Source organism: Nyctibius grandis, chromosome 2 (assembly GCF_013368605.1).
Source record: "Nyctibius grandis isolate bNycGra1 chromosome 2, bNycGra1.pri, whole genome shotgun sequence".
Lineage (NCBI taxonomy): Eukaryota > Metazoa > Chordata > Aves > Nyctibiiformes > Nyctibiidae > Nyctibius > Nyctibius grandis.
In genome coordinates this window covers 40,632,858-40,704,946 of record NC_090659.1, presented here as the reverse complement: position 1 = coordinate 40,704,946, position 72,089 = coordinate 40,632,858, and the positions used below count along the sequence as shown (strand labels likewise).

The 72,089-nt window shown below is 40.4% G+C and overlaps 1 protein-coding gene across 2 annotated transcripts; it reads left to right on the top strand.

Annotated features, from left to right (window-relative positions):
- Nucleotides 1-29,642: 29,642 nt before the first annotated feature.
- Nucleotides 29,643-55,575, top strand: PRPS2 (phosphoribosyl pyrophosphate synthetase 2). 2 transcript variants are annotated; one of them, XM_068424404.1, is made up of 8 exons: nt 29,643-29,786; nt 39,845-40,028; nt 42,661-42,681; nt 46,259-46,357; nt 47,475-47,599; nt 50,058-50,231; nt 54,158-54,317; nt 55,293-55,575. In XM_068424404.1, the coding sequence occupies exons 1-8, from the start codon at nt 29,665-29,667 to the stop codon at nt 55,383-55,385; spliced, it is 978 nt and encodes a 325-aa protein (XP_068280505.1). In that variant the 5' UTR covers nt 29,643-29,664; the 3' UTR covers nt 55,386-55,575. The 2 variants fall into 2 exon arrangements, with proteins under 2 accessions (XP_068280505.1, XP_068280516.1); XM_068424415.1 differs by lacking the exon at nt 42,661-42,681.
- Nucleotides 55,576-72,089: the final 16,514 nt, after the last annotated feature.

Genomic DNA, 72,089 nt, shown 5'->3' with positions numbered 1-72,089 from the left:
TCAGTTCTTTCTCCTCAGTCAATTAAAACTGATGAACTGCTAAGTTACAGTGGACCTTTTTTCTGTCCCCAGGGTAGAATTCATCTTGCTTGACTTTAGTTGTCTAAATGCTGGGTATTAGGTATAATCACCTAAACACCCTCTACAGTCAATGCAGGAAGAGAAAGAGGCATCTCCAGAGGCGCATTCAAAGATGACTGGGATAAATCATCTCCTCAATGTGCTTTTTTCTCTCTTTCTGTTGACAATATAGAAAGCCTAGACAACCAGCTCAATCTCAGTGATGAATATAGGGAGATGAAGATCCCCCCCATTTGTCTTCACGCTGTGCTGTTTTGAATTTTATTTCACATCAATTAGTATTTGTCAAAGTCATCTACTCTTCACTTTTGCTAGTGACATCTGATCATCACTGAATTGATGATGCCTCCCATCTTTGAGTCAACAAAGTACCTTGAAAGGCATGAAGCACATTGTTTGTCCAGAAGAAACACATTCAAATCAAGTGATGCATCACTCTTTCCAGTATCTGTTTGAGGTTGTTATTTAGCCAGTTAGACTATATATCCCAGCTTTTCTGACCTTTTCCTTTTCTGATTGTTTGCTTTATTCATACTCACATTTCTTAATGTTTGACTTACAAAGTTTTAATACACTGTGAGAATTTATAGGGAAGTTTTGTCAAAGTTATTGTGACTAGAGAAATTTGTGTGGTCACTTTTCCTATGTTTCATGCCAAGTAATTCCAAACTTGGTTTCTTTTGTTTGATCTTTCTGCTGATTTAAGACTGAACAGAATATGTACTCCGTCAAAGGTGCTTAAGAACAAAGCTACAGCTCAGTTTAGCAGCAAACAGTAAGGAACAGTTCCCGAACTAGTAATATTAAAGTTTTTCTTTGAGTTGCTAGGGCTGAATATCACTTAGTCAAATGCATTTGAGGATAACCAGCTCAAATGTTCATGCTTGCCTTGTAGATGTTTAAAGTTGTATGTTCTTAATGCCAGCAAATGAAAGAACTCAGCTGGGAAATTATAAGGTTATTGAAATTTATTGATTCAGAAGGTCTATGAAGCTTTCTACATTTTTCTTTTTTTAACTTCTATCATTATTTTCATGGTGTTTTCTCTTCCTGCTTTTATGTCATGGTATACCATTAGCCCTTCTGAAAAGCATAATCAAGCCAGTAGAGGAGAGCACGGATGAATAACTTTGATAATACTCCATAACTTGTTGATTTTATTTTGTCACCATCATACCTATACTCATTTGAGTTGGAATACATCAGCTGTCTCAGCCTCTGAGTGAGCCCCAGCACTGTCTGCCAGAGCTCCGGGTACACATACAACATACTGGCTCCCTAAGCACTGCGTACCATCAGCGCTGGAGATAAAGCAATGAGCTTTGGTAGCCTGAAAGGGACTGTTTAGGTTCTGTATAAATCTCAATATTTTATTTAGCACCAAACTTAAATAAGAATTATTAACAGCACTTCATAATTGTTCACAGTTTAACAATAGATACTTCTGAATCCCCATTAGTATTTGCATAGAAATTACAGAAATTGTATTTTGCAAAATTTAGAGTGGGCAGGACTCCTAACTACATCTTTTCTTGTATTTCTAAATCCCGGATCAAGTAAATTGCAGATCAGTATTAGTAAATAATACCAGTAATAAATAGTAGAAAAAAGGCAGATGGAGAATGTGAAATATTATTTCAGGAATAATGTCATAGTTTTCAATGCAAGGTCAAAAGACTATTTGCCTTTTCTCAGGCAAATGCTATGTTTTTTCTCAGAACATATGTTGATAATTTGGCAGAGGTTCACAAAACCTTTGCATAGTTCTTACATTCTAATTCAAAGGCTGAGGTTTTGTACAAATGAATATCACAGTCTCAGATGGGCCATTTTATGGGATTGTAACAGCTGTTTGTTTACATTTATTGTTCAGGATGCACATCAATTTCCATGAAACTACTCATGTTGCATATTCACAGCTTTCGTTAAATCTCTTTCATTTCGTTAGATTTTCGTTAAATCTCTCATCTCAGTTCAAAATGGCCAAGTATGGTATCTACCTGAAGGTTAAACTTTTTTAAAAGCTGTGAGTTTGTTGACAAAGAGCAAAGTACATTTCGATGGTTTTAAAATATTCAGCCAGCACTTCAGAAAAGAACTACATCAAAAGCAATCCAGACACGTTCACTCTTTACTTTTCATGTGCATCATCAGTGATGTCAGTGGGACTCTAGTAAAAAGTTGTTAATTAACTTATGTCCCTTCTTTTGGCACTGCAGAATAAAAGCACAAAATGTAGGAGCAACCTGAAGAGCAAACATTAGTTTGTTTTTTTCTTTATTAATAATTTATCTAGAAATGCTAAAGATATTTTAAAGTTATCAAATTCTCCCAACCTGTGACAGCATTTCTGGGACCAGACCCCATCAATCTTGCTCCATCCAGATCATTATGATAGAAGAGTTACTGTAAGGCTTGCTCCTGCAAACACTTCTTGACCTAGCATGAGTTCAGTTTTGGCTGGCAGCTGAGAGTGATGGTGTCCTTTTGAATTATACCTTTGCAAACAGAAAAGAGAGAGGCTGCAAACCTAAAATGACATTGATTTTAATTCTTTAAAGGTTTCACATGCTCTCCTGCAAATTGACAATCAGAACATAATGGTGGGTCTTATATGAAGATCAGAAAATAAAACATACCATAAAAAAAACCAACCCTAAACCCCCTTATTATTCTTTTCAAGTTTAGAAGAAACCTGTACGGAATAAACATTGAAAAATACATATTATTTCAACATCCTTAATTTATTAAGACCGGTTCTTTTGTGTGTGGATAATTGTTCCTTTAATTTAAAACAATGGCCACCACTTACCTGTTTAGATTTCCCTGTTTGTTCATGTCACTTAAGTGAAAACTGTTGAAGAATCGGAACTGAGATTTGTTTTACACCAGGAAAAAACAGAGGCTTTTTGAACTTCTTGTGTTCTCCAAGGGGAAAACTATAGAGAATGCTGTGAGCCATCCTAGAAACAGCAAAGTGTTGAACTTCTTTGACAGAGAAAAGAGTAGAATCCCATTCTGTACAGCCATACCTGGTTACTACCTTCTTCATGTATCTTTTCTTTCTACATGTCCTGCTTCATACACCATCCCAGTGCCTGTGCGTTGAACAGGAGTTCTGCAGAAATCATGCATATGGGAAAGGGCAATATCCATTTTGAAGAGGCAGGCAGGTTTAATTTTGAAATGTCCTAACTTTTGAGTGCTTGACTTAGGACCTTCCCTGATTTTTTTAATTAATTTTTAAGCGATTTTCTAGAGTTAAAAAATCCTTTATATGCTGTATTCATTTTCACACAGTTTTTGTACCTGCTCCTCCTGGATAGCTGTTTTGCAGCCTCACTTCTTCCATAGCTAGAAACTTTATTTTTATTTCCAGATTAAAATAATATTCATCTTTGTTGCAACTGGGGCCTTTTAAACAGTTCTCTTCCAACCTCTGATAGCATCTTTCCACTTCACATAGAGTCAGGTTCCCTCTGTTTTTCTTTATCTAAATTCAACAAACTCTTACCATTTTGATATAGGAGATTCTTCAGAATCTACTTAATCAGACCATTGATAGTCATCTATCTCTACTGACAGTACCTCATACGTGCATAATATGATCTCATTTACATTTTTCAGTATCACCGTATCAGTAGCTCCTAATCATTCTGGCATTGATTAGTGCTAGCAGTTAAGGTTGTTACCATCATCTGGTGACACTGCACATTTATCCCACTTCTATTACTTCTAGTCCTTAAGGACATCTGATTTTTCCTAAATTTTATTCTAATCTTCCTCTCCAAAAAAAAAAAAAAACCGAACCAAGCAAAACAGGAAAAAAAAAAAACCAGCAAAGTAACACTGCTATAAAAAAGTTGAGGAATCCATATTAAGTACCTCAGAAGTGGGTTCACTTAGTGTAAACAATTGAACAGTGAAAATTTGACTTAATGAATAGTTTTGAAGAGTTACAACTGAGATCCATGTTCCTCAGCAAGGCTATATCACTGAACGGACACTATAGTTTAACACAGAGCAGACCAAAATATTTTTACACTTTTCTAAACTTATTTTGGAAACACTGGAGATTTGCAGTAGAATACAAGACAGAAAAGACAGGGAAGAGTAACAATCAATATAATTTTCAACCATGAAAATGAGGCACAGAATTCCTCTGTTGAAAGCAGTGCTTATAAAAACCAATGGATGTCACAGGAGGTTCTTTCCCAGTCACATGAGGTCATCACTCAAAATATGTATGCTACAGACTAACAGGTATTATGCCTTCTGAACCCCATGAAGGAGAGCAATATGGGGAGCTCAGCTGCAGGGCCTTACTCCTGCAATATCTGAGATGCAGAGTCACAGCATCATTCAAGTTGGAAAGGCACATAACCGTAGATGAAAGTTGTCATGAGAGAGTAATTGATAGTATTTTTAAGATGGGGACATTTCTGTTTCACAAATGGCAAAGAAACAGAACAATGAAATTCGTAAACCAAAAACCCATCAGACATACATGAGTAGCTTTCAAGCTATTTCAATGTCTCAAAGGAAAACAAAGGTGTGGAGTTTAGGCAGTTCTCAAAGAACTGGACTTTGCCTGAAATGTGTGAAAGCCCAGTTGAGCAAGCAGAGATGGGAGAGGAATGGTGACATAGATTAGAAGATATCTGAAATCCCAAGGAGAGAGTTCCCATAGGAAAAAGAAGACTAGCATCGTACTAGCAAGGAAAGCTGCTGTCGCCTTTCATTCTTAAAAATAGCAGAGACTAGGAGCCTCAGTGAGTGTGCCAGTCCTGGCAAAGCAAAAGTATTGAATACAAAGATGACTTTTTCAAGCAGATGAAACATTGGCAAAGCTCGGAAGTGGGAAAAAGCAGACAAAACTAAAAAGTAGGATGAGAGGTTCAGACTTGAAGATGAGGACTCAGTGCCATTGCAATCTCTTTGCAGTATTGAATTGTGTGGCCCATCCAAGTAGAATAGCCCATTTTCCAAGCAGGATGGGAAAGAAAGCGACTAGAAATGATTCCAGTATAATATAAGAACTCTTGCCCTTTTTTCATGAAAAGGTCTGAACTAAGACTAGGGGATGGTTAGAGGCAAGGACAGTCAACATGTTCAGATTGAAGGGTCTAGGGAGCTTCCAGATCTCTGCTGTCTTACAGAAGTGTCACCAGCAAGCATGGGCTGCTGAATGGTGATTCTCAGAAAAAAGTATCTTTGAAGAGAGGCAATACTTTTTTTTTTCTTTTTTCTCACTGAAAGGTTTCTGATTTCACCAGGAAAAAATCAAGTTATTTTACAGTAATATTGAATCTTTTATTTGATTTTCATAGCCAAACTCTTAGTTTTAGTTCCCTTCTACGTTAAATATCTGATCAAGTGGAATTGGGAAAAGACTGTGTGTGACAATTCTACACAAGAAAAATAAAACTCTTTTACAGTCATGCATTTGAGCAAGGCATGTGTCAAAGCATTAAATGAAAAATTTTTCTTTTTCTCTGCTAGATCAGGTAATATGAAAGCTAGATAGCTTCTTATTACAGTCAGTCTACTACCTTTAGATTTCAAGTGGGGGAAAAAAGAAACAGTGCAGTTGTTTAGAAATATTTTTAATATGACCTCAAGTCTTCCAGAAAGGAAAGCAGCAATCAAAGTGAAATCGAATGTTTGAGTACAGAAATTTTTCTCTCTTCTGCATTTTTATTTAGAGCAAGAGAAGAAATGAAATGGAAATGGGAACAAAGAATGAAAGATAATACAAAGTATAAAATGATCAACAGAAAAAACAGCAAGAAATAAATTGTCTTGTACCCAACTTGAAATACTCTATACTCTTTTACTCTGTAAAACTTCACAGATACTTGCGTGGATTTCCAAAGTACATGTGTGTGCATATAGTTGCAAACAAGTTTTTCCAAGACTCTGATTTCAAAGGTCTATTCTCCAGTCTTAGTAATTGTGTAGCTCCATTAGGTCCATTAGACTAAAGAAGGGAAGGAGAAAGAGAAGGAAAAAACACTTCAATGGGAAGTAAAAAGAAAAGTTGATTCTCTGCTTAAATATTTGTTTCACTGCTGCCATGCTAGATTAGACCTACCTGGTTCACAGCAAGTGAAAACATTTAAGCTCTATTGTTATTATTTTCTCTGTGTGCAGCTCACCCTAATGGATTGCTGCAATATCACTCTCTGACCTCAAAAGATAGACCTCAAAACATAAAACCCCATCAGGTCAGTAGAAGAATTTTTTAAGTCACAGTACATGGCAAAGAAATAGTTAGAGATGAAAAATTTTTATTTTTTTATTATAGAAGGAAAATGCACTCAAACTGGCAAATACATCTCTCTGATCTTCTCAGGTTTGATACTTAAATCATGACATGACTTTTAACAAAAAGCACACAGAAACTAAGAAAAGTAATGTTTTGAAATTATTTTGGTTTCAGTTATGTAAAAAAAAAATCTCTGGTGATAGAAGATTAGAAGATAGAGATTATGTTCTTAAAAGGCTCAAAAATCTAAAGTTAAATTGTGATGCCACTTTCAACTGTCTTTTCTCATTCCACATTGTCTAAAGCTACCCAGGAAAAGTAGATGCTGCCCCAGTTTGAAAAGGCTATCATGTAAGCAGCAGCATCTGCACTTGTTAGATGCATTTTGTGGCTTTATTGAGATGTCTTGAGTATGTACACAGTGTGAGAGAGAACAACGGATCATTCTGGAATACATCCTAATTAATTTTGAAACAAATATTCACTTCTGTTTCTTCTGCACAAACACTCAATCAATATTTGATAGCTGTATTGACAGCCTGGTATTTTTAGTGGCTTGGTTACATTAAAGTGGTCTTGTTTCAGTCTGTCACCTCAAGCTTTTCAATTATTTTCAGAGTCTTAGATAAGCTTGACTAAAAGACTTAATATTTTGTTCATGTAGTCATTAAAAATAGCATCAAAATCAATCCATCATTAAGATCTGTTGAACAAGGCCAATGCTTCTAGAGAAATGTAACGCTACATCTCTATCCTGTGTGAATTAAATGCTTAATGGGACTATCTTCTGATTGCTAATGTCTCCTTATTAGCAAATGTATGAAAGGAAAATAAATCTTAGTAGACCCTTATCAGGTTAAACAAGCAAATCAGAAGACCACTATGGGGCATATTTATCTTTCTTCCAAGAGCTAGAACAATCAAGAGAAAAAGCACAGAAATCATTTAAGGAAAATCCTAGAAGTAATACTGTGCATGCAAATTATGAGACCGACAGGCAGATCTGAACTTTCTTAAACCTCATAGCTGTTCAGGAACAGATTTTAGCATGTTAGGAAAAAATTCTTTACTGTGAGGGTGGTGAGGCACTGGAACAGGTTGCCCAGAGAAGCTGTGGATGTCCCCTCCCTGGCAGTATTCAAGGCCAGACTGGACGAGGCTTTGAGCAACCTGGTCTAGTGGAAAGGTGTCCCTGCCTGTGGCAGGGAGCTTGGAACTAGATGATCTTTATGGTCCCTTCCAACCCAAACCATTCTATGATTCTATGTTTTGTATCAGCCTAAATGGAGATGAAGTGGAAAGCAAATATTTAATATAAGCCTCTCAATCTACCAATAAAATACAAAAGTCTGGTACAGATTATTTTAACTGACTTTACCTTTGAAAATGTGGGATGAACTCAACCCTGCTTATTCATTTTGCTACTTATTCTACTGCTGCTTCTGGACCAAAAAAGCCTCATTGTAAATTAATGGATGCATCTCTTGGCACAGTGAAAGGCAAGGAGAGTTGGTTGTTGCATCTGTTTATTTTCAGACAGAACTCCAACTAAGATGTTTTTGCATTAATGGCATTTATCAGACAAATACTAATCATTACACCTTCACTTTATAGGCAACAAAAAAACAAGGGGCAATTCTTCAACAGATTCCTCTCATCCTAATGAAGATATCTAAAAGAAGCCAGATTATTTATGCCCAATAAATGCTTTTTTTTTTCCTCCACTGACTCTAAATGGGAGCTATGTAGCGGGTCAGGGAGGCTAGTGCAGTTATAGAAGTCTAGTTTGTAAATGTGTAAATGTTGATGAGATGAATCCTACCACTAATCGCAGTTCGCTTCTCGTTTGTGGGAATTTCTTTGCTTTATAGACCAGGATTATTTGAATGGGCACATCTTGAAATCTTCAGCTGCAGCCCAGGTTTTGGAGAATTTTCAGATCTAGGAAGACAGGGAAAAATTATATATTACATTTAACAGCAGAAATTTTACTGGATGTCTTTAAAAGGAGAGAAAGCATCAAAATCAAACAAAAGAAAACAAGAAAGCAGGGTTCATGTGTAAAGTTTTCTGTGTTACAGGCCATTATCATAGAATCATAGAATCATAGAATGGTTATACAAGTGTTACTTCCTGTGTTCAGCTTATATTACATATTTGAGGTTAAATCCTGAAGTTATGCAGACTTAAACATAGCTAGACGCAACCACTGAATACTACTGACTTCAAGAACTCAGTGTAATCTCCTGATTTCAGTGCCTCACCTCTTTCAGTTCTCATTTTTCTAGTAGCATTTCAGCTCCTATTTTTAAGTGCCCTGGCGTAAATTCATAAGGCCCACTTCAGCAGAAAATCTTGAGTACTCTCCAGCCCATTCTTTCATAGTGAGTCAGAAGTGGACACCATCATTAGTCATTAGCTGTACTAAACACCTCATCACAGGTCCTTAGTAGTGAAAGTTGTGACCAAAAAAAGCACTGAACTCTTTGGCTTTCCAGCCATTGCCTACCAATAGCTTTCCCTTTCTGTGAGGTGCAGTCCAGCATTGTCCTGTTCCACTCACTGCCAACATGCTCATGGAAACATTTCTTGTCACCCTTGGTAATATCTTGCTCACTGAACCTCATTTAGTGTGAACATCAGCAGCTTTGTAACACAACTGTTTGTTTCCACCAAGCCCAGCTCTACCACACTTTCTTTCCCTGAATGTTCCTCTTCAGCTGTATTGTCTCAATTAGGTGGAGGGCATTTGTGTAAGCCCAGATTTTGCAGGTGGAGGAGCCTTGCTGCTCTGGTTAGTTCAGTTCTTTAGAAGTATATAATGCTGGAAAAATATTTCCACCCACTCTATCATGGGGGCTGCTATTCAGAGCTCTGTTCTTTGGGTGGCCTGCCTCTGTGCTCTCTGAAACGTGTGAAAATCAGGAACCCAACTAAAAATTAAAGTGATAGTATATTCTCATCCCCAAGGAAAGAAAAAACCCAAACAACCAAAGAATTTAATTAACTCCCACTTAAATGAAAACACAGAGAAACATCATCTTTAGGGTATACCCTAAAAGTTCAAAATAATAGGAGTAACCATTTTTAAAATGGCATTTGAGAGTGAATTCCAGAGAGAGAAAAACATCTCTCTTCTTAACATGTAGAAGGTGAACACCTTTCCTAATATTGACTGGTATTGCAAAAAGAGAGACATGGATGGTCAAAAAAACTGGGCCTAAATGCGTTTCTAGGTCAAGAGCAACATCCTAAATTCTATCTGCAAAGTCCCAGGTAGCCAAGAAAAACTGTGGAGTCCCGATGTCACCAGGACTGTCACCTAATGCCCCCTAATTAGGAGGATACCACAGTTTGCATCAGCTCCCTTGACACATGAGTTTGAGGGACACCCTGAATAAGAATCGTCTACAGACTGTGTGCAGACGTGTTGAAACCGCCTGGCTAGCAAAGGCAATTGTCCTGGTTACTATTGCTACCATCTGTATTTCATAACCACTGAAGGTCACCAACTGGGAACTGAATTAACCAGAAAAAAAAAAAAATCCTCAAACAAATAACGCTGCAAAAAGGAAGATCTTACTCTTGTCATATCCTCTGGTGTTAACCTGATTAGGCAGGACAGGCCTATCTTAGCAAATTTTTCATATTCTTGTATAAGAGAACACGTACAGAAAGTCATTGTAAGAAGCAAGAGATTTAGGACAGACATCATTAGCATCAGGCCCCAAGTTTCTTGTTACTCTCATGAGGTCTTTCTGGTAGTTGATCTGGGAGTAAGAAACAACTGTCCTTTGGAAACACTCAACAAGAAAAATTTTAACGCTCTGCTGCAGCTGCAGGCAAGTTACTGCCATCTCACCAATGTTCTTGAAAGTACGGAGGTTATTTTACAGTACCAACAGAAGCAGAAAGCACAGAGCCCAGGCCCTTGGAAAACTTTGGAAAACTCTGCTATCGGTTACAGAAGTGCAGGACTTCACCTTTAATCTCTATCTGCTTTTAAGCATGTCTGCAGCAATGAATGTACTGTGTCATATCTGAAGTTTGAAAAGTTTCTGAGAATCCTGGTATGTGGTTTTCATAAACACATTCAAAATTCAAATTTCAATTTAATAACTGCTTTAGAAAAAATGTATTATTCTGCAGTGCATTGTGTGGCAATAATAATTATGTGACAAATTTCAGGTTACAAAGTATAAACATTTTTGCTTGAGAACTCAGAGGAAGTGCTCATATTTTGTAACAGTGAAAGTGCTTCTTTTACCACCATCTGACTTGGAAGCAGTTAATGGAATTTGTTCAAAATATTGTGGGTAAAAATTGGATCTGAGCAGATACCAAACGCTAAAAGTACATCTCACAGAACCTAGTGGTAGTCCTGAAACAGGTTCTTTCACAACCTGCCGTCCAGCTTTCTCCAACCAGGTCAAATGTTAATTATTTTAAAGCTGTGCAGCAGCATAGAAGGGAAGAGAGCGAGTGTGTGCACATGGCAGGAGCTTGTTATCTGAGACACTAGGATGGGAAGCCAAACCCTTCAATACTGTTGGTGTCCATTTCTGATTTTGCCACTCACTGATTGTATGATCTTGAATTCATTTAAACATAACAAATTAGAAAGCTTTTAAGGATTTTAAGGATTGATAGGTAAAGGCTTTTAATAATCCTTTGAAGGAAATTTTCAGTCGGTACATACACATCCAAACTGAAGTCTCATCAGGGATTTGACAATGCCGCATGAGATGCATGTGAAGGAAGGCAATGCTAAATAAATAGTTCTGCAACCAATCCACATTCAGTTATGCTGGATTATTTCCTCATTCTAGAAAGCCAACCTTTTATTACAAAAGTACAACATATAAGTTGACATAATTATATTTCCTGAAAATTCCCTTCAAATTCCAAGGAAGAAAAACTATTTGTGTTGTGAAAATGGATGTGGGAAAAATACTTTATTCTGGAGAGACATTTTAAGCAATGGGAAAGAAAAAAGGAAGAATTATTTTCTTCTAGTTGCATTTAATTTCCCACAGAATACTTTGTAGACAAATGACTGGGGCCATAACCTTAATTGTTCAAAACTATTAAGCAAATTAATCTGTGAATTTATTTAGAAGTACATCAAGTTCTCTCTTACAGTACTGGGCTTTGAAGGTTCACAATAGGTTTCACATGAGAAGCATGAGACTGATGCTGGCAGTCAGTTTATTTGCTTAGGTCTGGACAGGAGCAAGAAGAGAAACACTGCAAATGTTTACTCTGCATAAAATAATTTAATCACATCCATTAAGTCTGTGAGACTGGATCAAATCACAGAAGCCTGTAGCGTTGGTGAATTGCTCGTTATTCTCTGCAAAATTATGGGGAAACATTAATGACTAACATTTTTTTAGTGCTGTTAATTTAATAATTTTAAAAAATGTAAATTGAATATAGATTGAAATTGTTTTGTGTGATTCATGGTTTTTTCATTAAAGCTCTCAATCTACTGTAAGATCTGTACAGGTATAAAAGCTGTGGGTGATCATTTAATACATCAGCAGAGCATCTCAGATAGGAATTTATACAGTAAAACCATCTTAACATGAGTTCCCTGAGAGACTGCACTGTGCTCTGATCCTGGGAAGTGCAGACAGTTCAGTAGGTGGCCCCACACCTGGCCAAGAGAGGAGCTTTAGGGTCAAATCCATGTCCATCACTGTTTCATCTTCTTGAACGGTCAGTTCCATTGTGCTCAATTTTTCTGCTGTTAAAATGTCATTCTTGAAAATACTATTTTGTGAAAATTCTTTAATTCTGACCTTTGAAAGCACACATCCTCTCCCTCCTGTTTTTTCTTTTGGTGTAATTATGACCAGAATTACCTTTAAAAAAAAAAAAAGCACAACACAGAAAGAACCAGACAGACATCTTTCCCTCCCACTCCCTCATATGTTTTTCCTTGGAGGAATACAACGAATCAGAAGAGACACATTTCTCTATGGAGATGGGAAGGTGTGAAGGTTTCTTTTCTGATTTTGAAACTCAAATAAGTGTACATGCTTTCTTTGCTCTAACAGTAAAAACAAGCAGAGGCATGCATCAGTATGTATAAGACTCCGTTAGTATTTGCAAAAAGTAGTAAATTCCTTGTCTGCACCATCTTAGAACAATTTGTGAATAGGGTCAAATTCTCTAAATAATTCTGCTAAGAAAAGCGTTCAAGTTTAGAAACACCAAGCACCACTGACTGGAAAGAAAGCAGACTTACCTTTATATTTTGTAGTCCGGTGGTCAGAGCCAGCATGAGCTGAAATTCAGATTCATTGTTTCTTGTGTTTTTGATGATTTTGAACCTACTTGGGTATAACCATAATATGTGTCCCACCATTGGTCCTGTGACAGCAGTTTTATTTTACAATGCATGCTTCAATAGGAATCCTAGCATAGTGGATGGGACATTGCATCAGCTCCATCCATATGTAATAACTTCCTTTACAAAATGAATTTGTTCTGTTTGCATGTAATTTTCTCCCCTTCTGTCCCATGGAATATGCCCCTTGGACAAAATACCCTGGATGAATAGCACTCTGAAATACTTGTGTTCTTCTCTCATTTTATCAGCATTCATAATGCTGGTTGGGTCACCTGAAAACATTTTGGGTGTAGGTAAGGGCACATATGAGGACTTCAGAAGTAGTATCACACAGTTTGTAAGTACCTAACTTAGTTTTCAGAGCTCAGTTGCAATTTGTTTGATCTGAAATTAATAAACATGTGGAAATTTGTGAGAGAATCAAGCTAGACTTTTATCAGCATGTTGTTACCTCCAAGGAGAGATCTGGGTTCCACAGAGTAGCACTGGGCATTCTGCGTTTGTGTTTCACTGAGTCCATTAAAAAAATCATGGGTTATAGGTAAAATTTGCCTCTTTTTTCTGCTTATCCTGCAATTTGAGCTACAAAGGAGCTAATTTTTAACTTGCTACAGTAAATGAGCTTGCTCACTAATTTTACTTCTAGCGGTCCCTTTAGGCTCTCGGAAACAGGCATTTGACCTGCTGAATCTCTGTGACTGGAGAAGATAAATAATACAGACAAGTTTAAAGGGCTAAGTTGTGTAGGGCTTTCTGCTATATTGTGATCCGAGCAAGTGGTCTGCAAGTCATTGTTGAGAATTAGAGATAATCGTTTTTTCTTGAAACCTAGGAATGGAGGTTTCAGCAGTGTTTTTCTTTCCATTTTTGGTTCCCTTTTTCTCTTCATGTATTTTAAGTCTCTTTTCCTTTCTTTTTTTTTTTTTCCATTCCTTCCTCAGTCTCTGCACTGTATTTCATGGGTAACAGAATGACTTTAATATTGCTTTTCTTTTGTTAGACATGATGTGAGCTGAGTACTACTTGAATCTGAAATGACCTTTGAAGAATAACAAGCCAGTAGGTTTGAAATGGGCCTAAAAGGATCTTCTTGGAGATGATCCAGAGTTTTGTCATCTGAATCCTAATACTGCTTCTTTTACAGTATCACAAACTACAATGCCAGAACATCGTAGAATGACAATGAGATAAAAAGTAATTGGGCCATTCTAATCTGACTATGGTATGATTATATACATAAAAATCCAATGTGAATATTTGCATAAAATAAAAAATAGGTAAGACAATACAGTTACTGAAACTGCCTTTGGAAATCCACTGAAGAACTTCTCTGTATTCCCAACAAACTAAATTAAGCTACTGCCAGCAATAAAATTGGATTGACATTTTTATATCTTAATCTGAGGCTACTTTCAGGTATGGGCCTTAGGCCTGCCTGCAAAATAACAAAAGGCAATAATATTTTGTTCCTGTGTATTCCAGAGGCTTTTGAAGGCTTTACGAATGTTCATTTTAATAATACTAGAATGTTTTTGCAAAGGGTAAAAAAAAAAGTTGCATTCCCTTCTCAGTAGGTCCTGTGCCACATCTCACAGTGCCTGGCTAGCCTCTATATACTTCACCTCTGTAGAGGTGGGGCAAGTGGCAACATAGAATCATAGAATCATAGAATCATAGAATCATAGAATGGTTTGGGTTGGAAGGGGTCTTAAAGATCATCTAGTTCCAACTCCCCTGCCATGGGCAGGGACACCTTCCACTAGACCAGGTTGCTCAAAGCCCCATCCAAACTGGCCTTGAACACTTCCAGGGAGGGGGCACCCACAACTTCTCTGAGCAACTTGTTCCAGTGTCTCACCACCCTCACAGTAAAGAATTGCTTCCTAATATGTAATCTAAATCTTCCCTCTTTCAGTTTAAAACTGTTACCCCTTGTCCTATCACTACATGCCTTTGTGAAAAGTCCCTCTCCAGCTTTCCTGTAGGCCTCTTCCCTATACACTTTTGTCCAGTGCCCTTTTGCTGAGTGGTCTGGTCACTGGAGGCAGAGCAAACAGGTTGTGCAGGAGAAAGGATACATCACCTTCCCCTACTTTTAAGGACATAGGGGAAAAGAAAGCAATATTGTTTGGAGCTACAACTCTTCTTCAGTGCCCTAAGGATTCTTCTGCTTTGCAAGGAAAAAACCTTGAAGAAAAGCAAGCAAATGTATAAAGCTGTGTGGTGGTAGTGATCTTTCACTCCTCCTTCAGGATCTACAAAAAGCTGGGACCAATTCATCCTATAGAAAGGCAAGGCACATGCCAGCCTCAGCTGAAACACTCAAAGAAAACAGTCATGTTTCCTTCATGAGAACACCGTGCACTCTCCCTAATGAGATCATTGTTCTGTCCGTGTCCATTTGTGGAACTGTTGCATTTGATTTTCTTTTTAGGGGGAGGGGTGATTTAAAGAGCTAAGCTAGACCACATAACCTTTTGCATGAAATTCCATAGTTACTCTGGAAGAAAATAACTAAATTCAGGTCATGATAGCTGTGTCTTATATAATGTCCATAATGTACAACTTTTGTACTATAAATAAGGGGAAGACAGTAGCCTTGTCCCATAGACCTTGCAGTCAAGAATTTATCTCTGAAGCTGTGAAAAATTTAGATATTATCAAAGCATTACATCAGCTTGCAATTTATTTATTTAATGAAAAAAGTTTGCATATTGCCTTGCTTCTCTGTCTCTCGGATGGAGTGCTACTGAAATACAATATGCATGCAGCTGTGAGCATTACTTCTCATAAAGGGTCATTAGACATTGGAACGGGCTGCCCAGGAAGGTGGTGGAGTCACCATCTCTGGATATGTTTAAGAAAAGACTGGACATGGCACTTAGTACCATGGTCTAGTTGACATGGTGGTGTCAGGTCAACAGTTGGACTCGATGATCCCTGAGGTCTCTTCCAACCTGATTGATTCTGTGATTCTGTGATCAGACCCAGATCAGAGTAGAAAGCACCAGGCTGCTATGTGAAGGGAAAATGATAAAAATGGAGGAAAAGACACACATACTCTGAAAGTGAAGAATAGTTGGGAATATGGAGACATATAAAATCTTTAGAGCGGCTGTTAGAATGCCCCCATCTTCCCAAGGCAACTAAAGCCTGACTCTGCTGTTACTTAGTTGTACTTGTGACCATTCCCAACCTAGTACTTTCAGCAGGGATCTTCACGGAATAACATACAATGTGTTTTCTCTTAAATTACAAGTAGAGGTTAGGTTCTCCCTTTCACAAGAATGTTTAAGCCAAACAGTAAGAATACTAGGGCTGAAAATTATAAAGTCATCTTACACTGAAGAAAACCATGTATAGTTTATTTTTGTTCTGATCATTAAAAACAGGAAAAAGAATGATAAATTAAAGCTAGTTTTTGGAACTGTGTAAGACCTGGTGGCAGGAAGTGAAATCTTGTTGTACCCACGCAATTATACTCAGATCTAGAGAAATAAAATCAGTCCTTTTACCTGTAGTCATACTGTAGCTTGTCAGCACTGGGTAAAATTCAGAATTTTTATACCTACAGAAAACAGACTAGCCTTAGCAGCAGGTTTGTTTTGCCCTTACTAATGGCCTTTGGGTGGCTGGACAGAAGTGTTTGATTTTTTTTTTTAAACAGAGCAAGCCTGTGGGGAACAAATAAATATTAAGGAGTTCTCCCCCATTCCCCAGTACAGCCTTGGGAGTACTGTAGTTTAGTGTTAAGAGGTGCTCATTATTTCAGTAATTCTGAAGCACCTGTCACTGGCAAAGTGCTTATGTGCAGAACATTAATTCTATAACTAGAAAATCTAAATTAATGGACCAATTCTAAGTCCTCAGCACAGAGACCCTTCCATGCTGTATAGGTGATTGGAACTGTTGGAAATGGGTAAAAGATTCCTAATGAAGTGTAAAATAGTGGCAAAAAGGTTTCTCTCTTAAGCAGAGAAACTCTTCCGGATGCTTTTAGACGAAGAATCATTTCAAGTGGTGACAATGAAGACCTCTAATTTTCAGGCTGCTGGAAAAGGTGATTTTGCCTGTTGTACATGTTAGGCTTGTCATGGCTTCACTTTTGTTGCCATTATGTTTTGACAGGTAGGGAGGAGTCAACACACAGGAATACCAAGGCTTTGCCACCTTGAAGGAATTATATTTATGTTATTATTTGATGTGAAATCTACTTAGAATTTGGAAAAATTATGAGTTTCTACTGCAGGCAGGTTAATAGTTGTGAGAGGAAACAGTTTCTGAGAAAGGGAAGGGATGGTTCCTCTCAGGTATCTAACAGATCCAACTCTTGATTGAGTTCAAAAGCAATCAGCACTTTTTTTGTAATCTTAGAATCATGTATCTTTTAAGGGACTTTTGGGGGTCATCTAGTCCAGCCTTCTTTTCGAAGTAGATCAAATTAGACTGAGTTGCTCAGGATCTTGTTGAGTTTTGAATATCTCCAAGGACGAAGATTTCACAGCCTCTCTGGGCAACCTGGTTCAGTGTTGGACCACCCCAAGGTGAAGCAGGTTCTCCTGTCTCTAATCAGAATTCCCCACGTTCCAGCTTGTATCCATGGCCTCTCCTCCTGTCATTGTGCACCTCTGAAAGAATCTGGCTCCACCATCTATATAACTTCACAGTAGGTAGTTGGAGACAGCAGCAATATCCCTCTGTCTTTTCTTCAGGCTGAACCAGCCCAGTTGCCTCACCCTCTCCCCTTCCATCCTGTGTTCCATCCCTCTAACCATCCTGATGGCTTTCTGCTGGATGCACTCCAGTGTGTCGGTGTCTTTCTTGTACCGGGGAGTTTAAAGCTCTGCACAGCACCCCAGAAGGGGTCTCAGAAGTGCTAAGCAGAGGAGGAGAGAAAAAATCACCTTGGCTTGCTGGCCACACTCTTGCTAATGCAGCCCAGGATGCCATTGGCTGCCTTTGCCACAGGCACCTTCCTGGCTCATATTTAACTTCTTGTGCACCAGGAACCCCAGGTCGTCTTCTGTAAAGCTGTGTTGTAGCTGGTCTGTCCCCAGCATGTACTGGTGCCTGGGCTTATTTCTCTTCAGGTGGTCCATTTCTACAGGCTGTTGAGGTTCCTCTGAATAGCAGGCCTGCCCGCCAGCATATCAACAACTCTGCCCAATTTGGTATTGTTCATGAACTTCCCAAGTGTGTACCTTTGTCCCATTGTTCAGGTTGTTAATAAAGAAATTAAACAGTATTAGGTCTAGTATTGATCCCTCAGGCATGCAGCAGGTAAACAGCTGCCAGTTGAACTTTGCACAGTTGACCACAACTCTCTGAGCCTGATCAGCAAGCCAATATTCCACCCACCTTATCATTCATTTCTGTAGTACACAACTAATTATTTTGGCTATAAGGATATCGTAGAAAACTGTGTCAAAAGCATTTTACTTTCTAGGAATGTTTACATTTGACTATTTGAATTTTCTGCTCTGCCTCTGTACTCTCTTCTCTGTTCTTTCTGTGTAGAGTAATCCCTTTTAACCACTGAAAATTACCTGTCTATCAGAGTCCTGACACTGAACAGAGATGCCTAATTTTGCCCCTGGTTTCCTTGAGAGTCAGTGGATATAGGCACTTCCAGAGGTAAATCAATTTGTCAAAATCAGAATTAACTCCAAGAGTTTTCCTTTCCTGGTAAGCAAATGGACTTGTTTTTGTTTGGTTGTTTTTTTTAACCCTTGCTATGTCCCTTAACGCTTCTGATTTTATGCCTGTGTATTAATCCTTTATATTGATTCCTTCATATTTATGGAGGTATGTCTTTGTGCCTTGCATGATTTCTCTTTAATTCTCCTGTTGCTGAAAAACTCTTGGAACAGCCACAGTTATTTCTTATCTTCGCTTTCTGTCTTGCATCAGAGAGGTTTGCTGTTCTCCATTTACAGACCTTTTCAGTTACTGCTACCTTCCTGGCAGTCTTCTGTCATTTAAGTTTCCAGAAGACTCCATCTGCCATCTCCTTGGGTGTGTTACAGTTTGGTTTATTTTTCTTCTAATCCTTTAACTCCTTCCTCTCTTTACAATAATGAACTTCCACTAAACTTGCTTCCTACCTTTATGTTTTCAGTCATTTTCTCATGAAAAACAAATTGAAAATAGCCACTTCACTTGTAGCTGCTTCTAGTTTGCTTGTTTTGGGGGTGGGGGTGATTGGAGGGGGGACAGTGCAGGGGAGAAATCATTGCCATAAGAACTTCCTGGAATAACTGTGCCTATGCTAGGAGGTTTCACGACGCCTGTGAGTACTGCTGACCTTTAGAGCATGATCCTTTATGCTAACAAACTGTTAAACTGTGTCCTGGTGTGAGCTTGGCCCTTCCAGCTAGTGCTTTCCCCAAATATTTCTTGAGAGCAGTTCGGCAGATCATCATTCTAGGTGTCATTACCAATAGGCAGTTTGCACACAGACACCGATTTGGCAGCTAAGAGATTTTACTTAACTACTTGCTACTTTGCCTCAGTGCAAAGGAAAATTCTTGGATGTGTTTCATTCACTGGTATGTAAGATCGCTGTACCCTGTACATTTGCTTTTCCAATAGATTTGATGACTCCGTGTATCATTAGGTGCTGTTTTTTGTAGGCTTCTGCTGACAGTTTGAAAAATCCCTCCTCCTCTTGAGAAATACTTTGCAGATTTTGTGGTTAAACAAGCCTGCATCTCATCTCTTCTTGAGCTCCACAAACAGTATATACATTCTTGACATGAAACTTAACTGTATTTCCACTGTCTTGCATTTTTGCTCCTTAGTCAACAGGATGCATCTATACCTTTCCCAGTCAAAAGGACCTTTTAACCATTACAGCCCTGACTTCTGCCTTTACCTCTTCATAGTGGCAATGGTGGCCATGATTTGATCAGGCTTAATGAAGTTTATCTCTTCCTACCCATTGCTAAGAAGCCTTAGTTAACCGATGATCAAAACAGGTTCCAAGACACAACACTGGAAATAACAAGATCTTCTGATGATTATAATACTGATCTCTCAAGGAGGGACTGAGAGTCCACAACACCTCAGAGCTTAGTAGAACAGCACTTGATTAATTTTTAGTGGTTTAAGTATTTGAAATTATGCATTCTGTGCAGTTTTAAATATAGATCTTGTTGACTTTTAACTGGAAAAAGAAGAAAAGTTATTGAAAGTGGTACTTTTAAATGTTACAGTGTTTCAGACGTGGTAAATCTGTGAACAGAGTTCTGCAGAGAGACATGTCAGGTTAAACAGGTGCAACTGAACTTTGTCACCAAATAAAGATCATCTTCAAACTTTGGCACAGAAGGATTTTATAGCACTGTGCTGAGTATGGGTCTTATTCCTCCATATAGCGAGTCAGATCAAGAGCTGGCTCACAGTTTCTTTCACAGCAAGTTGGTGAAATGAAGTTTTGAGAGCTGGCAGAAAGGGTTTGGAGTGCTAAAAGGAAGCATAAGGGGAAGCTGGCAAATGTCAGTGATGTTCTGGAGTCTGGGAAAGCTGGTCAGGCCATGGGATTTAGGAAGTTTTGGGCTGTTAACGTGTTGGGGGATGGACGGAGGGGATTTAGGTGAGGATAAGTGGGATGTCAGAATGTTGTAGAGACTTCAGAAGGCCTGTCAAGAAGCAGGGGGAGGAAACCCTCTCTCTCTTCCCCCCCTATTTTTAGCTGTTCCCTCACTCTTGCAACCCCTTCCTTCTTTCACAGTCCCCTGGTATACAGGATTCATCAGTACCACCAGAACAGCGGGGGAAACTGAGGTCTGTGCAAGGAGGTGAGGATTCAGGCTATATATGCTGCTGTAACGGCTGTCTATTCTATACAATTGTACGTTTTAAGCAGCAAATGTCCTTTTTGAGTTTCTAACAAAGCTAAATGTTTTGTTGTTGCCACTAGATTGCCAAGGCTACTGATACAGAATATTTGCTCATGGAAATAATTTAACTTCACCTTTCCTACCGAGAGAGAAACCTTACCCCTTTGTTAGCACTGGAGTATCCACTGGCAAAAGCTGTGCTGCGATTGTGTCCATGCATATAATGATAGAATTTATGGAGATCGGTGGAGATTCCAACATAGCTACTTGAGAGAAATACAGGAACAAGACAGATAAAGGGGCAGAGCATAGATATTTTACTCTTTTACTTCTTGGAGAGCCCAGGAGATCTCTATTACTGTGAATTTCGTCTGGGCAAGAAATGGCTTGAGGTTTTTTGTTCAATTCCTTTTTAACAACATACATATCTTATTTTCCTTTTCCTTTGAGAGACAGTTCCATAAAGATGAGCAGGAAACAGGAAACAAGCTTATAGGACTTGCAGTGGGAAAAATTAAAAGATTTGAAGATTTTTAAAAGATTTAAAGATTTTAAAGAAGATTTGAAAATAGAGTCGTCTTTTGATATAAATAATACATGAACCCTGGAGAATGATTTGATGAAAATTGACCTTGAGCACAAGGCAACAAGTACATCCACACATACAGCTTTAACCTTCATCCAAATCATAAAGTTCCTCAGCTGATGCATTATTATGTATTTTATTTATGAGTAATTTTATTGATTGATATGCTTCATAGAATATTAGAGCAGAGCTTCAGGAGTAATTTGAAGTCAGGATACAAGACAAGATCAGAAAACAAACCCATGTAGTACTTTTAGGATCTGTTATTATTATTCCATTATGTTGAAAAAAACCTACTGAGACATTTATAATGTTTTAAAATAATTTCAGAATGAAATATGCACTGACATAATGTACTTCTTCAATATTTATTCCTCTCTGTTTAGCCTCATAATAGAAGTGAACACTAAAGTGTGGATGGCTTGAAGCAGGTTTGTATACATATACTTTTTTCGCCCATTTATAACTCTCTTTTTTTTTTTGTTGTTTGTTTTTCTGGTAAAGACTCCAGATTTTTTAGCATGTTAAAGTATCAAAAGTCTTTGCAAGACCTCATTGATGTAGAAATGCTTTTTGGACCTGTATGACCAATGCTTTCAGCTTTTGCAAAGTCAAACTTACATATATACACTTGAAAGTTTCTAGTTCCTTCTAATCCTGGAGGAAACCTTTAGAGGGTGAAGCAAATGTACTCAGTTGTACAGTTTCCAAGCTGTATGGGAATAGCTGCTGTATTTTTAAGTCTGTTTTAATAATTTCTTTTTGACCAGGCATTAATTTTTTTTAAACAATCCGTGTCTCATAGCAATTGTGATATCACATTCAACACTTATGTAGGTCTACTTTAAAACAGAAATGTTTTCTACATATATTTCATCCTCACAAGTCAATGACCCATTCACTAAGGAGGTTAGCAGTCCAACTGGCAGTCTCAGCGGGCCCATGGCAGTTCCTACTTTACATACTTGGGAATGCAGGCACCACAGCAGTCAGTGCTTGTATATTGATCTCTCACTCTCCTTCCTTCCACTTCATGATAAGGCTGCACCTGATCATGTGGGGTGAAAGAATTTATTTTTAATGAGAATGAAGCTAATAAACACAAGCCACTGTAATTTCTCCCTGGAATAAGAATGAAGTAAAACCTAGTGTGTCCAATCCTGAACATAACTAATGGAGCTATCATTGAAATCAGCCTGGAATAATCAAAAAGAACCAAATATTAGTGATGTAGCTTTCATTTGGTTTGATTTGTATATGAAGACAGGCAACAAGAAGAAACATTTTGAAGGAGGAGTGACTTATGGTAGATTAGGGGTACCAAGTCTTGTTATGTTTCATGTAATTTTTATTTCTTGGTACTTGTTATGCTGGTGTTAGTGAAACTTGATTTGCATGCCTGTCTTTATCTAGTGAAGAAAATATTTCTCACATCAGTTTTGAATAAAACACACACCTTTTACAGCTGTCTCAAATAATATTATAATGAAGTTGATTTGGTGTTCTTCAAAATATTTATGGAAAAATATTTTTCCACTCTTTGCCAAATTAGTTAGAATTTCAATAAGAAGTCTAAATACTTATCAATTGGAAAGAATACATAGGTAGGTAATAAGTACTTTCTGTTTGGTTTGGTTTTTTTTTTTCCCAAATATTGCAAAAACGTTTAAAGAACCTGCCATAGAGGACTTTTTTGAATATCAAAGAAAATCAATTTGAATTTGGCGTACCTCTATCATTGTTGTTTGTGAGTATAGCAAATTTGTAGGCATACTTAATAATTTCAGATTCAGAAAAAAAAATTCTCATTTTTATTTCTGCTCTACTTTGTTAATCTTTTTATATTTTTGTCTGGTGTTATATGAATATTCTATGCCCATTTCTTAAATAACTAGCAGCATTTGTAGCAATTATACTGTGGGAATGGGAAGGGGAAAGGAAGATTTGACTCTAGTAGATGGGCTTTCTTTCAGTCCTGTTTGTTTTTAGAGTGTTCTTCAGATCTCTTCCTTTCGTTGTGCTTGGGTTTTTTATCAACAGGTAGTTGATAATTAATGGTCCACATGTAGATCTTGTCCTGACGTGGAATGTTCACTCAGATGTGGAAGCAAGGAAGTCTTCTTGGGTCTCACTGTGTAACCACAGCCAGAGAAACAAGACAGCTCCTAAAAGCTTCCCTTAGCGAGTTTTACCCAAAGCTGATGGAAAGTTTATGCAATCTGAATACTTATCTTGCTTTTGAAGTAGCAGTACTACAATAATGTTAGAAGAGTGAGCGTCACAGACATCACAGCAATCTATCCTGCGACTTCCAAAATAGACTAGGAGCTGTCTGCTCTCAGGGAGACTTTTCTTTAGTTTGACTTGACACCCTGGATTTCTGTGCTGTCAGAACACAGGAACATAACAACATGAGAAAGGCTACACTGGGTCAGACCAAATCCGACAGAGATATCTGACATTCCGCCTCTGACTACAGCCAAAAGCAAATGCCTGTGGTTGTGAACGTATGATGTGAAAGACTGCAGTCTCACATCATGATCTCTTTTCTTCTCTTGTTTGCTTCTCTTTCCTTATCTTTTGCCAGTCAAAAAAGTCCATGCAGAATGGTTTTCTTTTGGAAAATGTGATTTGACAGAATTGAGACACAGCATGGTGATGTGTTGATTTAGTAGAAGATTAGAGTGAAGAATAAGCAGACAGGCTTGCAGGCTAAGCTGGAGCCCTACGGCTGCCCAGACTTAGAAACAAGAGGCATTAAAGACAAGCTAGAACTTTCTAAATTAGCCTGAAGCAGAATGCACAAGCTTTAGTCTTAGTAAAAGAAACTGAAATCTTTGATCTTTTATCTTGAACTAGTCTATTTTTAAAGGGATAGAAAATGGTTTTCTGGACAGTTTTGGTCTTTTGCCTCTCATATCTGAATGGATGATATATATTGATCTGCTCTTTCCACCTTAGTTTGGCACTGATACACTTCTTTCTCCAATAGTGCAGTCCCTAGAGCTTGTGTTCTGTAAAGCAACAGCAATCCTGTTTATATACAAACTTAAAAGGAAATATTTAATTCCAACATTAGTCTCCTATCCTGCCATTATTTTCTCATGCAAGTGGTAACACAGAAGATGCTGAAAACTGGTGGCTGACTAACTGGAGGAATCAGAGGTGAAAGCCCTGGTACTAGAGGTGAGATGCAGTTTTCAAGGATGAAGATTATGACCTAATGTTCCTTTGGAGCTCAAGGAGGCAAAATTATGACAGAAAGGAAAAAACAGTGAAAAGGAATTAAAATAAAGGTATTGTAGAAACTAGAAGTTCTGTACACATTTGAAACAAGAAAGGAATTAAACCAGCATATGATTGTTTTCCTAGAAAAAGTTGAGAAATGACCTGGTAGTAGGAACTAAATCTTTATGCAAAATTTAAAATGTTTCATGATTCACCATGAAACCCAAATTGAAGGATTCCAGTCTAAACTGTTAAGACAAAACAAAGGGAATCAGATTGTTTCCTATTAAGTAAATTATTTCCTTCAACTTGGAGCTTCCTAACAGGGATAAGTTGCAACAGAAACTTAAGGAACTGAGACCTCATCTTGAGAAGGAATCAAATGTGTAACAAGGCTCGCTGGGCAACAAAATTTTAATACATGACAGTTCTTGAGGGTTTAGATTTTTTTTTTCTCCATGAGAGCCCATTGCTGAGTCAGTCAAGGTCAATTTATCAGTTACTATAGAAGAAAAAAAGGCAAATGAAAAAAGATGTTTTAACTTACCCAATCTTCAAAGCACTTCAATAACGGACATAAATGCTAGTACTTATGGTTGAAGGGAAGTGTTGACATACGAACAGGTCATGACTGTATGATGACTTAATGTGGAAAAAGTCTAAGTGATGAAACATTATATTATTGTGAAACCCATAACAAACTCCTGGTAGTGACAAAATCTATAATAATAGTATCATTACAGAAAAATAAGATTTATAAAGGATCTTAAGAAATCACCTACTCTGGCCCTTTCCTCCATAACAATACCTCCAGTACCTACAAAAATACCTTCAGTAGATCATTTTCGCTACTGTTACGTGGCAGAAAATTCATGCTCAGGACAAGACACATATCCCAGATAGTACCTTTTTAGATATGAGAATCCTGAAAGGTACTTTGTAAGCTGTCTGGGAAAACTTCAGCATTATGAGGTGACATATACACATAAGTTTGGTAACCTGTCAAAACTACAAGGATAACAAAATGATTGTTACTGCAGTTGAAACATAGCCATCAAAGTTCAGACTGGAAAAACAGTGACAAGTTTTCCAAGTTTCTCAGAACCAAAAGACATTTTCTGATGCTCAATTAAAGGCAGTTTAAGAGAAAATCTGTTAGAGAAGAAGAGAACATGACTATGGAGATAAGTAGGGGGCTAAGAACAGTCTAGGCCATTGATGTGAAACTGTCTTGATATCAAAGCATACAGTGAACAGTTAGGATTATATAACTTGCGGTTTGAAAAGTCTTTTTTCTCCATTGATCATGCATTGTATAAGGTGCCACTTGTTAGATGACGATTAGAGCTGAGAAAGGTGTGTTATCATGCACGTTGTTAGGAGAAATTTATGAAAGCTGTTTGGCTTAGCATCTTCCCTCAGAATAAATGTAAGAAGGGCAATAAGCTTTTTTACAGAATAAAGCAGGTGAAGCAGTAGGAGCTGTATCTGCTGACAAAGAAAAGCAGAGCTAAGTGATCAAAAAGATTTCAATAGCAGCTGAATAGTATATCATAGAGCTGTGAATCTGAAAGAAAAGCAGCAGCTGAAATATTCAGCATTCAGAAAATATCCAAAGGTAACATTAGAAACAATCACAGAAATTGGAAGCCATAGAGCAAAGCAGGAAAGCAATGGGGATTTGGAAGACAGCTGGGAGGGAGATGACTGGAGCTGTGTGGAATCTGGGAACACTGAGGGCAATTTGGGAGCAGTGGGTGGCCAAGATCATGAAGAACATGCTAAATTATAGGGTGATAGGAACAACTATAGGGGTTTTATAACAAAACTTTATGCTTCCTCCATAGCCTTATTCATTTAACAACTTTTTATGTTTTCATACTTGCAGGATAGAACAAGCTTTGGAAGAATCAGACCAGCATTTGAAGACAATAGAATCACAGGTCTCAAAATGCAGAGATAATATGTTTGGACAGATGTGACTGTAATGCTGTCAGCTGCTGCTATTCCATATCAAGGCCTCCAATATTTGCTGTTTATTCTTCAAGCCAAATCCTTTGGAGACAGGTGACTAGAGACAAACATTAGCTTTCTTTTTTTTTTAAGGGAGATTCTGAAAAAATCTTGAAATCATGACCCAAATGTACACTGCTAAAAATACACACACAAAAAAATTAGCCTGAAACTGTTTATTTTAAATCTCAGATTTTTCATTATTAACTCTTTTGAGACCAGAGCCATGATTTGCTAACATTTGACAATTAAGTGCTCTAACTGAAGGCAGAAATTGGTCAACGGAGTCTTTTGCAAATCATGGCTGTGAAAGGAATGAAATAGCTTGATATTCAGATTGTATTTCCAGAGACCCAAAAGGGATCTTGTCAGTTATTTTATAAGGCTGGGTTTTTTTCTCCAACAGGTATTCCCCCCATAAAGATATTTTATAATTTGCAAGAAAAAAAATGGTCAGAAGTCCTTGTGATACAAAACCTACAAAAGCCCTGGGTTACTTTGAATGACTTTTTTCAGGGTGTAACAATTTTTAGTATGGGAACAGTTAAGGAGCGTCATAGAGTGAGCTATATGATAAGACTGGCAAAACTGCATTGCAATGAAACCAAGATGGGTGAAAATTTCTCAGTTTTCTGTAAATCAGTCAGTCCAATTTCAGCTTCCGATATTTTAAAGTCTCTTCTTCTTCCTTTGCTCTCATACCTTTGCTGGAAGGGCTTTCTGTTGCAGAAGCAGAATTACATATGCTTTCTCAGGTCCACCTGACTAGTAATTGTTGCAGTCTTTGTCCTGTCTAAACTGACCAATATTTACTGCCACCTAGTTACCAGAAAACAATTTTTTCTTGTTCTTTGCTGCTTATTACACCCTACATCAGGCAAGACTGTTTCTACCCACAATATGATGATGAAAGGAAGGAAGCACGTTCCTGCTGAAAGTTTTACTTTCTGCTGTTTGGCAGGTAGTTACCTTATTGTTCTCATTTAATCAAAAGAGGGGAAATAGTGATATTTTTTTTTTCTCTAGAAAAGTGCAAATCTTCAAGTGGTGATGACACAAACTTTTGCATGCTTGTCCACTATTTTAGTGTATCACAACCAAAGGAAAGATAATTGTACTTTGCTTGTCAATCAGCACTATTTCTTTTGCATGTCACCCTCCACAACTAGTTTTAATGACTGCAGTTTCTATATTGTAGCTACAGGATAAACACTAATTAGCTGTTGGGCAAAAAGTCTTACTGGGCTGAAAAGAATTGTCCTGGTATCCTGCTAAGCCAGCAAACAGAGGAATATATACTAAACTGCATATGAGGACAAGAGTTTTAACTGGATACCCTGGGGAAAAAAAGAGAGCAGGTCAAGACATCCACCAAGTGAGCTAGTTCATTGTAGGGTTCAGTGCTGCCAAACATATTAAAAAAACCTCTTGGCAGCCCAAGTTGCTTTCTTGTCTTCTGCAGACCATTTCAAAAGTTCTGGTGATGTTTTGAGTCTGCAGTGAAGTATGGTTTTCCTTTATTACATTATTTTGAAGTTAAATTACCCTTTTCTGTCTAGCACTGCTTTTAGTTCTGATAATCCTGAGGTCATATCAGCAAGTTTTCTTTTTCACAGATTTGAAACCTGCAGTCTTAATGGAAGCTGAGATCTCCTGTCACAGAACCTAAAGATTTTAGAACAACAATATGAAAAATCACAGTGAAATCAGGACAGCTGGCAAAACTCAGAGTTGCAAGTAACTCAGAACAATATGTAGCCTACAAAATTAGTTGTTGAAGATGTGTGAACTGGAAGAAACACAGGCTTGATTTTCAGATGCTATTATGAGCCTACAGTGCTGACAGTTAAACCCATTTCTTTTTAATTACATAAGGAGAAAATACAAAGTGGCAAAAGGGTGAGTGGGCCATATAAGCAGGCCTCATATGTTGAGGCTTTGGGAATGTGTCCAACACTGGAATAGATTCTGAAATTATGCTGTGGTAAGTCACAATACTTATTGTTCCCATTCCTGTCCATAAGCTGTGTCCTACACTTATATTGCCCCTGCAATGATGCAATACTTAGCGAGAAGTGTCCATGATTTGTGGAGATATCTGGCCGGATGGCTTAGGCCATGGAGAATGGTAACACAAGCAACCCAAACTATTAACCCCTATCTCCCTAACCCAAACCATGTATTACTCAGCTTTTGGTTAAAAAATTCAGGACACATACTTGTTCTCTATGGATTTTTTTTTTAATTTTTGATGGAGAAAGTTCCTTACTGGAAAAAAACCTACAATTTCTTTGCAGAAATTCCATTTTGTTAAAAATCCAGTATTCATTTGAAAAATTAGTTCGATAGGACCTTTTGACCAGCTCTAAAACTGTCTGTAGAGATGAACTATGCAACACTGGGGTTTATCTGGTCATGAATAATCCCACTGATAGAGCATTATCAAACGTATGTTCAATACCTTGCACCTCAAAGCAAAGGTTTGCTTAAAACAGGAAAACTGAGGTGGTTCTAAAGTCACTTACCCAATGCACTTTATTTATTTTTGTACATATGAGCTAAAATTATATTAGCTGAGAGCTAAGACCCTTTTGTCTTTGTTCAATTTTCTGACAGTAGTTTGTACGTGGGCCTATTTCTAAGCAACAATCGAGAAAAACAAACACGTTGATGGAAAATGAATGGTGCGTCCATAGAATCGGCTGCAGGTTACTCAAGGACAGCTCTGGTAGGCGAAACTAATTAGGTATTGCACTAACTAAACATATACCTAGCTATAGCTGTATTTGGCCGTTGCTTTTTTAGGTGACAGTGTCACCCGACCCACACATTCCCAACTGCGTGGGTAGCCAAACCCCTGCTAACATCTTCCGCTCGTCCCCCTCCCAAAGCACGGAAGAGACGCGGCCGCAGAGCTCTGCCCGCCTGAGGTAAAGCCCGGCCTAACCCCGCTCCAGGGGCGGGGCGGCACCTCGCTGCCCAGCTAGGGGCACGGGCTGCACCTAGGCAGCGGGACTCGGGGGGAGAAGAAGGAGGAGGAGGAGGAAGAGGAGGAGAGCGCGGCCAGCTCTGCCCGCCCGAGCGTCGCCCCCGGGCCCGCTAACGGCCGCCGGCGCTACCTGTGCCCCGCGCCCCCCGGCTTGGCCCCGCCCCCCGGCCCCTCCCTGCTCCCGGCGACGGGCGGTCCCGCGGCGCCGGTTATTTCCCCCCGCGCCCGTGGTCCCCGCGCTCTCTCTCGCCCTCGCCGCAGCTCCGACCGACCCCGATTCCGCCCGCTCTCGCCCCCGTCATGCCCAACATCGTGCTGTTCAGCGGCAGCTCCCACCACGACCTGTCCCAGCGGGTGGCGGACCGGCTCGGGCTGGAGCTGGGCAAGGTGGTCACCAAGAAGTTCAGCAACCAGGAGACCAGGTGCGTGGGGAGGGGCGGGCAGCGGCGGCCGGGACCGGCGCTCTCCCCGCCCGGGCTCCCTTTCCCCAACCACCGCCTTGCGCGGGCGCAGGGGGCGGCGCCCGGCGCGGCGTTACCTGCGCTCGCGGCCCGGCTACACCCCTGCCACACCCCCGCGGCCGGGCTGCCGCTGCCTCCCCCGGGCCGGCGGGCACTGCCGGTGCGGGAGTCGTGTAGTCCTTGCGCCGCACAAGCGCCCGGGTGGCCCTCGCCAGAGGTACGGCGCGGTTAGGTGTGCCCTGCCCGGTGCCCCAGCGCTCGTTCCCGGCTGGCCCGCCCTTCCGCTGCCGGCAGAAGGGGCCCTGCGGAGCACAAGGACCGCACCGGAGCTGTCCCGCCTCGCTTGGGCTGCCCCAGCTCGGGAGCGCTCCCGTCGGCAGCTCCTGCGCCGGAGGAGGGGTGGCACGGCCCCTGCCCAGGCGAAGGGCATCCTCCTGCGGGGTGAGGATGGTGTTTGCAACGTGAGGCTCATCCCGCTGCTCACAGATCGTTAATTAAACGGTGGATCAGCTTTATCTCCGTAAAGATAAAATCATCTTGATTTTATGAATTACAGTATATTATGCAGTTTCATAAGTAGGTCCGTATGTGAGTGGATATAAGAACAGGATGGTGATGTTGGATTAGACACTTGAAAAAGAGCCTGAGTCAAATCACAATTCAGGATTTGTTGTGACTGGTCTTCGTTTTGCAGCAGCAGCCAGTTGTGTGTGTGGACCAGTTACAGCTCCCGTATGGCTCCCCTCTGTAGTCCGAGACTGTTCCCCCAGCATGAGGCTAATACAGTTGTTACGATGGCCTCGGCTTACTACAGAAAGTGCAGGCGTATCAGGTTCCTGCCCAGCCAAATGCAGAAAGTGACTCTGATAAGAGTCCAAAAAAGCCTGTGTGAAACCACGAGGACAGCTTGCTCACCTTGACTCCCTGAGAATGCGCTTGCCAGTGCTTTCTCTACCAATATTGCATCTCTTTACTAGTTTGTCATCTTAGCTTTCTGACCTGCCTATTTTATTTACTCATTTTAATGAAGAATTTTAAATTGAGCTGTCAGCTGTATGTTCGTCCCGTGAGACTGTGCAACTGCTTTTCTATATAGGTGTATGAGACTAGGCTGCCAGCTGATTCTGAAACACAAATTCCTGACTGTAAGCAGCTGGCTAGTCTTTGAGGTTATCATACATTTATTTTCATCTGTTCTTGTTCTGAATCTCCCGAACAAGCATGTTTTCTTTGCTTCCTTTTGAAAGATTAACATGGTGTATTCTAAAATTGCTCCCACAAAGCTTGTCCTTCTATTCTGTCTACATTTTTGCATTCTCAGTTTAATTGCTCTTGCTCTAGTTATGCTCACTGGCATTACTATAAACCCTCTTCTTTTGGTGTTTATGCAACCTAATGTTTGCACACTCTAACTCATCTATTCATTCCTGATTAAATGAAGGTTTAAATCTTCTCTTAAGTCTTTCCAGCCTCATACTCACTTTATTGCTCTTTGATCTCATTTCTGCATGATAAAATTTAATTTGTCTATTTGCTTGCATGACTTTCTTGCTAATTTATGTCTAATTTTTTAAAAATGTTTGTCCTCCAGAGACACTTATCTTTAGTTCTGCTGTTTGCTATGTTTTAAGCAGAGATCAATTCATTTAGATTTCATCCAAGGTAGAAATTTATCTCAGTTTGCATATTTATTTTACGAGGTAAGTTAATTAAATTCTAGGCTTCAGGATACAATAATCTCTAGTCTATCATTCCACCTGTTTTTCCAGGTGTTCGATATTGGCCTCTGCCATTAAAGAAGTAGGCAGTGGTGACTGCAGCATGTCGGTGGTTTGGCTAATCTAGTAGTGCCAGTATATTTTCTTAGGCAAGTAGGGATATAGTGTGGTATAGATATGAGGAGTGTATCTAATCTAAACATTATTTCTGGTTGCTTCTGTTGCAACACTGTGAGGCTGACATTGTCTTTTTTTCCTTTTTTTTTTTCCTGACTTAAAATGCTTTAACACTTTAAATTCTTAAGTGTGTGGTTTTGTTTTCTTTTTTTACAACTTCATACTTTTAAGATTCTAAAATGAAGTTCTTGTTTCCTCTTCAGCAAGTACAGCTGTGCCCATTATATAATGTTTTAAGTGGGTAATCTTTTCAATATCCTTAGCATCTTATTTCAGGATGTTGGCCTTCCGGTTTTGTAGACTGATGTTATTAATAAAAACCACAGCAATAGTGATAAGAGAATTCCTCAACAATGTATTTGAAATTAAACTACATCTAAAATAGATAAGATATTTATGCTGCAGTGGTCTTTTCCTGAAGCATCTGGATTTTCAGTATGTCTGTATAGCAAAGTTTCTTTGTGTGTGTATGTAAGCAAAAATCTTCTTATCTAGATATAATCCAGCACAGTCGTCTTTTCTTATTTTTGTTGCATTTTTAAATTTATAAAGAAGTGTATTGGCATTGCAAAATACATTTGCAGTATTGCAGAAGACTGGAACCTGATAGTTGAAATGCTGAAAGAACCTTAAACCTTCCCAATGGAACTGGGACAAACCCCTGTGCAAACAGATAAGCCTGGCTCTGAGGGTCAATAAACTCTTGCTCTGTCAGATTTGTTAAGTTAGCAAGTTGCAGAGAAGAGTCACCTTTTATGAAAAAATCTGTTTTGCTGTTTGCTGCATTCTTTTAAATGTCAATTATGTGTAAATTGATAAATGTATGCAGCTCCAGGCTTAAATCCTTGTCAAAGGGTCCTACCTGGAAACCCTTTACTTGAGAACTGCAGTTAGTCTGGCTTGCAGAATAGAGTGGAGGGAAGAGTCGTTAAATATTTTGCATTATATTTCAGCTCAGACAGGCTTTAGGTCTCAGTCCCAATCCTTAGCAGATGTAAGTGGGTTTGAAGAACTAAAGCTGTACCCTGAGTTTAGCCAGGGATAGGACCACCACTGACAAGCACTGTGGCTAAATGGGCAGGTACGTTCCCAACTCCAGAACTTTTAAAATGGGAAAAGCTTCTCTTTTTTAATTTATACTGAGACTAGCGTATCTAGCAATATCCCAGTTCTTTTCTGATTTAGGTATTTGGTATTCCCGCATGTCTGTAACTGAGAAATATAGTGTCTGTGTTAGAGGAAGTGAGGGAAGTTGCTGGTAGACTTGACCACTGCCCCATTTTTTGCCTGCTTCCATCTAAACTCTATGGAAATTATTTCCTTCAGCTGACTACTAAAGCAGCAAGAGAGTTCCTCAATAATATCTGGTTGTGGAAGATAACTCTGTTTAGTATTCAAAGCTTGCATGTCAATTAAGTGCCAGCCACAGTGTCATGGTAGGAGCTTGGGTGGCACCACCTTTTCACTTATCTGGCAAAATGTTAGGGCTGCAGTGGGGGCTCAGTCAGTTTATCTTCTTCAAACCCCACAAGCAACCCTCATCAGTGGAGTTTGGCAGGCTGGAGGAAGAGGAAAGGAATGGAAGTCTTTAAACTGGCATGGCTGTTGTAGCCTCAGCATCGTGAAACTCTGACAGACATGTAACAGAAGAATACGGATATTAAACTCTCTGAAGTTTTTCACAAAATTGTCTCCAAATACACTGAGACGGCATTTAATTATAGTTAGTACACAATTAAATCCTAGTGCAGGTATTTTTGGTGAGTCAGCTGATAAAAAAAATAAAATTATCATTGAATGTACATCACTTCTTAAATAAATATATTTTCTTACAATATATGGTATGTTTGCTTCTCTAAGGACTATTTATTTTAACTCTGTCCCTGAAATACTTGTTATTCTCAAAATGGAGAAACTGGAGCCATAGATGGCATCCTCTTACACATATCTCTCCCGGTGGAAGAAGTTAGTGCTCCCACCCATGGCTGTGAGCTTCCTTGCTTCTTCCTGGCAGATTCACTGGCTGAAGTGAGTCTTCTTGCAGATCTTCTCTAACAGATCCATGAGGAAGGGAACTGAAGTTCTGCCCAGGACATGTGAATTTGGAGACTGCCTACCTGCAGCCTTACTTAGCTGCTGAAGCTGGTTGTTTCAGAAGCATCAACTTAAGTGTGTGCCGTTCAGCTTTTACAGAGGAAAATATGGGTTGACTACAAAGGGACATGGGAAAAGTTGTGTTGTTGATATGAGGGCCATTTGTTTGTAAGTAAATAAATAAAACTGGTATCTTGGACTGAAATTTAATCTTGGAAGATAGGAGAAAATAGCTTGATGTTTCCTTGGAGAAATCTTACAAGGATGGACATGAGTTTCTATTTCACACGAAGTGGCATAATGAAAACAGTTTGTTCTATGAAGTAAATAATTGAAAAAAATCAGGAACAAACCTGGAAACTTTGATATCAGTGCTATATATCAGGGATGCACAACTCAGCACTGGGCTGTAACATTTCCCTCCCATTTTCCCTTCAGCATTCTCCAACTCTTCTACTGCAGTTCTCTCGGATGAGACATGACCTCACTACTTCTCCTGTACATTGTCTCCTTTGGGTTCAGCTGCTGTGGGGGCCATGAGCTGTGTCACCCTCAGTAGAGTAAGTGGTTATGGTGTTTGCAGGCCCGTAATAGTGGAGTAAGCAAGCTCAGGTGATAAACTGGTGTTAAATCAGCTGAAGGCGGTAGGGATTAGGGACATGCTGGGATGTGAAGTGTCTCTTCATACTGCCCAGCTGCTCAGCGAGCGATTCGCAGTCGGGGTGGTTGTGCTCTGTCTGCGGCAGCAGAGGCAGCTGTTTCCCTTGCTCCCCACTTGCTTACGCTGTTGTGAGCAAGGGGAGGCTGGAGAAACAGATTTTACCAGATAAAAATTGTTTCCAGATTGCATGTTGTGCATGTTTTGTTTATATAAGGAATTGAAAATGCACCAAATATGGCCATTTATCACATTGTTCGTTGCTCTGAATCAGAAAAGGCCCAAAAGTGCTTCAAAGCTTTTGGTTTGAGACTTCCATTTTACTGACCTTGACCTTGCTGTGTACTGTGTGCTTCTTATCTTTAAGTAGATGCTACATGCTTGAAATTTAAAAACGAGAAACGACCCGTGTGAATAACAGCCAACAATCCCACATGTCCTTAGCTGCAGAGTTTGGTACTCAGCCTTTGAAGACTCTCTACATGTGCTCAGGCTTGTTAGACCTTTGTTTCCAAATTTCCGAGGTTCTTTTCAGACTGCCTGGCTCAACCAAGAGCTGCTCAACGGAAGGTGTTCTCCTCTTGTGGTGGCAGGCTGTGTGCCAGAGTGGAGGGTAAGAAGATATTTCCCATCTTGTGGTGCTTACCATGCTAGTGCCCCACCATTAGGACAGGGTAGTTGTCAATGAAGATCTCGTTTGGGGTTGGTCTTGGAGCTGTTAATCAAAGTGGAAGAGCCTAGAACTGAGGGGAGACCATGAGTGCCATAAGATATGGGATACCTATAGACTTAAAACCAACTCTGGCATTTTTATTGTTTCTTTGTTGCTTTGGGCTTTGCTGGTACCCACTTTGTTATATCACAGCAGTCGAAATACTTGCCCAGTAAGTTGGAGGTCTTGCGTTAAAAGACTTTACTCTGCACAATACGTTCCCAAAGGTAAGAGGTCAAACACACCCCTCTGCTGAATGCTTTCCATTGGCTGGGTTTCAATGAATTGCAAATTCAGCATGTGGATTTTTTGATCACTTTTGAGGTATTGATTCTTTTTGCACACTGTATGAGGACTCTAGACCTTAAATTTTGGCCTCTTCTCTGGTTGTTAAAAGTGCCTGAAGAACACATCTACTTTATTGGCGCCTAAATTGCTTAAGAAATCTTACTTCTTGTAAGCACGGCTAGAAACTTATTCTGTTGTAATTATTTGAAAAGGTACTCAGAGCCCTTTTAAGTGCATGATTAGAACAGGATCCTAGTTACATTATTTGCCATTTTAGTCTGACTCTGCATACTTACTCCCCTACTTCCCCACAACTGTTTGTTTTTTTTTTTATTTGGGATGTACAAATTTAAAATTCCCATCGCTATAAGTTCTGTTGGGAGTGTACTATAAATCTAGCTGAGGAGGAGCTCAGCCTGCTGTTACTCCTGAATTTGAATTTTGCTTAATGGATTCTTCAGCCATTGAAATATGTTTGTAATGTAAATGGGTTTTGAGCCTTATCCTTAATTCATGGTAATTAGTCTATTAAATTGAACTCTCAAATCAGCCTTTGCAAGATGAAGGCAGATACCAACACTCAAACCTGTTTTTCACCATGTTCTGTCTTATATGTAATGTTCCAGCTTGTGGATTCCAAGCAACTGACTCAAAGATAAATACTTTTGTGGGCTATTAGTTTCTACAATTTTTACTTTAAAACACAATTGTGTGGTGTCAAGGTTTTTAATGTACAGGTTCTGTTGACTCTTCTTGAACAAGAAGTTTATTTAAACTGAGTGTTACCAAATAGCTGAATTTGATTAAATTGCATAAAACAAACAGAGCTTGTAATCTTGAGGCAAGAGCTTGTTCTTGTGTCCTTCCTCTGTGTCCTCACTATGTGAAATTGTTTAAATAACCCCCCAAACAGTTAATTAGGTCATGATATAGATAGTATAAGTGGAATTTAGTAGTAATGTTAATAACGTAATCGTCACAAAGTTTAACTGTGTTATCTTAGTGTTCTCTAATAAAATTTGAGGTACAATACTTCAGATATCTAATACTATAGTTTATAGTCTCATTGTTTGCCCATTCACAGCTGAATGTGTAAAAAAAAAAAAAAAAAAAAAAAAAAAAAAAAAAGGCAAAAAAAATCCAAAACAAACCACCACCCCCCCAACAACCCCCCCCAAAAACAAACAAACAAAAAAAACCCAACCAAAAACAAACAAAAAACAAAACCCACCCCCAAAAAATCCCAATGTGGTTAGTACAGGCTATGCCTGATTGAATACTTGCAACATAATGACTGGTTATCTTTTACCTTGTGGCTCAATGAAGGTAAAATAGGTAGCTGTGTGTCTGTTGGTTGAGTCTACACAATACCTCTCAATACCAATTTTTGAGAAAGTAGACAATAAGGGATACTGATCTGTTGCACATCTGTCTCCAGTTGATTGGGAGAAGATCATGCAATAATTACATTATACTATTCTCTGTCGCCTTTAGCTGTGTTGCTCCTAAGTGCTATGCAAGTATTAATTTAAGCTTGATTTATTTTAGTGTGCACGTAACTTCTGTGTCCACTAGAAAAGGTATTTCTATATACATACACACATACATTCAAATTTCTGTGTGCCAAGTGAGTATGTCATCCTGGCCTGAAAAGCATAACCAAAAATTTTTCAAATGCACCAAAAGAGAAAGTAGTAGCATTCTCATTTTCTAAGTTGTTTACAAGATTAAAAAGTTATTGCTAGCCCAAGGTCATTGAAAAGATAGTAGTTAATGGCAGTGGAAGAAGCATCACTTCAGGTCCATTGTATTAACCAGATCTATGTTTTTCTCAAAGTATATTCTCTAACCTTCTGAAACCTGTTATTTTTTATTGGTGTGCTTAGAAATTACATTTTTTTAAAGGAGCAAAACAACCCCAAGTGTTATAATTCCATGTTTTTTGTGTATATAATGAACATTAAGGTCATGTATTTTTGTCATTCAGCAAAGTTTTTTCCTATTACATAATGTGTCTACGAAACTAGTGGTTACTTTTTTTTTCCCAAGTAGTAAAATCTTATTCTGCCCTCCTTTGTCACTCCAATAACATTCTCCCCTGAAAACTGATGGTTTTCTTTTTAGTCTTTTTCTACTTTCTTCTCCTTTGTAATGGCTCCTAGGTTAATTTCTAGAACTGGAGTGTAACTTCACAGTCTTGGGTTGAAAGGTGCCATAGAGCTTTTGCATGTAGTGATGTTCTTCTTTGGACCGATTCCAAAGATGTGGTATGTGACAACACTTGGTATTAAGTAGGTCTGTGTAAGTGCTGAGTCAAGTGGCGATTATAATTTTTCAGACCCCTCATAATAATAACCATGAATCTATAATGATGATTGAGGCTGTGTCCATAAGCTAGTGGGTAGATGCTTTACTCCGAGCTGGATTTGTGTGTTCAGAAGCAATGACAGGTTTCTTGATTTATTTGGTTTTGTTTATTCTTCTGAGAAGTGGAACTCCGATATTCCGACATCAGAACTGGTTTTGGTAGGGCTTCTAATTAAGCCTGACCAGTTTTTCCAATTATGGAATATGGCTAGTGTCTTGCTGAACTTAAATAATGTTGACCAAAACTTTTTCAGCTTCTAAAAGGAAAACAAACTAAGAAAATACTTTGATCAAAACAGTTTTCTCTGAACAGCCCTATTCCATTGATCAAAAACTTGGACAGGGAAATAACAGTTTTATGACCAGAAAAATTGTGTCTTTGTGCCATGATGAAAGCCTCCACAAGGTTTCCTGTATTAACACTGACATATCTGCAGAAGACACTGTCCCTGGCCACCTTTGTCCTTACGGAGATCCTGGTGTTTGCTAGATGGTTTGCTTTCTTTTGGCCTTAAGAAATCCTCCTAGTAGCATTCTTAGGCAAAAAATGTATTCAATTAAGGAGAAAAATTAAGACAGGATATTTTTATAGCTTGTTTGGGACTGCAAAGGAGTCAAATAGGGCAGCTGAGAGCATGGACTCAACTACCTTGATGGTGATAAATTAAATGTTTGCATATCATTAAGATGTTTTTAAGCAGTAAATTCCTTTCTGTGTTTTGTAGCTACAGAAAGCTAATGAGTCTTACATAGCACCCTGAAAGCTGATAAACAAAAGTTGGTTGGACTGTGTTTGATTAGAATAAGCCTCAGCATTGAAGGACCCATCAGAGAAATTATTCTACCCACACCTGGGCCATTTGGATGGTTTCCAGCTAGAAGCTTTTTCTTATTTGTGTCTTGGGTAAAGATACAACCTTTTAAATAAGGACCCAAGATATTTTAGTGTTTAATAATTAAGACTAACTTAGTAGAACATGGGTTTGAAAGGTCTGATCGCCTCATTATTTAGGAAGGCTGTATGTTTTTTGTACATTGTGCATGGATTCAGGGAAAAATGTCTGCTGGTTTTATGTGTAAGTTTTGGAGCAACAGATGTGAAAAGTTAGTGTGGTTCAACAGCAGATTTCTCTTGCTTGGGTTTAGAATTGAAAAAGAATCCACATTCAACTGATTTGTTTTAATTTTTCTGTTTATTTATAAGCTTTATTTAATTTTTGAATTCTGTGGTGTGAGCAGTGATCAGTGCCAGAATTTGCCTTGAAATCTGTGGAAGAATAAAGTAACTCTTAGATACTACCATAAGGAACCAAAGTATGTAAGCATGGTTAGAACAAATAGAACAACTGACACAACGTGAGAGTTGTTGAGTCATGTTGAGCTGTTGATGAGCTGCCCTCTTAACTTCTCTCTAAGATTTTATTTTTTAAAAAATACTTTACTTGGACATCATGGTGTAAATTTTAATCAGACTTCTGGTTTTGGGGCGTGGTTTGATACTTCTCTCTTCTAAAATGCAGTAGTTTCTCGAATTTAGTAACATCTTTATTATCACAGAAAAATAATTGCCCTTTTTAAGAAGGTATTTTGATGCAGGTAGTATTTAATGCTCTAAAGTTGGCTCTGTTGTTTCTGTACTTATCGTCTAGGTTATTCTTTAAATGGTCATGTCCTTGGGAGATGGCAAGGACACAGAATATACAGAGTAAACAAAAAAAAAAAAGCAGTATCAAATTTAATAACAATGTGAGCTGCATCAGTGCTATAGCCATAATTACATGTTGGTTGGTGCTGATTTTACAAGGACCATATTTAGGCTGAAGTAAGACTGGCTTATATTGAAATAGACTTTGTATCAATGGGACAGTTATCCAAATTGCTGTAAATTCTTACTCTAAATAGGGATAAACCTATGAAAGTTCGTTAAAACAAAACTGTTTTTTCTATACTTTTAGTCCTTTTCCAGTAATTTGAGTGTTTAAATGGTGATCTCCTGCTCTTTCAGTGTAGAGATTGGTGAAAGTGTGAGAGGAGAAGATGTATATATCATCCAGAGTGGCTGTGGAGAAATAAATGACAACTTAATGGAACTGCTCATCATGATCAATGCTTGCAAGATCGCATCATCCTCCAGAGTGACTGCCGTAATTCCATGTTTTCCGTATGCCAGGCAAGATAAGAAAGACAAGGTAGGTAAGAACTGTGTAATTTTGGAAGGCTTTTTTTCAGCTTGTTCACTTGAAATTTTTGGAGATGAAACATTATCGTAAACATTTAAGTGATTTGCAAAGTTTGCTTTTTTTCACATCCGTTTTGGGGTATAATGTTCAATTAGATCACCTATAGGTGAATGAAGTGAAACAATAAATTATTTTTTACTTCTGTTTTGATAATTGATATGCCTTCAGTTTGAAAAAGTAGGTACATCCTATGTGTGTGGTATATTGCAGAGTACTCTGCTAGCAAGCCTCACCTTATGGGACTGTTTCTCCTGCTTTTTCTAGCTTTTTTGTTTGTTTGGTTTTACCTCTATACATGAAGACACTACACCCTTTTAAACATCTTAATTGCATGGAATTAAATACTAAATTTGAAGTGCTGTAACTATTATGTAGGTGGGTTTTACCCTATATGGTTAAACAGACAAATGGAAGGAACTGATTAAATCTGCAATGCATAACAGTAGTTATTAAAAGCATTATTTTATGCTGCAAGGCAGATTAAAAAAAAAGTTTCTATATCTGTAATAATTATTTTTATTCATGAAGACCAAAAATTATTTTTATTCATGAACACCATAAATACTCTTCTGGTCTTAGTGCCCTTTTCCTGAATTTGGTCTGCCATAACTGATGAATATACCAGTTAGACTGAGTTGATAACACAGTAACAAACCCTCTGTGGCAAGTGATTTTAAAAAATACAGAACTAAACTTTCCTATCTCTACTATATATACAAAAAACCACTGTTATGCGAGTGTTACTTTTACCTAAACTCACTTGAAAAGAACTAACAAGAATAAATGTGAATTTGGCTTTTAAGATTGGATTGCAATGGTTGTCTTTTTGGAAAATTGCCCCTCTTCTGATAATTCCCGTAAATGGACTGCCCCCTCCCTTTCACTTTGGGCATCAAGCAAACCATCCTGAAAGCCTTCTGTTGTTCCTTACATTCTTTTATATAAAACATAACAGGACTGAGAAGTAATGCAGAAGCTAAAAATAACAGCAGATATTACAAAATATGTAATGCTCAGCCTGTGATGTCTGAGAACAAAACTAAAAATGGAAAAGTTATTTTCTAGTATACTCATTCTTTAAGTGCAAGCTCTTTTAACACCATACTAATATTATCAAGACCCACTTGTTATGCTTCCAAAAACAATACAGGAGTTAGATAGTAGCTCGCTATTCTTACTTACATCTTTTGGAACTTCATTTTTGTTGTGTTTTGTATTGAATAATGCTCTCCCTCAATCAGGAGAACTGAAATACTTCTTTTTATCAAAAGAGTTTGAAAGGGAAATGATAAACTTTTTGTTGAAACAGAAGGAAAGCATCTCACTATGTTTTGATTTCTAAATTCATATTGGAAGATTCTGCTGGACCATCCTGTAAATTCTTGGTGTGGGAAAAGGATGAATATGTCCCAAGTTTTCTATGCATCTAGCTTACGCCTTGTCAAGGGTACCCAAAATCCATGTGGCAGACTTCCAAGAGACACTTCAAACTCAGTGTGGTGGCCCAGCATGCCACCCAGGAGCATTTTGTCCTTTGGAAATGCCAAGTGAAAATGGATAGCCTAGGGAAGTGATTTTGATTAACAGATTTTGAGCATTGTTCCAGACTGTTCTCTGGGTGTTCTCCTGCAATTCTAGGCAAGCTATTTAATTTTTCTTTTTTTCTTTTTTTTTTAATCTCTGTTTTGCAATTGAGAAAATGTTTGCCATCTTTGGAAATTAACATTGGTGGTTGACCTCCATGTTGCAAAATAAGCTATAACATAGCTGTCGACATTGGGCAGCTTATTGACAGGGAGATCTTTCCTTCTGCTGTTGGATTGCATCACAACACTTGGTCTTTGACCCATGTTGAGTGCACAAGCTTTTTATGCTGCCTGAAGTGTCAGGAAAGTGCCAGCCATTTTCTTCCTATGGTTATACGCAGATTTTCTTCTCTCTGCTGAAAGATATTGCTGTAGTTTGCTTGACTGTGAACTGAAGCAGTATAATCTTCACTAGCTGGATGCTGTTTTCTGATTTGAATTTAAGTTGTTGACTTTAATCCATAAAGGACTAAATAGATTGAGTCCTTGCTGCTTGAAATAACCCTGTATGCTTCATGCCTCTGTTGCAATTATGATTACTGAGAACTATGAAAGTGCTCTTGATTTATTTAAAGAAAGGGCCTTGCAGTAAAAAATCGTATTCTGAACAAGGCCTGTGTAATCTACTCTGGAAATTTTAGCATTAAACCTGGACTAGCTTTAAATGAGAAACAGAGTTTTTTTAAAAAAAAAGGCTTGCTGATAATCGTTGAAAAGTTGGTAAATTCATTCAGATGCAATCAAGTGCTGCCATAAACTAGAATACTTCTGATACACAAGCTAGCTAATTTAAAATTAGCTCAGGTGTATCTGGGGTTTGGCCATAGTTGCATTTATGCATCCTCTAATTATGCTAACCTTCCAAGTGGTAGGCAGGACACATTTATGTAGGATGCTGCAGAGATGCCTTTGAGATAAGTTAGAAGTAGAGAAGTAGAGTGACAGGTGAGTTTGGTGTTCTACAGCTCATGTAACTTTGTTTTTTTGATTTGTAGAAGGGGTCCGTGGAGCGTTGGGTAGGTATCCTTTTTTTTTTTTTTTTTTTAATCTAACACTATGCATTTCCATTAACATGGCCTTAAGGGGTGAAACTTACTGGGTTACATTATGTATAACTAGGAACATTTTCAGTTTCATTTCTTGATTTCAGTTGTGTTTCACCTAGGCCGTGACAGTAATCCTGTGGAATAATTTGCTACTAGAAAACTCTTAGCTTCTAGTTAAAAACTTATCTGGACATTCAAGATAATGGCTGTCAACTTCTGAAGCTTCAAAGCTTATCTCATTTTTGAAACGATAAATTTAGGTAATACACTAGTGAACATTCAGTATCCATATACTTCACAACTGGCTTTCTTGGAAGTGAAAGTTCCATTTATAAATCGTTGAGGTTTCTTGGATTTTTTTTTTTTTTTGTTCAGTATGCATGTGATGCATTTTGAGCAAGACAATGTAATAAGATGCTTAAAGGCAACAGAGCTTTAATCTTGGACAACTTTTTAATGGACAATTTTTACTTTCAGCTATGTGTCCTTTGCATAGTTACTCTTGTGAGGTTGTTTATATTACCTTTGTGGATTTTCCCCTGCCCCTGGTAATTTTAGAACTGTGAATACATTTGTAATGCATCACAAAAGAAGAAATTATTTATATAACCTGTTATACATAAGCAGGGAATTTGCTTAGGAACTAAAAACTGATTTTTTTTTTTTTACAATTTAGTTTCTGTACATAATGTAATATTGTGTTTCACACTAATAATTCTGAAACTAATCTCAAATTGTGTCAAAGAATGGAACAATGAATACTGTGAATCTCTTTGTGTTCTTGCCTCTCTGATCAGAAGCAAACCTTACAAATTCCAAGATAAAGAAAATCTTGAGTTCTCACCTACCTTTGTCATTCAAGTTTCTGAATAATGAGGCCAGGTTATCTGAGGTTCCCATGAATATACTTCCTTTGATTTTAAAATAATCTTCAATTTGGATCATACTGTAGCACAAAACTTATTTTCTGTGCAAGCAATCAAATCTTAAATCCTTTTGAACACGCCATGTGTGTTTTCTTCTAATGCACAATTTTGTGTAAAGGAAACTTTCAGATAGCTGCAAACTTCATTTGTCTTGATCTCCTATTAGCCCATTCTTGAGAAACAGGTATTGGTGTCTGGCTATCTTTCCTTCCAAGACCCTCTGTCCACCCACATGTAGGCAATCTGTGATGTGTGCATGTCTGCTAAAACAAGTTACCTAGTGGTAAAACCTTCAAGTTCTTCCTTCTGGGAAGGCAGCCTGCAAGGCCAGCAACTGAAAGAAGTACCAACTGGTAACGTATACGTTAGTATTTGATGCAGGAAAGTATTTTGTGGTTTTTTTTTGTGATGGTGATACTCATTATATTGATGCATGAGACAAGCTAAGTGGTACTCACATTGAATAGAAATGGAAAAAAATAAAAGCAAAATTCAGTATACCAGATGGAGTGGAAATGGCAAGCCCCGTTCTGGGAAGAATGTGATTTGCCTTTAGCAACTAGCCTGAACTACTTACTTGTTTCTACCAGGGGGGATGGTCCTGGTTTGCCATCTTCTTTTCCCTTCTCTTCCATTTGAGCTGTCTCATCTGGCTGCTGTGGGTTCAGACGAGTCCTGGTGTGCAGCACAAAGGAAGTCGTGGAAGTGTATAGCCTGAGAAGAAGAGATGGGACAAGCAGGGAAGCAAACCTCCAGTTTCAGCATCACCTGTTAGTCCATCTTAGCTGTAGCATCAAACCAGATCTTTGCAAAGAGCTGATAAGAGAACATTGTGGTAGAGTCAAAAGAGTAGAAACTGAATCTTTGGTTTATGTGTTGTTGCCAGAGATTTGAGAATATTTTGAAGCCCAGCTTCAAAATGTCAGTTTGTACTGGCTAAGATGAGCTGAAGTGATCAGGAATTGGAATGGCATGAACCAAAAGTTTACTACGAATAATGGAAATATCCATAAAGCTTTGGCCGACTTGGACCTTACAGAACAAAACTTAAATGAGGAGCCACGTAGTCCTCAGTAACTGGAAAATCATCCATGCTGAAGTGCTAATGATAGCAAACTCTTATGGAAGCTATATGTATCTGAACTGCAGCGATCTAGGGAAGTGCCAGCTGTTGCATGTATCTTCTGTGTATCCTACAGAGACCAAATAATGGTGATGTTCTGTGAAACACAAAAAACAAAAGGGGTGGTTTTCAGAATGAAGAATTTCTGTAATGATGATGATAAACTTTATCCAGCCATAAGACAGACTGCAATATCTCATTTTTTTTTTCTGAAAGTGTGTTGGCAATCTGCAGATTGAAAGAGAGAAATGCCAAGTTTCCACCTAAATTAGCAAAAGTTTTGAGAAAAATACTGTCTCTTTGATATGACACAAACAGAAAAGCATCCAGGTTAAATTGGCAGTGGTTCAGTTTACTTTAGGTTATGCCCTTGAGCATCAGTGGAAGGAAAGCAGAGATACTCTGTAATTGTATGGTTGGGGTGGAGAGAGAGGGGGTTCCTAGGAGGCTAAATGAGGCTGTTTGAGGAAGAGATATATCAAGAGAGAATACTGTGCCAGCAAAAAAGAGCCTGACAGTGAGATGGAACTTCTGAATTGCAGTTCTGCTTTCATGCTAATGTTATTGCAAGCTATTAGCCTTATTTAAAGACTGGCAAAAAGAAAACAGGAGGTTTTGTTTAGTATTTCTGTTACAGAGAAAGCTGTCTAGGGCAACATAGCTTTTTTCTGAAAAAACTTTGGAGTTGCTCAAAAAAAAAAAAATGACGTATCCTCCAGTCATGATTTTCCATCTTCTCTCTTTTATGTTGCTGTTTGTTCTGCATCCTTGTCACTTTTAAAAAGCTCTTGACATTGGCATTGACTTTCTAATTAGATTTTTGCTCTTCTTTTGTTCTTTCCACTTCTCTGTTTTTTTCATCCCTCCTGTCCCTTTTGGGAATTTTAGACTCCTAATTGCATCCAAAATTAAGCCTGAATTAGCAAAAAAGAATAAATAAATAGGCCAGGGTAGAAGACCCCTGCCAGCATGGATCTATTACAAGCTTTACTGTATCATGGACAAATGCTTGATACTAACTTTGTTTTAAAGCTGTTTTCAGAAGTTGGGTTCACTCTGCCTTCAATCTTCGTTCTTGGCAATATTTTTTAGAACAGGATAGTTACTTGACAGTTGGATGTTAATGTAGAGTAGTGGCTTAGAAAAATGGAGATTGTCTGTCTGTCTGCTATAGAGAAGCCAGCTGAAAGTTTTAAATAGAAGAACTGGAAAATTATATCCCAAATTTTATCTGCTTGTTAGACAGTCTAATTACTACAAAGCATTATTAGGCAGACTGTGCAAACTGATTTAGATATTCCTAAATGTTTTGCTGAGTTCCAAAACCCTAGTAGCAAGATTAGCTATTGACGGGCTAGTTTGGCTAAAGTTCTGGATCTCCTCATATCTAGATTCCAAATATTCTAAAGGAAAGATCAATAAAAGTAGCTAATTTTCTGACTCCTTACATCCAGTTGAAATCTTTTTAAAATTTAAACCCTTGTGCTTTATTCCTCAGAGTCGTGCTCCAATCTCTGCAAAACTTGTTGCCAACATGCTGTCAGTTGCAGGGGCTGACCACATCATCACCATGGATTTGCATGCTTCTCAGATCCAGGTAACTATCAATTCTTGCTAACTGTGGCTAGGGGCTCTACTGAATTAATGTGAAAGTCTAATATTAATTCTCCATTTTTTTTCTCATTTTTTGAAGGGCTATGTACAGAAGTCTAATTCTCGGGGTTCAGAGAAAGTCTTACTATCTGTTTCTAACTAAATTCCCTTTTTGAAAGAGACCAGCCTTGATTTTATGGGGTGATTTTGCAAGCACTTTGAATACTTGTGCATTGAAGTCTTCAGTGAAATTTGCCAAGTCTGGTGTAAGAGCTCCCAGAACATAAAATATACTGGTTTGGGGCAAGTTCTCTTCATCTTGGCCTGGTCAGAGATTATAGTATTGCCCTAGACAGAGTTTTGTAGTTACAGCTAAGGGGACAATATTCTCTTAAAAGAAGTGGAGATGGAGGCTGGCAACCCTTAGCTGGCTTACTGCTGAATCCAACAAATCACAAAATTCTTTTCTCAGACACAGAGCAGACATCATTTGTCATTCTCATGTGTACCTTTTTTCAAGATACCTTTTATTTTTCCTAGAAAATACTTTCACTTCCAGTTCTGGTATTCTGTTTAATCAGAATTTCCCATTATGCTAGATGGCTGTCATGCAAATAAAAAGCAGTTTAATTTGTGGTCTGACACAAATTTTGTGTCATTACAACTTCCACAAAAAGAAAGGTTCAGTTTCTGCTGTTCAAGTAATACTAACTTGAATCTTCCCCATATTGAAATACTATTCTTCATGTCAAGCAGTTGAAATTTATGGAAGTTGAGTATTACTCACTGGATTTTTTGAGAGCTTTTTGCAAGCATGAATTTACTTGAGTGCCTGAAAATGATCTTCTTTTCTTATCATTGAAAATGATCCTTCTTTTCAATATCATTTGAGAACACCTGTTCTTTATTTCACTACTCTTGGGTGAGATTTTTAGAGACCTTAATATTTGTCTAACTGCCACTGCATTTGATAATAGCAGAGGGCAGAATTAGGCCATTGTAAAATACTAATTAAAGTTCTACCATACATGAAAGGCAAAGGCTTGATTCTTTCCCTGTGTCTTCATTCTAGGTAAGACATAAACATATATTCATTAAACTCTTTTTCTCTTTTGGACTAGGGTTTCTTTGACATTCCAGTAGATAACCTGTATGCAGAACCTGCAGTGCTGCAGTGGATTAAAGAGAACATTTTGGAGTGGAGAAACTGTATCATAGTCTCACCTGATGCAGGTGGTGCAAAAAGGTACTATACAAGCCTAAAACTATTAGTTTTCCATATAATTTTTGGCTAACGAACTAGTTTGTCTAGTCGTCTTTTTTCCTCTATGAATTGTGCAAGATATAGGGCACATCACTGATGAATCCAGCTGCATTGTAAAAACAGAATAACTAGCTCCTTCAATGTTGTTCATGCTTGAAAACGTCCAGGAGCTTTCTATACTCTAAAGAAAATCTTTTTCTCTCTCCCTGGATATGGCCTCATTAGCTGAATCCCTCTGCAGGAGGGAAGAGATTTTTCCTGCTGCTTGCTTCTTTAGTCCAGTTGCCGCACCTCTTCCTGCTTCACTCTGGAATTGCCTAAGTTTCCCTTCTCTGTCAAAGCATATGGCCTATCCCCACTGTACCTGCTGGCATTTAGGTAAGAGCTTGCTTGGGTGATGTTTCTTTTTTCTTCATGTTATCGCATTCCAGCTGTAAACCTATTCACCCCAAGTTAGTTCATTGGATAGTTTCTTCGTTTGCAGCACATGTTACTCATTCAGCAGACTATCTTTTATTTGCTATCATCTATTGAGTATAAACTAATGCAAAAGCTCAGAAGCATGCCAGCTGGTGGGGTGATAAAGCATGCCATTGAGGCAAAACGCTTGTTCTCAAGTTTTATTAGTCATGCTGCTGCTACAAAACTGAATGGGAACAAAGACAAATGAAGTAAGAATCCTGTAAGCCCACAGTAATTTAATGTTTGGAATGTAGTACGGGGAAAAATGTGAAAGACTGTCATAATGTGATTTTAATTTAAGTCCTTGGGTCTGTTGTGAGTGTTCATGTTCTAATAATTAATCAGGGAAATAAGACTGATTAGAACTCCATAGTTGTTCCTGTTTAGATTAATCAAGTTAAAGATGTGAAGAATATAAACTATAGAAAGCATTCTAAAATTCAGATGGGTCAGTAAATTAAATTTCTTTGTTCATTCCTATCTGAATACTGTTTTCACAGTTGGTTGGTTTGTTTGGTTTTTTAAACAAAATACAGCCTTTGCTTAGAATTCAAATCAGAAGACAGCATTTTTTTCCCTGAGGAAATATTTGTATATTATCAAGTTGATCATAAGAGTTTATTTTTTGAGGACCACTCTCACTGTATTTAACATCAATAGATAGAGTCTGTCTTTGGTACTTTTCTGTTGTAATGCAACCAAGCAGCTGTTGGCGAAGAAGGGGAAGATGTTGCTTTCAATAAATTCGCAGCTTCTCCTTCACCTCCAGTAATGTAATGTGAAGAAAATCATTTGGCCTTTCCATTTAAAACATGTAGACTTGCAAAATAACACATGGGTTAATGAAAAGTGAATAGAATGTGAAGGAAGTTTGTCTTTAAAATTTAATCTGTAAGTGTTAAATAAATTAAAAAACACGTGCTCTTGCACTCATTTAAAATATCTGAATTCTTTTTTGTTTCTTCCCATTTACTTATTTTTTTCACAGCTTATTAAGTTTTGTGACTGAAATAAGGCATGCAAATTCTATTGATGTCTTAATGCCTCTGAAGTATTGAGACTTGCTATGAAATTACACTATTGTTCACAAAAAATGTTAAAACATTTGGGTTTTTTTGTTTATTGCCCAGTTATTGAAATGCAGTAACTAACTACTCCTTCATATTTAAGTGGTAAAGAAACAAAAGTATATTCTCTATTAACTGTGCGTGTTAATAACCTTGTTAAGATTCTAAAAAGACAGGCTACGAGGTTGTGCCAGCATAGAATAACCATACTATTGTTTATTCCTCTGTCTCTATTACCTACCAGTTCCCGTATATTAGAAATCCCGAAAAAAGCCATCAGAAATCTGTAACAAATTAAGGTTGTTATTGGAGGTTTGTCTGGCCACCAGAGGTCAACCTGAATGAGTTTTAAAAGATCTTTGTCAAGCAGATGTATTACTAAGGGAATTGCTAATGAAGAAAGCTACTTGATTACTAGCCAAGTACTGCTAAAAGAATGGTTAATCACTATTAACTTACTTGTTTGTTTTTTTCCCGTTGGTTTGGTTTCACTTTCCTGCAATGGTATTTTCAGTTAAGATGTTAAAGAGCATGCTGCTGTAGGCTTACAATTGAGGCTACCTCCACTTTAAAATACCTAGTGAGACTACGTATTGCAGCAGCTTAATAGAAGCTTGTGAATAGCTGAAATGTTCCCAAAGCCAGGCACTTAATGACAGAAAACCAAAGACAATTCAATTAAAAAAAAAAAATCAGTTAATGGAGTATAGCTTAAGACTCTCTAGTTGTACTTATTCGCAGTGAATTGAGATTGTTTCTGACCTGTCTCATTACTTGCAAAAGTTCGTGTTGCAGTAATTTGAAAGCCAGAAAACATAAAAACTGTGTTCTGTGACAAATAGACATGCATGCCTCTGCTCTTTCTTTTAAAATAATTCTCTAAATGTGGTGTGTTTCTTCCTGTAACTTAGGGTTACTTCAATTGCTGACAGACTGAATGTGGAATTTGCTCTCATTCATAAGGAAAGAAAGAAGGCAAACGAAGTGGACAGAATGGTCTTGGTTGGTGATGTGAAAGACAGAGTAGCAATTCTTGTTGATGATATGGCTGACACATGTGGCACGATATGTCATGCAGCAGACAAGTAAGTATTATTATGAACTGGCCCACTGTCTCACTGTACTGTAACCTGCAGATAGCCAATGAATGCAGTTACTGTGTCCTGCATGCTTATAACCCAGCCTGACCTCTGTAGCACGAAGCCACTCTGATCCTTGAGTCTATAGGTCACAGCCCTGTGATGAAGTTGTGTCCTTCTTTAGAACATGGAATTGAGAAAATATTTACAGAAATATATTATTTGTATTTAGAAAGAGGATAGAATAAATAAAACGTCATATAACTTGGAATGGACCTAGGCCATCTAGTGCATTTTTCGGTTCCAAGGCAGAAACAACAGATAGAAAATCATTCTCTTCTTAAACTCATCATGGAGCCTTTCCACTCTCCTTAGGCAATCTTTCACAAATCTTTACTAGATTTAACACTGGAAAGTATTTTTTCCCCAGTATTCAATGCGTGTTTAATATCTTTCATGTACATCTTCAGTATAAAATTACTTGTCCTTTTCATCTGGGGAGGTGAGAATAAGTTTTCCTATCTTTTGTCTTGAAGTTAGTTGGAGAGTGTTCTCATTCCCCTCTAGACTAAGTAACTTCAGTTAGTTCAGTCTTTCCACATGATTTCTAGACTTCGGCTGTGTTGTTGATGCCCTCTGGATTCTTTCCAGTTGGTCCATTTCTTGAAGTGGAGCATGTGAATGTAGACCCACCATCTTACCTGAGGCCCTAGCAGTGCTAAGTCAAAAGGATTACTTTATGGTTTTCCAGCTGGCTTACTGCTGGTACATTTCAGGGTAGTAGTACGGTTCTTTCCATAGAAGTTGGCATTATTGACTGCACTGAACTTTGGTAATGTCTATAGCCTTTAAAAAAATTGCTGGTTCCTGAAATGATTAATTCTTCCTATTGCTGTAGCTTCGCAACTCAATATGTATGGCAGTAACTCTAGCTTCAAAATTGTCTTGACAAATTGGAGAAATGGTCTGAAATTCATTAAGAACAATTGTGAGGTATTACAGTTGAGCAATACTAGACTGAAGTGCTCCTGCCTGTCCACTCATATCCAAACATATGCTACCAACTTTGGTTTGGGAGGTCAAGGGCTGCAAACTAAACTTGGCCAGAGTCCTGAGGTTTTAAATCTTCCATTCAGAGATTAACCATTAACCATTCACAACCAAGTCCACCACCAAAACCATGTCCCTAAGCACCATATCTACATGTCTTTTAAATACCTCCAGGGTTGGTGACTCCACCACTTCCCTGGGCAGCCTGTTCCACTGCTTGACAACCCTTTCAATAAAGAAATTTTTCCTAATATACAATCTAAACCTCGCCTGGAGCAACTTGAGGCCATTTCTTCTTGTCCTATCACTTGTTACTTGGGAGAAGAGACTAACACCCACCTCATTCCAGCCTCCTTTCAGGTAGTTGTAGAGAGCAATAAGGTCTCCCCTGAGCCTCCCTTTCTCCAGATTAAACCACCCCAGTTCCCTCAGCTGCTCCTCATAAGACTTGTGATCTAACTCTTCACCAGCTTCATTGGTCTTCTTTGGACTCTCTCCAGCACCTCAATGTCTTTCTTGTAGTGAGGGGCCCAAAACTGAACACAGTATTCAAGATGCGGCCTCACCAGTGCCAAGTGCAGGGGGACGATCTCTTCGCTAATCCTGCTGGCCACACTATTTCTGACATGAGCCAGGATGCTGTTGGCCTTCTTGGCCACCTGGGCACACTGCTGGCTCATATTCAGCCAGCTGTCGACCAACACCACCACGTCCTTTTCCGCTGGGCAGCTTTCCAGCCACTCTTCCCCAAGCCTGTAGCGTTGCATGGGGTTGTTGTGACTCAAGTGCAGGACACGTCACTTGCCCTTGTTGAACACCATACAGTTGGCCTCAGCCCATCGATCCAGCCTGTCCAGATCCCTCTGCAGAGCCTTTCTATCCTCAAGCAGATCAACACTCCCACCCAACTTGGTGTCATCTGCAAACTTACTGAGTGTGCTCTCGATCCCTTCATTCAGATAACTGAGAAAGCTATTAAAGAGAACTGGCCCCTGTACTGAGCCCTGGGGAACACCACTTGTGACTGGCTGCCAACTGGATTTAACTCCATTCTCCACAACTCTTTGGGCCCGGCCATCCAGCCAGATTTTTACCCAGTGAAGCACATGCCTGTCCAAGCCATGAGCAGCTAGTTCTCCAGGAGAATGCTGTGGGAAACGGTGTCAAAGCAACAGGGTGAAGCTTAAGTGAGCTAGACATTACTGTTGGTGGTTTGAAGTAAAGATCATCGTATGAGTTTACAGTCTTTAGTTGCAGGCTTGCTGTTTGCACTAGATAAAAAGGATGTCAAAAACTCATGGTAGAGGGATTCATATAGTCTTGTGTTTCTTTTCACTTTGATGGAAATTTGATGGAACTTTGCAAAGAGATGTGCAGTTGTTTGCTATCTGCATACTAATCTGCATCAGACCCCAAAGTGTGCCTCTGGCCCGTGCCCTTTGCATATCCAAATCTCAAATTGCCTAGCCAATGATTTTTGTTTTACTCCTGTCCATAAAGGCAGTTAATTACTGTTAAAAAGGATTAATTTCTTTCTTGTTATGAAAGAAGCATTTCTTTATGTACCTACAGTAGACTTCTATAGAGAAAATTCTAAAACCGTCAGAAACCTTCAATGTATCTGCAGTCTTCACTAAGAAAGATGCTTTTGTTGAGTGATGCTGCCTTATATCATGTTCTTGGAATGAAGTAGTGCTTTTCATTAAAGCCAAATCTAGGTGAGGTGTATTTTGTGCTTAATTAGACTTGCTCACCAAAATACTTTTTAGACCTCTTTTTATCTCAGCAGCCTAAATGCATATCAAGCAGATGAACTAAGAACTGTGTTTTCAGATACAGCAGATCAGCTTGCTTAAGTACAAACTTAAGTACACACCCTTAGTACACACTCACCCTGTCATAATGTATTCTCCTTGTAGGTTGCAGCTACTAAATGTAATGCTGAGAATGACCAGAAAACGTTGATTCTGTTGAGTCATTCAAAATGACATGATGCTTCTGTGGTTTTGTTTCCTGTCTTACTGTGCTTATGCTATGATCTGATAAAATACCACTCTTCAGGGCCTCCATTTGTAAGACTAGAAAAGCAGCTAGGACATAGCTAAGCATCTGGAGGCAGAGAGGCTGGTCAAAACTGAATTAAGAGATTCTGACTCATTCACAAGGTGTTCTAGTTCTTTGATTTATACTTTTTTTTTCCTCCCATGCTGCATCACTTCACTGTGTGCTTGGATCAGCAGCATGTATTCCCACAACTTTGCAGTAAGCTAGGCTTTTAATCATTAACATTTCTTCTTCCTCAGAAATTCTTTCCAAGCACAATTGTTTGAATTGCAACTGGAAATAAAGGTGGACAATAATAGAGGCACAAGAGAGTTGTGAATACTGCCATCCATAGAATCACAGAATCATAGAATGGTATGGGTTGGAAAGGACCTTAAAGATCACCTAGTTCCAACCCCCCTGCCACAGGCAGGGACACCTTTCCACTAGACCAGGTTGCTCAAAAGCCTCATCCAATCCGGCCTTAAACACTGCCAGCATCCAACCTACTTCATTTTTGCTTGATTAAGATAGAAAACTTGTACTGGAATTCAGTTGTATGTTGTGCTGATATGGTCAAAAGTGCAGCATTTTATATTAGTATCACTGCTACTGATAAGAACTTTTTTAATTAGTAGGAGGGAGTTTTGTGAGACTTTTTCATATAACCTAAAAAAGTTTAAAATTGTCTGAATTATTTTGTAGATATTTGTACCTTCCTGTAGCTTCCAGGAGGAATTTGTGTGTAAAATGTATTTTACAGATATTTGTATCTGGCTTTGTCTATAGCCATGTATGTAAACATGCATCACAGCATACTTTTCCTTTGTGTTCTACAGGTTAGTATCTGCTGGAGCTACTAAAGTTTATGCCATTCTTACTCATGGCATCTTTTCTGGTCCTGCTATTTCTCGGATTAATAATGCATCGTTTGAGGCTGTTGTGGTGACCAATACAATCCCCCAAGAAGAGAAAATGAAACATTGCCCAAAAATTCAGGTACAGTAGTGGTTTTATGTCATCTGTTTAAACTTTGGATTTGTATTTTACTGTTCACTGATGATAGAATTTGAGCCTTGAGAGGAAAATAATATTCTAAAATACATTGTGCAGCTTTGTTGTTTGCAGAACATCTGTCTAAAACATGTGAAAGAACGGTTTTGAGGGGATTCAGGTATTACAATAAAGTATTGCAGAATATTTGGTATCTGCAGCAGATTGAGTATGCCTGACTGTGAAAGAGTGCCAAATGTAAAATTGGCTGGGTTTTTTTTGGGGGGGTGGGGGTTGATCAATATTAATCATACAGTATTTGTATGTAGGAACTTAAGTTATTACGTTATTGTGGATGCCACAAAAACCTTAGACGACTTTTTTTTTTTTTTTGAAAATACACTGATGAAAATGCTCAAGATAACAATGAAATATGTTTCTTTTCAAAAACCAACTGAAAATACAAAGCTGACTTATGTCAATAGCTTTTACATGAGATTGTTCTGGGAAGTCATGTGTCTCTTGGAGTTTTTCCTTAGTATAGGGTGGAGGAAAGCATAAAAGATTTTTTTAATGCAACATTGAATTTTAAAAAGCCAAAAATTTATTTGGTATTTATTGAAACAAGGCAAGCACTTAAAAGGTATACTTCCCTTAAACTGTATTTGTGCCAGGTGGACACTGCCATCTGAAGGCTAGAATAGTTTCTTTTTGACAACATGCCCTGTGCCAGAAGTTTTCAGCAGTATGCCTGTGCAGCAATCTTATTCAATAGTTTCTTACTCAGTTTTTGAGTTTGTACTTTGTATCAATGCATTTCTTACATGTATGTTAAGTACTTAATGCTTTAATGTTATTTTACTTCCTAGAAGAGGTAAGAGAGCACAATGGTAAATTGAATGTTTGTTCATATGTTTATAAACTCTATAGTTTATTGTACTTGGCATTGCATAAAATTTACCTTCTTGATTTTTCTTTCAGTTTATTGACATCTCCATGATCCTGGCTGAGGCAATTCGAAGAACACACAACGGTGAATCTGTGTCTTACCTGTTCAGTCATGTCCCCTTGTAACTACAGGAGATTACATTGCATCTTTGCAAAGGTCCCTTCAGCTAGCACTGTTGTTCTTAACAATGCATCTTAACCACAAGAAATTAGTATCTTCGTACAATTCCAGAGCTTGTATGATTAATTATTATATTTGTCTTGTAATTACTATTTGTTCTTTGTAAATGGGCAATAAATCTCCATCTTGCAGAAACTTTATGAATTCACTTGAGAGTCTGGAATTTTTGTGTGTTGCTTAAGTTCTCTTTTATGTGCCTGTCCTCACTTTCTGCTAAACTGCTGCTTCAGATATTTTTTTTCTATACAGAACTACAAACTGTTCATAGAACTTAATTGAATGTATGCATGTAAGATCATTTTCTGTGTTAAGCTAAATGCTGCAGGCTTGGGTATCTTGTATCTATTCATCTGTCAGGCAGGCAGCTGTTGGTTTTTGTTTTGTTAACTATCATGAATAGTATTTTATAAGCCCTAACAATGTAAACTTCATGTTAATTTTGAGCAACTGTTGACACATCCATAGTTTTAACTGTTTCATAAACTTCATGTTCTTTTTTCCACAAGATATATGTGGCTGCTGTTTTCTTTTGTAAAGCTCTCATTATATTAAATTGTTTGCTTAACATCTATTCTGTGCAGTTACTGTCTTCACTTCTAAGATTAATGTTTCAGTATTCCTGGATGATTCGGGATGATTAATTTCATGTGTTTCAACAATAAGGACCAATCTTTAATCATGAGCAGTTTGTTTTGAATTTCATTTCTTTCCTGTAGTTTTTGACATTCCTTGACTGTGATCATAGGAATAATTTCGTAGCAGTTTTCCTATTAATATTGTAAATCTTCACTATGAAAAGTGAAAACAGCAGATTTAAACACATTTGTATTTATACAAGCTGGTCTCTACCAACATTTACTTGATTAAAAAGTATCTGTAAATACTTTTTGTTTTTTTTCAAACCGCATAATCAATAGAGCTTCAGGTTTCTATTACAAAGTACCACAGTACTTTACTGTGCAGCCAGTGAACTATGGTAGACTAACCAGACTTGAATACTTTAACATTAGAGAATTAAAATCATTATGAAAACAGTTTTGTCTCTTGTATTCTGAGAAAACTTGTGGTTAAGTACTGGTAATGCAGTCAGTAATGGATTCTGGGGGGAAAAAAATAAATCTAATATTGTAATTTCAGGTCTTTGAATCCTTCTATGCAGTGTTTTCAGTCTTCCTGCTAGAAAGGAAGAGTTTGTGCATATTAAGATAACGTTTCTGCACCTAGATCATGGGAAAACTCAGTTTCCTACTTGAAATTGCAGTTGTTAATTACAAAAGAATTTGCCATGCTTGAGAGGTGCTTCTTTACTGTGCAGTTGCATAAGAAGTAGCCTTATTTACCTTGCTTATTCTGGGATATATTTATAATGACGCAGTGTTGTATTATAAAATGGATTTTTCCATTTGATTTAAGACAGTCTTCAGGCAGACTATTCTTTTGGTTTCTCTGAGAACAAATCTCTTTTGTCTTTATAATTCTTTCCAGTAATTTTCTATTTCTTCTGTGGGTTTCTTTTTCCTAGACGAAAATGAGTAAAACAGGATTTCACATGTACTTCTTTCAGTGATGAATACAGAAATGGGGCATATAAGATATTGTGACGAGAATTTAGTTCAGCCACTAGTTCTCAGAGGAGTTTCTCATTCCAGTTGAATTTTCAAAAATACATTGTAACACAATGGAAAAGAACTTACATTATTGTTTTATTCAGTAAAGCAATTTTTTAAATGTAACATTATTTAACTTATTGTCTTGAAAATATTACTTCACAGAAGTTGTTAACCACAAGCCTGTGGCCACATAATTATACCAAAGTTTAGACCTTATTACTATGCAAAAGATATACAATACATTTAATGCACCGTGTCAATTCAGTTGCTTTATAGATCAGATCTTTGTTACAAATAAAATGCTGAATTGTTTGCCTTTACTGTGCACAAGTATCATAAACAAAACTTTGAAAATTACTTGTGCCAAGGGATTGCTTGTGTTTTTATTCTTTTGATACTTTTTTTTTTTTTTGGTGACCATGAACTGCACAGGTCAAATAGGGAAGAACGTAGGCATTGATTCTCATGCAAACCTTGCTCATAAATTATGCTCCAGCTGTCTTGGACATAAGGATGAACTGTTAATCACACCAGACTGGTACACGTCTTTATAATAAGATCATCCTTCTACTTCTTTTTATGGCCTGACAAAAGGGACACATTTAAATTTCAGTGGGAGTTTGAGTTAACACTTTATGAGCAGTTGAAGTTCTTATTTCTCAGATAGCTGTAAGCAAAGCCAGTCAAATGTATTTAACAGGATGAGATGGGGGAAAGAACAGAAAGAACATATAGAATTAAGCTTCCTGTGTCTGCTGCATTTTGCACACTCGCAATGCTCTTCAAAAGTTATAGATGAATTCCAACAGCTCTGTGAAAACCCCATCCATTTTGACAGAATTAAAAGGCATGGAAACAGAAAATTGTTAAGTGTTTGGTGTTTAATGCTCTACACTCTCCAGATCATGCTGGGATTCTGGTCTGAAGATCAGATGACAGTTCAGCCTGGTGGGAAACTTCTCTCAGCAGCATTATTTTGAAATAAAGGAAAAAATACCACATGGGATAGCAGAAGTTAGATGTTTTAGTCCATATTTGTCTACAAACCGTATTTTGACTCATTCTACTGCCCTAGTGAAAGTACAAATTTTTGCCTTTCTTAGTAAAAGTATGTGAAGTTTGCAGCCTTTCTGGAAGCTCTTTCCATGGTTTTTAAATGTCAAAAGTTCAGAGCCTATTCCTGACACAGTGGACTATCAGGAGTGAAACCTGAGTGCGGTTTCACTGCACAAGTCCCTAGTCAGGCATCTATTGCCAGTGCTGGTGCTCTGCCATCTGTCTTGTGTTATGGGGTAGCTGATCCCGGCTGGCAGCCAGGTCCCCACCCAGCCAGGTTGGGGAGAGAATCAGTAGAGCAGAAATGAGAGCAACTCATGGGTGGAGATAAAGACAGATTAATAAATGAAGAAAAGAAAAGCAAATGGTACAAAAGCAATCACTCACCACCTTCTGCCAACAGACTGATGCATAGCCAGCCTCTGACTGATGGCTGCTTTGGTGAAACTCCCCCCCCCTCCCCTGCCACCAGTTTTATTTCTGGACATGGCACCATGTGGTCTCAGGTGCCCCTTTGGTCAGTTGGGGTTGTCTGTCCCAGCCGTGTCTCCTCCCAGCCTCTTGCCTCGCCCCCAGCCTGCTCCCCAGGGGGGCAGGGTGAGCAGCTGAGAAGGCCTTGAGGCTGTGCAAGTTCCCCAATAGCCATAACACTGGTGTGTTATCAACACTGGTTTGGTCACCAATCTAAAACACAGCACCAGAGGGGCTGCTATGGAGAAAATTAAATCCATCCCAGACAGAGCCAGAAAAGTTATCATGAGTGACAAATGAGGTGTGATTGTGGACACTTATCTCTTTCTTCTCCAGGCTTGTGTTGTGCTGTACTTGTCAGAAAAGGTAATGGAGGGGAAAGAGAACAACTGACATTGAAGAGAGCTGGTAACTGAGCTCAGGAGCTAGCATTCCTCTTGTCCTATCAGATGTTACTTGGGAGAAGAGACTAACACTCACCTCGCTACAACCTCCTTGCAGGTAGTTGTAGAGAGCAATAAGGTCTACCCTGACCCTCGTTTTCTCCAGTCTAAATAACCCCAGTTCCCTCAGCCGCTCCTCATAAGACACGTGATCTAGACCCTTCACCAGCTTCATTGGTCTTCTTTGGACTCTCTCCAGCACCTCAATGTCTTTCTTGTAGTGAGGGGCCCAAAACTGAACACAGTACTCGAGGTGCGACCTCACCAGTGCCGAGTACATGGGGACCATCACTTCCCTAGGCCTGCTGGCCACACTATTTCTGACATGAGCCAGGATGCTGTTGGCCTTCTTGGCCACCTGGGCACACTGCTGGCTCATATTCAGCCAGCTGTCGACCAACACCACCAGGTCCTTTTCCACTGTGCCGCTTTCCAGCCACTCTTCCACAAGCCTGTAGCAGTGCATGGGGTTGTTGTGACTCAAGTGAAGGACCCAACACTAGGCCTTGTTGAACCTCACACAGTTGGCCTCAACCCATTGATCCAGCCTGTCCAGATCCCTCTGCAGAGCCTTCCTATCCTCAAGAAGATCGACACTCCCGCCCAACTTGCTGTCAACTGCGAACTTACAGAGGGTGCACTCGATCCCCTTGTCCAGATCCTTGATAAAGATATTAAAGAGAACAGGCCCAACACTGAGCCCTGGGGAACACCACTTTTGACCGGCTGCCAATGGGATTTAACTCCATTCTCCACAACTCTTTGGGCCCGGCCATCCAGCCAGATTTTTACCCAGCAAAGAGCGCATCCATCCAAGCCATGAGCAGCCAGGAGAATGCTGTGGGAAACAGTGTCAAAGTCATTACTAAAGCCCAGGTAAAAAACTTCTACGTCCTTTCCCTCATCCACTAAGCAGGTCAGCTTGTCATAGAAGGAGATCAGGTTAGTCAAACTGCCTTTCATAAACCCATGCTGACGGGGCCTGATCACCTAGTTGTCCTCTATGTGCTACGTGATGGCACTCAAGATGATCTGCTCCAGATCGGCCCTTCTTGTAGATGGGCATCACATTTGCTAGGCTTCAGTCAAGTGGCACCTTCCCGGTTAGCTAGGATTGCTGATAAATGATGGAAAGTGGCTTGGTGAACGCTTCTGCCAGCTCCCTCAGTACCCTTGGGTGGATCCCATCTGGCTCCATAGACGTGTGTGTGTCTAAGTGGTGTAGCAGGTTGCTAACCATTTCCCCTTGGATTATGGGGGCTTCATTCTGCTCCCCATCTCTGTCTTCTAGCTCAGTGGGCTGGGTACCCTGAGAACAGTTGGTCTTACTATCAAAGACTGAGGCAAAAGTGGCATTAAGTACTTCATCCTTTTCCTCGGCCTTTATCACTATGTTTCCCCTCACATCCGATAAAGGATGGAGATTCTCCTTCGCCCTTTTTTTGGTGATAATGTATTTATAAAAACATTTTTTATCCTCTCTTACAGCAGTAGCTGGATTAAGTTTTAGTTGGGCTTCGGTCCTTCTAATTTTCTCCCTGCATAGCCTCATGACATCTTTGGAGTCCTCCTGAGTCAACTGCTCCTTCTTCCAAAGGTCATAAAATCTCTTTTTTTTCCCCCTGAGTTCCAGTCAAAGCTCTCTCTGTTCAGACAGGCCTATCTTCTTCCCCATTGGCTCATCTTTTGGCACATGGGGCGGCCTGCTCCTGCACCTTTAAGATTTCCTTCTTGAAGAGTGTCCAGCCTTCCTGGACCCCTTTGCCCTTCAGGACTGCCTCCCAAGGGACTCTGTCAACCAGGTCTCTAAAGAGGCCAAAGTCTGCCCTATGGAAGTCCAAGGTAGCAGTTCTGCTGGCCCCTCTCCTTACTTCTCTGAGAATCAAAAAATCTCTCATTTCATGATCGCTATATCCAAGACGGCCTCCAACCGTCACATCCCCCACAAGTCCTTCTCTGTTCGCAAACAAGAGGTCCAGTGGGGAGCCTTCCCTTGTTGGCTCACTCACCAGCTGTGTCAGGAAGTCTCTTCCACACACTCCAGGAACCTCCTAGACTGTTTCTTCTCTGCTGTATTGTATTTCCAGCAGACATCTGGTAGGTTGAAGTCCCCCACGAGAACAAGGGCTAGCGATCATGAGACTTCTCCCAGCTGCTTATAGAGTATTTCATCTGTCTCTTCACCTTGATTGAGTGATCTATAACAGTCTCTCACCATGATATCTGCCTTGTTAGCCTTTCCCCTGATTCTTACCCATAAACACTCAGCCCTTTTGTCACCATCCTCAAGCTCTAGACAGTTAAACACTCCCTAACGTACAGGGCTACCCCATCGCCTCTCCTTCCTTGCCTATCCCTTCTGAAGAGTTTATAGCCATCCATTGCAGCACTCCAGTTGTACGAGTCATCCCACCGTATTTCCTTGATTGCCATTATATCACAGTTTTCTGGCTGTACAATGGGCTCCAGCTCCTCCTCTTTGTTGCTCAATTTGTTGCACTTCAATTGGGCTATTGATTCTGCCACCTTTTTTTGGTGGCGAAGCCCTAATTCCTATGTGACTGTTCTCGGGTACTGTTCTCTATATCATATAGATACTGTGTATTTTAAAAATATACATAGAGGGACAAAGGAAATCAATCCATATCAATTGCAGTCCATGAAATTAGGATCAAAATAACCTCTGCTGAGTAGTAGCCCTCTCCCATAAAAATGTCATGCACAATTTTTAAAAAGGTAATATCAAGCCCTATAATAAATGACAGTATCATGTTTCATGGTCTCTAGAAGCCCATAAATTGACACATCTGCCTGTTTAATGTGAGCATCCTCACAGTTGCTTACTTGCCCTAATCTTAAGCCTTTATTTCATATGGAGCTGTTTTCCTGCTATGTGATTTGGTTGGGTCCATCAGTGCCTGTGTTCCACACTGTTCTGTAGAGGCTGTTCCAGTGCTCCCTCATTCTCTTGCCTGAGAATGACTTCATAAATCATGGCAGGATTATCTACATGAAACTTTTCAAATCAGGGTGGTCCTGCACGCTAGTCATTTCACCACTAAAATAGGACTTGAGGATACCCAATTCACAAGCGCCCAAACTCATCTGAAACTTGCAGTTGTGCGACTTTGCCGTCAGTTCTTCCACTAGTGTGCACCGCCACTTCCAGCATTACTGCCTTAGCACTTCTCCTCATCATTCCCAAGAGTAAGGCAGTAATGCCCTCTCTGGGTACCCTATCTTATTGACACCATAGGAAGGGGGAAATGGGAGAAGTGTAGTTGCGTTGCTGACCCTAGAGAGCTTGGAAATTAGCTGCATCTTATTTCAGGTATTTCTGGATGCCTACTACCTCCCTTGAAGGTAACTCACTTTCAATAACAGGAAAAGGGGCAGGCACACAGCAGCGGGCAAGCGCGCAGCAGCATGGTGACCACTCAGCAAAAAGCCGTGTCCCCTGCTCCTCCTGAGCTTATAGCACCTGGTAGAATCAATGCAGCCATACAGACAGAGCTCCTGTTCAAGCATGCGACCACCCAGGTTTCTGCCTGTGGGATGTGTGAAGGGATATTCCTAGAGGTGGAAAGTGACTGCAAGCAAGACTGCAGGAGGTGTGACCAGATTGATGAACTGCTCTAATTGGTAGCCAAGCTGCAGGAGGGAGTGAGCAGACTGAGGAGTATTCGAGAGCCTGAGAGGGAGATTGATCAATGGAGCTGTACTCTGCTACCTGTGATACATAGAAGCCAACTCAGCGTGGCCACTACAGAGGCAGGTCCTGGATCTGCTTTGTGTCAGGAGGAAGTCAGTGTCACAAGGGATAAGGAGGGGTGGAAGAAGGTTACAACACAGAGTGGTAAGAGAAACCCCTCCTTACCCTGTAAGTTGGCCTCTAAGATACCCTTTACAGAACAGGTATGAGGTCCTGGGTACAGTAGATGAAGTGCATAATGAGAAAGAGGAGGAACCTGTGCAAACAGTCTTGCCAAGATCAGAGAGACCAACCTCCCATAACAAAACCTGCATTAAGACCAGTGCGGAGAAGAAACAATGGCGAGTTATGGTCATTGGCAATTTCCTCCGGTGTGGAATGGAAGCACCCATTTGCAGACTAGACACTCTTTTCAGGGAAGTTTGCTGCCTCCCTGGGTCCTGAATTAGGGTCGTCACCACAAGACTGAAGAGACTAGACTAGTTCAACCTTCAGAGTATTATCCATTTCTGCTCTTTCATGTGGGTACAAATGATCACAGAATCAACCAGGTTGGAAGAGACCTCAGGGATCATCAAGTCCAACCATTGCCCTGACACCACCCTGTCAACTAGACCATGGCACTAAGTGCCATGTCCAGTCTTTTCTTAAACACATCCAGAGATGGTGACTCCACCACCTCCCTGGGCAGCCCATGCCAATGTCTAATAACCCTTTCTGTAAAGAAGTTCTTCCTAATGTCCAACCTGAACCTCCCCTAGCGAAGCTTGAGGCTGTGTCCTCTTGTCCTATCACTAGTTGCCCGGGAGAAGAGGCCAACTCCCACTTCACTACAACCTCCCTTCAGGTAGTTGTAGACTGCAATAAGGTCACCTCGGAGCCTCCTCTTCTCCAGGCTAAACAACCCCAGCTCCCTCAGCCGTTCCTCATAGGACAGACCCTCCAGACCCTTCACCAGCTTGGTCGCCCTCCTCTGGACTCGCTCCAACACCTCAACGTCTTTCTTGAAGTGCAGGGCCCAGAACTGAACACAGTACTCAAGATGCGGCCTCACCAGTGCCGAGTACAGAGGGACGATCACTTCCCTAGACTGGCTGGCTACACTATTCCTAATAGAGGCCAGGATGCCATTGGCCTTCTTGGCCACCTGGGCACACTGCTGGCTCATGTTTAGCCGGCTGTCGATCAGCACCCCCAGGTCTCTTTCCACCAGGCCGCTTTCTAACCACTCTTCGCCCAGCCTGTAGAGCTGCATGGGGTTGTTGTGGCCGAAGTGTAAGACCCGGCACTTGTTCTTGTTGAACCTCATGCCGTTGGTCTCGGCCCATCTATCTAACCTGTCCAGATTCCTCTGTAGGGCCTTCCTACCCTCCAGCAGATCGACACTCCCACCCAGCTTGGTGTCATCTGCAAATTTACTGAGGGTGCACTCAATCCCTACGTCTAGATCGTCTATAAAGATATTGAACAACACCGGCCACAGAACTGAGCCCTGGGGAACAGCGCTAGTGACCGGCCGCCAGTTGGACTTTGCCCCATTCACCACCACTCTCTGTGCTCGGCCATCCAGCCAGTTTTTAACCCATTTAAGAGTCCACCCATCCAAGCCCCAGGCAGCCAGTTTGTCCAGGAGGATGCTGTGGGAGACAGCGTCGAATGCCTTATTGAAGTCTAGATAGACTACATCCACAGCCCTGCCCTCATCTGCTAAGCGGGTCACTTTGTCATAGAAGGAGACCAGGTTGGTCGAGCAGGACCTGCCTTTCATGAATCCATGTTGGCTGGCCCCGATGCCCCGATTGTCCTGCATGTGCCGTGTAATGGCACTCAGGATGATCTGTTCCATCACCTTGCCTGGCACCGAGGTCAGGCTGACGGGCCTATAGTTCCCTGGATCGTCCTTCTGACCCTTCTTGTAGATGGGCGTTACATTTGCTAATTTCCAGTCAGCTGGAACTTCTCCAGTTAACCAGGACTGCCGGTAGATAATCGAGAGTGGTTTGGCAAGTTCGTTTGCCAGTTCCTTCATTACTCTAGGGTGAATCCCATCCGGGCCCATAGCCTTGTGGGTGTCCAACTGGCACAGCAGGTCACTAACCGTCTCCTCCTGGATTACGGGGGGTTCACACAGCCCCCTGTCCCTAATTTCAGGCTCTGGGGGCCGAGTCTTCTGAGGACAACCGGTCTTGACATTAAAGACTGAGGCAAAGAAGGCATTGAGCACTTCTGCCTTTTCCTCATCCCCTGACACTACACTACCCTCCTCATTCAGCAAGTGGTGGAGGGTCTCCTTGACCCTCCTTTTGCTGTTGATGTATTTGTAAAAGCTTTTTTTGTTGTCTTTGACTGTAGCAGCCAAATCGAGCTCTAATTGAGCCTTGGCCCTTCTAATCTTCTCCCTACACGACCTGGCCACGTCCCTATAGACCTCCCAAGTCACCCGACCCTTGTTCCAGAGCAAGTAGGTTCTCTTTTTTTCCTTAAGTTCTAGTCTAAGTTCTCTGTTTAACCAGGCCGGTCTTTTTTCCCCGACGGCTTGTCTTCCTACAGACTGGGACAGCCTGCTCCTGAATATTTAGCAATTCCCTTTTGAAGCACGTCCAGCCTTCCTGGACTCCTTTGCCCTTCAGGACCAATTGCCAAGGGACTCGGTCCACCAGCCTCTTAAACAGGCTAAAGTCAGCCCGCCGGAAATCTAAGGCAGAAGTTCTACTCTTGCCCCTCCTTACTTCCCCACTATCGAAAACTCTAACATTTCGTGGTTGCTACTCCCAAGATGGCCACCGACCCTCACATCTCCCACTAGTCCTTCTCTGTTCACAAACAACAGGTCAAGCAGGGCCCCTCCTCTAGTGGGCTCATTTACCACTTGCATGAGGAAGTTGTCCTCCACACTTTCTAGGAACCTCCTAGACTGCTTCCTCTCTGCCATGTTGTATTTCCAGCAGACATCCGGCAAGTTGAAGTTGCCCACGAGTACAAGGGCCGGCGACCGGGCGGCTTCTGACAGCCGCTTGTAAAACGCCTCATCCGCCTGCTCATCCTGGTTGGGTGGTCTGTAACAGACTCCCACCGTAATGTCTGCCCTGCCGACCTTCCCCCTGATCTTCACCCATAAACATTCAACCTTGTCATCCTCACCATCTTCCCCAATTTCAACACAGTCCAAGCACTCCCTAACATACAGCGCTACACCACCGCCTCTCCTGCTTCGCCTGTTCCTCTTGAAGAGCCTATAGCCATCCATAGCTGCACTCCAGTCATGAGAGTCATCCCACCACGTTTCTGTGATGGCAACCACATCATAACCTTCCTGCTGTACAGTGGCTTCTAGCTCTTCCTGTTTGTTGCCCATACTGCGTGCATTGGTGTAAACACACTTCAGCTGGGCTAGCGGCCTTGCCCCCGACGCAGGCCTGTCACCCCTAGGTTCATTTGTGGCTGCCCTGGTCTTATCCCCCTCCCCCATCGAACCTAGTTTAAAGACCTCTTGATCAGCCCTGCCAACTTCTGGGCCATAACCCTTTTCCCCTTCTGATTCAGCTGTTCCCCATCCGGCATAAGCAGGCCCGGTGCCATGAAAGCCGCCCCGTGGTCAACAAACCCAAAATCCCACCTACGGCACCAGTCTCTTAGCCACATATTAATCTGTTGTACTTTCATAGTCTTTTCCCTATTTTCACCAAACACCGAAGGAATTGAAGAGAATATCACCTGCACACCTACCCCCTTTACCAAACGCCCCAGGGCCCTGAAGTCCCTTTTGATTGCCCTGGGACTTCTCTCTTCAATCTCATCTCTACCCACCTGGAATACTAATAGTGGGTAGTAGTCAGAGGGCCTCACCAGTTGAGGAATCCTCCTGGCAACATCCCTTACCCGTGCCCCTGGGAGGCAGCAGACTTCCCTGTGAGTCGGGTCTAGCCTGCATATGGGGCCCTCCGTTCCCCTTAGCAGGGAGTCGCCTATAACAATCACTTTTCTTTCCTCCTTTTTGGAGCTGATTGCAACCCTCTTACTCGGTTGCTTCTGTTTACGTAGCCCCGTAGAGGGTCTTTCACCTAGATTCGTGTCTTCCTGACACTCAGGAAGACGCTCAGGCTCCAGCACCTCATACCTATTCTGCAGGGGGACGTGGGGAGGGGAGGAAGGTCAGGATGGGATTTGCCTGCCACCCCGAGCAGAGACCTGCCTCCATTCTCCCCATCCCCTAGGTCTCCTCCTGCTCCTTGTGGAGGAGGAAGAGGATCCTCCACTACCCGGGGAGCATTAGGCCCGTCCGTTTTCCCCAGGACAGGCAGGGAACAGCACTGCCCGCCATCCTCTTCCTGGGATGCTCTTGTACTCCTTAACCTTTCCACCTCCTCCTTGAGTTGGGCCACCAAGGAGATCAGGTCATCGACCTGTTCGCACCTCACACAGGTGAGGTCTCCGTTACCCTCGAGTGCCAGGGCCAGGCTCTGGCACTCCCTGCAGCCTGCCACCTGCACCTCCGCATGCTTCCGCGGCAGGTCCGTTTGGGTTGCCATGTCTTTTCTGGCACCCGCAAGGGACTTAGGGCCCCACCGAGTGGAAACCATACCTGCCCGCCCACCCTGCCTGCGAGAACTGCTGCGCAAACTGCCACGCAAACTGCCACGCCCCTGTTTGCGTGCTCTGGGTCGCTCGCGCTCCCCAGGGGCTCTTCAAATCTCCCACGGTGTCTCTGGCTACGCCCCGTCCTCTCCTGGGATGGGACTCAGGGGCTGCTGCTCGGGTGGCCCTGAGTACGGAACCCACCCGGTACAGCCCGATCTCACCCTTGCCCACGCTCACCTCAGTCGCTATCGCTGCCACCGCTGCTGCCGACTGACAGCAGAAGATTCACAGCTCCTTGGCGCCTTCCTCTCCTTGTGCACTGGGAGGGAGTCAGCGCCCTCCCAAAGAGCTGCAAACAGCTGTGCCCTCCCCTGCCCTGGGACACACCCAGTCACTGCTGACTCACCCTCTCCCCTCTGGGCAGGGACCCTGCCCTCCAGGAGGCTCTTTATCACCCGATCACGGGGGGTGGTGCTACACCCCCTCCTCTCCTGATTCGTTGCCGGGAACTTCCGGGTCTTGGGGCTGCTGCTCGGGGCGGGGCCAGAGCACAGAATCCGCCGCTACAGCCCGATCTCGCCCCCACTCACCTCAGTCGCTGCCACCGCTGCCGCTGCTGCCGCTGTTGCCAGCTGATGTTACAACAAAGAGTCTGAGGTCAATCAAAAGAGACTTCAGAGCCCTGGGAAGAATGCTAAAAAAATTGGGAGCACGGTAGCATTTTCCTCAATCCTCCCAGTAATGGGGGGAGACCTTGGAAGAAACAGGCGAGCCCAGGATATCAATACCAGGCTCCAGGACTGGTGCCTCCACCAAAACTCTGGGTTTTTAAACCATGAAAGATCCTTCAAGAGACAAGGTATGTTGGGCCCTGATGGGATCCACCTGTCCCAGTGGGGAAAACAGGTCTTTGGGAGTAAGCTGGCAAGGCTGATCAAGAGAGCTTTAAACTAGAATCAGTGGAGGGAGGGGATATCAACAGGATTGCAGTAGGTAAGTCGTGAGTTGGCATAGCATTGCCAGAGGGTGGCAATCCTAGTGGCAACATTTATACTGCTCCTGGGAACACTGAGGTCTCAGGAGTGTATCTGAAATGCTTGTACACCAATGTATGCAGTATGAGAAAAAAAAGGATGAACTGGAAGCATTGATCAGATCCCAGAGCTACAATATCATTGGTATTAGTGAGACTTGGTGGAATGAGTCCCATGATTGGAGTGCTGGGATGGAAAGCTACAGGCTGTTCAGGAGGGATAGGCAAGGCAGGTGAGGTGGAGGTGTTGCACTACATGTAAGGGAGAGGTTTGATTGCACAGCCCTTACAGTTAGTGGTGAAGTGGTTGAGAGCCTCTGAGTAAGGATTAGGGGCATGGAAAACAAAGCAGATGTTGTAGTGAGTGTCTACTACCAATCGCCTAGCCAGGATGTAAGCACTGATGAGTTATTCTACAGGCAATTAGGAGAAATTTCTGGATCGGTAGCCCTTGTTATGGGAGACTTCAACTTCCTAGACATCAGCTAGAAATATCATACTGCTGTGATGAGAAGGTCTTGGAAATTCTTGAAGTTTGTAGGAGAGAACTTCTTGTCACAGGTACTCTGTGAGTCATCTAGGAAAGATGCCCTCCTGGACTTGCTATTTGTGAAAAGAGAAAGACTCATGGGGAATGTGACGGTAGGCGACTGTCTTGGCCGCAGTGATCATGAAATGGTTGCATTTAAATTTTTCAGTGTAATGAGAAAAAAGGACAGCAGAGTTGCTACCATGGACTTCAGGAGAGCAAACTTTAAGACATTCAGGGAGATATTTATCAGAGTACCCTGGCAATCTGCTTTGGAGGGCTTAGGAGTCCATGAATGCTGGTCAGTCTTTTCTTTTGAGAACCACGTTTTCGAAGCACAGGAGCACGCAATTCCACTGTGTTGTAAGTCAAGCAAGCAGGGCAGAAGACCAGCTTGGTCGAACACAGGACTCCTTGTGGAGTTCAAGAGGAAAAAGAAATTATATGATTTCTGGAAGCAAGGTCAGGTTTTGCAGGAAGAGTACAGAGCTATGGTTCATTTATCCATGGAGAAGACATGAAAGGCCAAAGCTCAATCAGAGTTGAAACTGGCCAGTGTGGTTTCAGATAACAAGGGCTTTTTAAAGTATGTTAATAGCAAGAGGAGGTCTAAAGAAAATATTGGATCAATACTTGTTGAAGATGGTCATCTGACTAATAGTGATGGAGAACAAGTGGAGGCATTCAATGTATTTTTTGCCTCAGTCTTTAATGATATTGATAGACCTTGGGCTGCCCAGTCCCCTGAGTCAGAGGACCACAAGTGTGGAAACTGACTTTCCATTTGTGGACACTGAAACTGTAAGGGACCAGCTGTATCAGCTGAATGTTCACAAGTCCATGGGGCCTAATGGGATTTATCCTAGAGTACTGAAGGAGCTAACAGATGTCATGGCAGGACCCCTCTCAATCATCTACCAAAGGTCTTGGGAGTCTGGGGAGGTCCCTGCTGACTGGAAGCTAGCCAATGTTATGCCAATCTACAAAAAGGGTGGGAGGGAAGACCCAGGGAACTACAGACCTGTTAGTCCAACCTCCATTCCTGGAAAAATTGTGAAGATTATACTGAGTACTATTGAAAGTAATTTAAAGAATAATGTAATCATCAGGCACAGTCAATGTGGGTTCACAAAAGAAAAGTCCTGTTCAACTAATTTGATATCCTTCTATGACAGGGTTACCCATCTAGTGGATGAAGGGAAAGCAGTGGATATAGTTTTTCTGGATTTTAGTAAGGCTTTTGGTACTGTCCTTCACAGCATCCTTCTGGACAAGTTTTCCAGCTGTGGGATGAGCAGCTTCACAGTGCGCTGGGTGAAGAATCGGCAGAAGGGTAGAGCTCAAAGGGTTGTAGTGAATGAGGCTATGTCTGCCTGGCAACTGATCACCAGCAGTGTTCCATGGGGTTCAATTCTAGAGCCAGTTCTCTTCAATATATTTATCAACCATCTGGATGCAGGAGTTGAATGCACCATGAGCAAGCTTGCTGATGATACCAAACTGGGAGGTGCTGTTGACTCTCTCGAGGGACAAGAGACCTTGCAGAGGGATCTAGATAGATTGGAGCATTGAGTTATGATTAATGGGATGAAATTTAACAAGCTGAAATGACTGACTATGCACCTGGGGTGGAGTAATGCCGGGCACAAGTATAAATGGGGAGAGGAGCAGCTGGAGAGCAGCCCTGCAGAAAGGGATCTGGGGGTGCTGGTTGACAGCAGGCTCAGTGTGAGCCAGCACTGTGCCCTGGCAGCCAAGAGGGCAAACCACATCCTGGGGTGTGTCAAACACAGCATAAGTAGGTGGCCAAAAGAGGTGATTATCCTGCTGTATTCAGCGCTGGTGCAGCCTCGAGTAGCGTGTGCAGTTCTGCGCCCTGCAATGTAAGAAGGATGTGAAGGTCCTTGAACGCATCCAGAGGAGAGCAATAAAGCTGGTGAAAGGGCTGGAAGGAATGTCCGATGAGGAGTGGCTGAGGACTCTGTGTTTGTCTAGCTTGGAGAAAAGGAGGCTGAGGGGCGACCTCATGGCTCTCTACAGCTTCCTGAGGAGGGGAAGTGGAGAGGGAGGTGCTGAGCTCTTCTCCCTGGTATGCAGTGTCAGGACCCATGGGAATGGTTCAAAGCTGCAGCAGGGGAGGTTCAGACTGGACATTGGGAAGCATTTCTTTACTGAGAGCATGGTCAAACACTGGAACAGGCTTCCTAGAGAGGCGGTCGATGCCCCAAACCTGTCAGTGTTTAAGAGGCATTTGGGAAAGGCCCTTAATAACGTGCTTTAACTTTTGGTCAGCCCTGAATTGGTCAGGCAGGTGGACTAGAAGACCACTGTAGGTCCCTTCCAACTGAAATATTCTATTCTATTCTATTCTATTCTATTCTATTCTATTCTATTCTATTCTATTCTTTGAATGCCCCATACCTTTGCTTTCAGCAAACAGTTTTAACCTATTGTAAACACCAAATGGTCAGTCTTGGCACTGGGGTAGCCTGGGGTAGCCTCAGCTTTCAGAAATGGGAAAATCTATCTCTGTGATGCTAGTGGCTCCCTTGGTCATATGTTAACGCACCGGGTGGTTGGGTAAGCTAAGCTAAGACCCTGTGAGGGTCTCCTCCCTCACCAGAGCTCTGAGAGATTCCTCTGCCCTTGTAGGTCAGACTTCTCTAGTGTTGTATTCTGTTTATTGGTTTGGTTATTTTTAGTGCCTGCAAAAGCATTTCTGCAACTGTTATCAGCAGGGATTCTACGTTTTTACATCCCTTAAGGCTTCTGCAAGTGATTTTGTTATCATTTCCTCAATTTTGCTATCCATTTCTCTTTGTGGTTCTTTTCCTACATCTGTCTACATAAGTTTGAAGAGTCAACTTACGTATTTCAAAAATTGAGCAACTTAACTTATCTCTTTGATAATTTCCTGGGTAAATTATGCAATGTTACACTGAACATTGTATTAACCATGAATACGTGGGGTTGTATCATAATTATTGGTATGAGGGTTAGCACATTAGAGAGAAGACATTACTGCAAGACTTTAAGTAAACTACTCAGCTTTAAGATAAACACAGGAGAATCTTGATTTTGATAAATAAACTAAAGCAACTTGCTGTAAGTTTTCATTTAGAAGTAAAAAGAAAAAAAAAAGAAAATGTAATATTCACCAGTCTGAATTCAATCTAACTGAAAACCTAACCTGTAGATGAAGGATTAAGACAATGAA

What these genes read in the sequence shown, in the direction of transcription:
- PRPS2 (XM_068424404.1), top strand. Translation starts at nt 29,665, where the DNA reads ATGCCCAACATCGTGCTGTTCAGCGGCAGCTCCCACCACGACCTGTCC. An exon ending in AGGGGTCCGTGGAGCGTTGG is followed by an intron (nt 42,682 to 46,258) that starts GTAGGTATCCTT and finishes TTTATTCCTCAG; the next exon opens with AGTCGTGCTCCAATCTCTGC. An exon ending in AACATTGCCCAAAAATTCAG is followed by an intron (nt 54,318 to 55,292) that starts GTACAGTAGTGG and finishes TTTTTCTTTCAG; the next exon opens with TTTATTGACATCTCCATGAT.